At 45.5% G+C, this 58,616-nt stretch overlaps 1 protein-coding gene, 1 non-coding gene and 1 pseudogene across 2 annotated transcripts; 1 reads left to right on the top strand and 2 right to left on the bottom strand.

The window, feature by feature from the left end:
• Positions 1–2,793: 2,793 nt before the first annotated feature.
• Positions 2,794–3,341, bottom strand: LOC143397255 (transmembrane protein 126A pseudogene; annotated as a pseudogene).
• An 8,130-nt stretch (positions 3,342–11,471) lies between these two features.
• Mchr1 (melanin concentrating hormone receptor 1) lies at positions 11,472–13,779 on the bottom strand. Its single transcript, XM_076853332.2, has 2 exons — positions 13,683–13,779; positions 11,472–12,451 (listed from the first exon to the last, which is right to left on the bottom strand). Exons 1-2 carry the CDS (start codon positions 13,762–13,764, stop codon positions 11,472–11,474), a joined length of 1,062 nt encoding a protein of 353 aa, XP_076709447.1. The 5' UTR covers positions 13,765–13,779.
• Positions 13,780–33,232: 19,453 nt separating this feature from the next.
• On the top strand, positions 33,233–33,338 carry LOC143398757 (small nucleolar RNA U13). Its single transcript, XR_013091350.1, has one exon. It is a non-coding gene; the product is annotated as a small nucleolar RNA U13 (small nucleolar RNA).
• Positions 33,339–58,616: the final 25,278 nt, after the last annotated feature.

The following is a 58,616-nucleotide window of genomic DNA, read 5'->3' as shown; positions in this document are numbered from 1 at the left end:
TCTTACCTCTCTGAAAGGCAGTGGTTCCCAAAGTCGTATTTCCAACATGGATCTTCTGAAATCGATGGGATCCTTGAGCATTTCACATAGTGATAGACCCAACCTGATCTTTTATTAAAATTTGGAGCCATCTTGCCACAAAGCCATGAAAAGATAATTTCGGCTTTACTATAAATTACTGCAAATTCTGAACCTGCTTGGAATGCCTGCCCGTGCCTTGAACTCACCCATGCCTGGCTCTCTGACCAGATAGCAGCCCTCTCTGAAACTTAGTGACACCTCATAAATATTGGCCTTCCCTGGCCAGACAATGACCCTCTCTGAGGCTCTAATGGTCCTCATAAATTCTGATGTTGGGGCCAGCAAAAAAAAAAATGTAAACTACCATTAGTGTGATGCTTGTCAGAGTTCTGTTATCTGTAACCCCCCTTTGTGTAACTTTCTGGGCTATAAAGCTGGGCTGTAGGAAAGGTGGGGTGCTGTCTTGTTCCCACCATTTTGGGAGGGAGAGGCAGCCCGGCCGGTCGAAATAATAAGCTTGCTTTAATTTGATTTTAATTGGAGTCAGTGGTCTTTTCTTGCGTCCTGGTCTAACAATAGACAAACCCAGTTGGAGATTTTCATCTCTTCCTACAAATCTTTCCCTTCAGTTTCCCCCATTTCAATAAATGAAACTGCTAAACCCTAGCACACGTGCCAGCAGCTTGTTCTCTGTGCTCCTCCTTCAACTCACCCCAGGGCCTATGGCTTCCACTTTACAAATGAGTTTCATGTGTGTCCACCTTCTCCTCCACCCCTGTCACCACCCTAATCCAGGCCATTAGCATGACCTGCCCCAACACCTGCCGACCACCGTCACCTGTTCTCCTTGCTTTCCTCCACGCCCTTTTCTAGATCCAAACATCCATAGTAATAATTTAATGTTAAAAATCTAATCATATCACTCCTATGTTTAAAACCTGTTGATGTTTTTCCCTGGATTTAGTACAAAACCCAAAATGAGTATTGTGGTTCACAAAGCCCTAGGTGAACTGGGCCCAGGGATGTGAAATAAAATTTCTGTAGGGCACAGAAGAGTGACTTAAATAAATGAAGCTGACTGAGTCAAGGACACTAGTGGGTTGTGGAGACTGTGGCTAGTTGGGGTACATGCCTGTGCACAGCTGGTCTTGTGGATCCAGCCCCTTGTAATCACGTGGAAGGGCAGGCCCGAGAGCTGCATTCTGGTATTTCAGGAGAAGCTTGAAATCCAGATTTTAAAGCAAATCTACATATTTAAAATCTGGCAACTGATTCACAAACTTTTTAATACTATGCAAAATAAAAACAAACACCTGTGGGTGAGATGCCATCCTCAGTCTCTGCTGGAAGAATCATGGACTTCTGTTAGAAAAATTACTAATACCTTTGTTTGACAAGCATTTGGCAGGTTTTTTTTGGTGGAGCAGGTAAAGCTCCTCTTGCCCCGTGTCCCAGTGAACAGAAATGGAACCTGGAGAAACACAATGCTCTGTGTAAGAGAGGACAAAGGCATCTTCTTGGCATGAACAGTTTGCCCTCCTATGTCCAATTTCAGAATTTCTCCAGGTTAGCAGGAAAAGAAGAGGTTTGCAGGCCCTGGTTCCAGGAGGAAAGAGGAAGTTGGAGAAAGGCTCTCATCCAGTATGCCTGGCTCAGATTCAGGGCAGCTGGCCAAGCCTGGGAGGGCAGATCAGGAGGGCCTCCCTGTGACTTGGCTCCACAGATGGACTGCAGGATGGCAACGCCTGCCAGCCAGCTCCAGTCCTTTCCATTCTGGTCTCTGGCCACCTCCCCATCTCTGCTTTGCCGATCCCTGAGCCCCACCCTCTGGCTCCAGCTGGAGCAAGCTGCAGCCCCTTGGAGAGGCAGTGACCAGCTGGGCAGAGAGGACCTGAGTCAGAGTAGGCAGGACCCCCCCCCACCCCTACAACCACCTATAGAGATGTTGAGAAGGCATTGCTCTGCCTGCAGCCCCCAGGATGGAGGCTTTAGTTGGTTTTGTCAACCTAAGAAACAATCAGAGACTCTCCAGAGAGAAGCTCATTTGGGAAAAGCAGGGCATTGTATCAGGAACACGGCCACCAGAGTAAACGATGAGTGTATCCAAGGAGGTCGAGGCAAGGGAAGCTTTTAAAAGGCAAAAATGAGGATGACTATTTGACAATAATTCTTGCTCACAAAGATTAATAACAATATCTATTATTTTATATATTGATTAATCTAATTAATATGAATGAATATATTGTGGAATGGTAACCCTTAGAGCTGATTAACAAATATATGTATTATATATAATCATATATATATATATATATATATATATATATATATATATATATATAATATATACATTATATATAATTTTTATCTTTACAATTTTATTTTTGGGGGCTGGGGATGTGGCTCAAGCGGTAGCGTGCTCGCCTGGCATGCATGCGGCCCGGGTTCGATCCTCAGCACCACATACAAACAAAGATGTTGTGTCCACCAAGAACTAAAAAATAAATATTAAAAAAATTCTCTCTGGGGCTGGGGATGTGGCTCAAGTGGTAGCGCGCTCGCCTGGCATGCGTGCGGCCCGGGTTCGATCCTAGCACCACGTACAAACAAAGATGCTGTGTTCGCCAAGTACTAAAAAATAAATATTCAAAAAATTCTCTCTCTCTCTCTCCCTCTCTATCTCACTCTTTCTTAAAAAAAAATTCTCTCTGTCTCTCTCTCTCTCTAAAAAAAAAAAAACAATTTTATTTTTGTATATACATTTGCTCAAAATTAGTGAATTTCTAGGCCAGGTTCATGTAACTGAAGGGCCTTTATAAATACTTTATATTGTCTAGATCTAAGTATGATGCAAACATAGTCTGAAGTAAAATGGGAAATAACATCTTTCTGAAGATAGGCTTAGAAATTTTAATCCAGTAGGTTAAGATATTTCCTTTCTCTGGTAGCAGGGCTGATTGACACCTGGCTGCTAGGCCACCATTTACAAGTATAGTGAAGAAAATAGGGACAGACCTCCTAAAACAAACCCAACAAGTCCACCCCATGTCACGGTACAAGTTTTACAATTCAAACCATAAAACATTTGAAAATTGGGAGCACTGCCATTGGTAGGCCAGCAGCTATGCAGGCCTGTGTTACATGCAAGACGCGAGGAGACTATTTGCTATTAGGTCACAGAGAGCAGCATTAAGTCCAATATATGTGGATCCATGTTCAAGTAGATTCCTTTCTGCTTCATATAGTTGTTCAGTTTTTCTGGTTATAATATCAAATATTGGGTTTTCCTTGATAGTGTCATATGGTTTATGATTTTCCATCTTGACTGTATTGCTCTCCTCCCAACAGCTGGTGCCTCTCCAGTTCTTTCTCAAACACGCCGGGGCTTAGGATACAAACTTGACTCCATTCCTCCTGGTGCAGACATCTTCGGCTGACACAACAAATTAATATAGTAAGGGTGGTTACCAGTGTGAGGTTGAACTGTTGATGCACAGAGATCCTCACAGAAGTATTTTCTGTGCAAGGTTGTGGTTCCGGCAGTCTTGTGATCTATCAGGCAATGGTGTGTGAGAACCCTTCCTTCATAACCTCCTGGCTTTATTTATTTTCTTGTCATAGTTGACACAAATGACTCCATTTTTATTCTAACAACTTTCACAGTTCATATGAATATTGCAAGTTAAGGTGACCCTAGGGAGCACTCAAGTCACCTTTTCGACATCTCATTTAATTGTCCCTAAAACCCCATAATGTAGCTGTTAATATCCCCGGTTTTATAGGTGGGTAAACAGGCTCAAGAGAAAAAGTCACTTGCCAAGGTGTTATGGTTTGGATATGAGGTGTCCCCCAAAATCTCCTGTGTTAATGCAGGAAAGTTTGGAGGTGAAAGGATTGAATTGTGAGAGCTGTAAACTAATTAGTCCATCCCAGTTTGAATGGACTGGCTGGGTGGTAACTGTAGGCAGGTGGGACATGACTGGATGAGGTGGGTCACTGGGCACATGCCCTGGAAGGGCGCAACTGTCCTGCAGCCCCTTCCCCTTCCTCTCTCTCTCTTACTCTGTCTGCTTCCTGGCTCCACAAATAGAACAGAGCTCCTCCACCGAGCCCTTCCACCATTATGTTCTGCCTCTCCTTGGGGCCAAAGCAATGGCGTCAGCCCACCATGAACTAAATCTCTGGAACTGTGGGCTCAAAATAAACTTTTCCTCCTCTAAGTTGTTCTTGTCAGATATTTTGATCACAGTGCCAAGAAGCAGACTAACACACAGTCATAGGACTAGTAAATGCTGAAGCCACCAAGTCTAGGGGTTCCCCTGCACTGCCTTCCAAGGAGAGAAGGCACACTATTTCTGGGGCAGGTGCAAAGAGAAGCCCTGAGAAATGGGCAGATGGAGCTTTGGCTCATCTGTGGGTCAGTGGTGGCCCTCATCCAGAGTCTCTGGGAGCTCTGTCCCTGTGGGCAGGATGGAGGACGGCTGCTGTGCCCTCCAATCCTTGGATTCCATGGTTGCCATGGGTGACCCAGTCATTAGGAGATATCCCTTGTGTTTCCTGCTGAAGGGGCCCCTGGAGGGAGGCAGAGAAGCTAGGAGTGGCTAAGACTCGGTCCTTGCCAGGGGTGGAGGGAACTTGGTGGAGAAGGCAGAGCACTGAGGGTGGTTGGCTGTGTGACAAATGAGGGAATGGAGGCTCATGAAGCTCTGAGAACCCACAGAGGCCATGATTAGCCTTCTCTGTGGGAGGCCCAGGTCCTCCCAGACTCTCAAGAAAGCCTCTGAGGTGCACCTTAAAGGATGCTTTTGCTCCCTGAGTCTGCTGTAACAAAGTGCCACAAATTGGTGGCTTAAAACAACAGACACTTTTGGTCTCCCAGTCCTGGAGACCAGAAGCTGAAAATCAAGGTGTCTTTCTGGAGTTCCTCTCTACCCTAGCTTCTGGTAGCCTCAGGTGGCCTGTGGCTTATAGGTGGCTTCCCCCCAACTTTCAGGTGGTCTCTGTCTTCACATCATCCTCCCTCTGTGTGCACCTGAAGCTGTCTCCAAATTTCCTCTTTATGCAATATGGCACCAATCATATTGAGTTAGGGTCCACCCTCACAACCTTATCTGAACTTGATTAAAACTGTCAAGATCCTGCTGGGCACTTTGGCACGTGCATGTAATCCCAGGAGCTGAGGAGGCTGAGGCAGGAGGTTTGCAGGTTCAAAGCCAACCTTAGCAATCACAAGGTGCTAAGCAACTCAGTGAGACTCTGTCTCTAAATAAAATATTAAATGGGGCTGGGGATGGGGCTCAGTGGTGAAGTGTCCCTGAGTTCAATCCCCAGTACAAAAAACTAATTAGTCCATCCCAGTTTGAATGGACTGGCTGGGTGGTAACTGCCAAGATCCTGATTCCAAACCAGTTCACATTCTGAGATCCTGGGGGTTGACCTCAATGTATCTTCTTTTGGAGGACACAACTGAACCCAATACAATGGGCAAGTGAGAATTTCACCCAGGACAAAAGAGCTTCTTCAGACAGAAACAAAAGTTGACAGTCTGCAGTCCAGGGTGAGACCAATGAGGAGAGGAGTCTTGGGGAGGGTCGGGAGGCGGGGCTCAGTTTGAAGAGAAGGATGTGGTCTGAGGGGAGGTGAGTAAGCACTGGGCTTTGGATTCAAGCACACTTGGGTCTGCATCTTGGCATTGTCACTGACTCTGACATTTGGAAAGTCAGTGAACCTCTAAGTCACAGTCTGTAAAATGGGCATAAAGAGCCATCTATCACAAAACATTGTTGGGAAGATTAAGTGAATTACTAAATAAATAAAGCACTTAGCATAGTGCTTAGCACAAGAAACTAAAAAAAAAAAAAATTAAAGGTCTGGGGATATAGCTCAATAGTACAGTATGTGCTGAACTTGCACAAGACCCTGGGTTTGATCCTGTACACAGAAAAGGAAAAAGAAAGACAGAAAAAAAGATAGAAATTACTTTTTCTTCAATACAAGGTGCTGCCCCTCTATGTCATCTACAATCACCACCATTCATATTCCCCCATTAGGAGGCAGATTTGCAGGTAATTAAGCAAGTGGCTTCTCTATTCCTCTCTAACCATCTGGAAAGTTCTCCATTGGCTGACCTCCGAGTTATACCTGAGGGTGGGGCACTCTGGAGAGGTTGCCCACCCCTATGTAGTGGCCTTGTTTTTTCTGACCTCCTCACTCAGCTACTAGGTCAGTTGGATTTAAAAGCTGATCACAGCGGCTGGGGTTGTGACTCAGTGGCAGAGCACTTGCCTCACACGTGCAAGGGACTGGGTTCATGCAAGGGCCTGGATTCGATCCTCAGCACCACATAAAAATAAATAAATAAATATGAAAGTATTGTGTCCAACTACAACTAAAAAATAAATATTAAATAAATAAAAGCTGATCACAGGCTTGAGAGGTAGAAGAGCTTCCGGGGAAACTGTGGTTCTCCACCTGAATGTTCGAATTTTTTAAAAAAGGTCAAGTACTTCCTTGAGCTGCAGGAGAGAAAGAGCCTAGTTTTTAACTTATTACTAGAAAATTTTTTTTCTAGTAATAAGGCATGAAGAGCCAATTATTATTAATTTGAGTTGAATAAAATATCCTTGCTAAAAAGAACAAAAGAACAACCCCATTAAAAATGGGCAAAGGCCTTGAATATACATTCTCCAAAGAATCGTAGCAAATGAATAACGAAAACACATGAAAAGATGCTCAACATCATGGATCATTAGGAAATGCAAATCAAAACCTCCATGAGACCACTTCACACCCATTAGAATAGCTTCTATTTAAAGAGAAGAAAGCAAAGGAGAAGAAAGTATGTGTTGGTGATGGGGAGAAATTGGAACCCTGTACAGGGCTGGGGAGATGTAAAACGAGGCAGCTGCCGTGGAAAACTCTGGCAGCTCTTCAAGATGTTAAACATAGAATTACCATATGATCCCGCAATTTCCACTTCTGGGTGTACACCCAAAGCAGGGACTCAAACAATAATGTATGCACCCAAGGGCCAAGCAGCATTATTTACAACAGCCAAAAGATGCAAGCAACCCAAGTATCCATAGATAGCGGTAGATAAATGCACATTGGTACACATATGTGGTAGACTATTATTCAGCCTTAAAAAAAGAATGAAATTCCGTCACATAAAATAAGAGGGATGAACTTTGAGGACATCATGCTCACTTAAATAAGCCAGTCGCAAAAGGACAAATGTGGTATAATTCCACTTATGTCAAGTTCTAGGTTAGTCAAAAGCACAGAGACAGAAAGTAAAAGGGTGCTTGCCAAGGGCTGGCTGGAGGGGGATCGGGGAGTTGGCGTTTTACTGGAGTTTGGGTTTGGGAAGATGAAAGTCCTGGAAATGGATGGTGGTGATGGTTGCACAGTAATAGGAATGTACTTGATATCACCGGACACTGGAGATGGTTAAAATGTCAAGTTTTATGTCCCACACACAAAAATCAAAAATGCAGAAAACAAAAGCAAAAAATTATTCTAGTGGCTTTCCATGATGCTCCTCCTATTCACTGGTAAAGGCCCAACTGCTGAAGGGCTCCCTGGCGTTCACTTGCACCTTTGACTGCCCAACCTGGGAGCTCCCAACGTCAGCAGTGGAATCCCCCTACCATGGATTTTAGGAACATCATCCTCATAGTTAAGGAGGAAATAATTGTAAGGGAGCAGTGTATGAAGCACCCACTGGGTTGGGGAAATGATTTGATTGGGTAACAGGGGAGACTATTTGTTAGGGAATGGTGTTCAGTCAGCTTTTGTGTTCTTGTGACCAATATACCTGACAAGAACAACAAAGAGGAGGAAAAGTTTATTTGGGCTCACAGTTTTAGAAGTTCAGTCCATGGTCGGCCCAGTCCATAGCTCTGGGCCCAACGTGAGGCCTAATGACTTGCATCAGGCTTGGTGGAGGAAAGCAGCCAAGGAAAGACATAACAACTTGAAAGTAAAGAGAGAGCTCTGCTCACCACTCCCAAAGGCACACCCCTAGTGGCCTACCTCCTCCAGCCACACCTACCTGCCTCAGTTACCACCTTGTGAATCCCTGTCAGGGAACTGACCTTTCAGTTAGGGTACACCTCTCATAACATTCTTGCATTGTCTCACACATGAGCTTTTGGGGCATACCTCATATCCAAACCATAACAAACAGAAAGCAACATCTCTCAGTGGTCCACAAGGTTCTGGCTACAACACGGGGGTGGGGGTGGGGTGGGGGGGTTTCAATGAGGAGGAAAGGAAAGTTCTACTCACTCCTCAGACTTGCCAGACAAAGTTCCCCACTGTTATAAACAGTGTCAGGAAGCTAGTTCACCCTTGACCTGAGGTGGTACCGGAGGAATAAGAAACAGGTAGGCTTAAAGCAGACTTAAAGAAAGGACACTTAATTACAAAGTGCTCTTAATTACACCCCCCCACACACACATTAAACAGATTAAGCAAAAAGATGATATCTTGAAGGCTGGGGGATGTGGCTCAAGCGGTAGGGTACTCACCTGGCATGTGTGCGGCCCAGGTTCGATCCTCAGCACCACAACAAAGATGTTGTGTTCCTTGAAAAGCTAAAAAATAAATATTAAAAAATTCTCTCTCTCTCTCTCTCTTGAAAAAAAAAAAAAGATATCTGGAGGCACCCATAATTTATGGGATTTTCTAGTGTCTTTTTTTTTTTTTTGGTACTGGGGAGTGAACCCACTTGACCACTGAGCCACATTCCCAGCATTTTTTTTTTTAAGAGAATTTTTTTTTAATATTTATTTTTTAGTTTTCGGTGGACATAACATCTTTACTTTATTTTTATGTGACCTGAGGATCGAACCCCAGCGCCCCCCCGCCCCCCCCCCCCCCCCCCCCCCCCGCGCATGCCAGGCTAGCGCGCTACCGCTTGAGCCGCATCCCCAGCCCCGCCCCCGTTTTTTTGAGACAGGGATTTGTTAAATTGCACAGGATCTTAAACTTGTGATCCTCCTGCCTCAGCCTCTGGAGTCGCTGGGATTATGGCCATGCACCACCTCATCTGGCTCTTTCTGGTGCTATTGGTCAGATAAGAAAGACCATGTCAGCCTGAGGATCCTGAGAGTGACCAAACCACCAGAAACTGTCTTGAGAGATCACCAGATTGATATCATTCTTACATGCCTTTCCATACCCACCCCTCACCAACTTTCCTTTAAAAGAAGAGCTGGGAACCCCCAAACCACATCTCTCACTCTTGAGAAGACCCACATTCTCCTTTAAATATGTATTTATTGCCTCACTCCCAAAGGAGTCTCTCTGTGAGATCACCCTCATTTTCCCTTGGATTCTTTTCTAATGCACATGCCAAGAACCCTCTTCTCTCCAGGAACCCCTCAGACCCTTCTTCAGAGATATCTCTTCTCCCATGACAAACCCATATGACCTCTGCTTATCCTTATGCTGTGACATCTCAACAGTGTTTATGTTCCTGCTGGATCAGGCTGGGGAGAGATGTGTTGGCGACATTTCCCTGTTATAGTACCCTCACCTCTTTCAGCCTCCCTGATACCCTTCTCCCCTACACCCTCTGTTTTCCCTGACTTCTCTGTGGCTCCTCTGATCCTCTGCCCTCTCTTCTGTTTACAGCACCACCTACTCACTTTCCTGGCTTGGTCCCCCGGGCTTCCCTTTCAACTTGAGAGCTGGAGGACAGGATGTTCCCCTCTTCCCCAGGAGAGGCTGGGGCCTCTACCCACTCGGTCACCTGTGTCTCACTTATTTCCTCTCCCAGATTTCTTGGTGAAGGAAGGGCTCCTTTACCAAACTGTGGCTGACTCTTCTTAAATTTTCCCCAAAGACTCCCCTAAGAATCTAAAATGCATCTAAAATGGACCTCGGGCATTCCTGTGGCAGCTAGAGACCCTATTGATAACAAAGAGGAAAGCTAACAGTGGGCCAGGAACTACTAATGATGATGACAAAAATAGCTGACCCAGGGACGCTGCCCAGAAGTTTTCCAAGCAGGCTATCGCTGCAATTCGCCTGAACAACAACCAGCAAGAACGGGAACGGGCTGTGCTCACTCGCCTGCTTTAAGGATGCTTCTGGACAATTTGCTCCCACTATCTCATTAACGTCCACTGAGCGGCTGCTGAGGGCTCTGGCTTGGCCCCCTCTCAGTAAAGGAACTGAGAAGCAGCAGGCAGGGCTGCCTCCCAGTGGCCTGCAGCAGCCTGCTCCAGCTGCCACCCAGATCTCAGCTGGCTCAGGCTGCTCCCATAGCCCGCCCTGGCCCTGCAGCTGGTGACTCAGCAGGGGAAGGGGGCGCACAGGGGTGGGGGGGAGGACTTAGGGCCTGAGGGGCCAGGCTTGGTGACATGTCCAAGCCAGGAAGCTGAGTCCCCAGAATCAGCTCAGCAGCAGAACTGTAATCTAATCAATTAACAGTAATTCCTTTAATGTCACCGAATCCTCCTGTGTGCTTCAGGCTCCCTAACATACAGCCCAAATCAAAGGCTAAGCGCCACAGCCAAAAGACCCCTTTCCCTTGTATGCTACTTGCACTCACCCCAAACCCAAGCAATGACACAGAAGCATCCAGAGCCACGTGGGTGGAGGTTTCTTTTATTCATTTTGATTTTGGAGAGGAAGGGCTACAAGGTGATGTCCATACATCAGGCACTGGAATGACCCTCTGCACCTGTAGAACACATGGACGCCAACTCCAGGGAGCTACTGAGGAGCAGATGAGCGCCATGAAGAGAAAGTCCCCACAGCTGCAAAAGCCCCCTCCCCCCATTTCTATTGGTTTCAAGACCCCCACCCCAGCTTGCCCTCCTCTTCTCCTAATCAGATCTTTCAGCAAAATGGGCTTTAATTCCTGTGGGGTTCAGAGCCCCACCCCCAATGCAAACATGCATCCCCTAGAGAGAAAGGGAAATCCACACAGCATGCTGGAAAGAAGACAACAGGCTTTGCTTTCTGTGACCCACCAGCTTGGGAGAAAGGATGCCTTCTCTAACACCAACCAGAGATGGGAAAGTGCATTTGGGCTGCGCCATCTTTCCTTTTCCCAAGGTCCCTGGGCGATGTGGCCCTGCTGCCCATCTGCTGGCCCTGTCTGATTTTAAACAAGCTCAGCTAGGAGCTTCCACCTCTTCCCTTGGGAAAAAGACACATGGGAGCTAACACATGTAGGGCTCAACGGAACATTCAAACAAACATTTCCACCCAAAACCCTCATCCTGATCCCCCAATGGCATTTCTGAGGTCAGAAGTCCCCCAAGCTGACTCCAATTCTCCCCAGCAATTGATGGGCCCCATAGTATATTTAACTACAGCAACCCCTCACCCAGCCTCCCTGCCTCCCCCCAGGGTGGCCTTGGGTTTTTCTCTATGTCTCCCCATGGCTTGCTGTGGTGACCTGACTAGGAGGTATCTGGATGGCAGGAGAAGTGTCAGGTGCCTTTGCTTTCGGTCCTCTCCTCGTCAGCTGTCTGAGCATTGCTGACCGTGCGAAGCTGCCCCTGGGCAGCAGGCTTCACCGACAGGACCAGGCGCTTGCGAAATGTCTCACAGAGCACAATGTACACAAAGGGGTTGAGGCAGCTGTTGGCATAGCCCAAGCTGATGGCCGCATTGTACAGGTAGACAAAGGTGAGAGTTGGGCGGCTGATGGACAACTGGGTCAGCTGCAGCACATAGTAGGGCGCCCAGCACACAAAGAAAACCAGGCAGATGGCGATGGCTGTACGGGTCACCCTCTTAGTCCGCAGCCGGATACTGCGTTGAGAGGCAGGGGCCACCGAGGAGGTCATGCGCTGCAGGATCCTCACATAGGCAGCGGTGATGACCACAAAGGGCAGGGCAAAGGCCAAGAAAAACTGGTAGAGCGTGAACCAGTAGAGGTCAGTGTCTGGGTTGGGCAGGCGGATGCCACAGCCCACAGCACCCCCAGGGAAGGGGATGAGCCTGGCGTAGAGCCACACCGGGGTGATACTGATGAAAGAGAGGGCCCACAGGAGGCAGATCACCAGGGTAGCCACTGAGGGCTTCCGGAACTTGGTGGAAGAGATGGGGTGGACCGTGGCCAGGTAGCGGTCAATGGCCATGGCGGTCAGGATATAGGTGCTGGTGAACTGACTGTTGGCGTCCATGGCTGTGATGAGGGTGCACATGGTCTCCCCAAAGTGCCAGACGCCATTGCCCATGAGCTGGTGGATCATGAAGGGCATGCCCAGGAGAAAGAGGAGATCCACCACGGAGAGGTTGATAATGAAGATATCGGGGACGTTGCTGCACCAGTGCAGCTTGGACTTCTTCACCACTGCAAAGATGACCGTGGAGTTCCCCACGATGCCCAGGAGGCAGATGGTGCCGAACACCGAAGGCATGATGATGTTGATGTAGGAGACCCTCCCCACGCGAGGAGGTGACACTGGGGACAGAAGGAGTAAGTGTTCCACGTGACATGGCCTCTGCTCCTGCTCCACCCCCAGTGGACTCTGGCTTCCCTTTCACCCTCCCCACTGTCTTAGCTCGGGGCCCACATTCATCTGGAACTCTCTCCCACCAGCCTTCCTCTCCACACTGTTGCTAATCCTGTTCCCTTGCCCTCCTCCACTGTTCCCTGGGAATTCTACCAGATTCTTCCAAGCCACTTGTGAGTTGGAAGACCCGACTCTTTGCCTCCTGTGTCTACTCTGAAGTTACAGAGTCAAGACCCACAACTGACTGATGGAGAATTGGTCTGTAGATGCCTGGGTTTCAACGGAAAATTTTGTCCAAAAAAATAATAATAATAATCATGAGAGTATGTGTGTCTCTGTGTGTGTCTGTGTGTGCATGTATTGTCTATTTGCAATCCCTATCATTTCATCTCAGGGATTCCCTGGCTGGAGTCCGGGCACAAATTCCCGGGCACTGCTGTGGATGATGTCTCACGGAGCCTTTTGCTCACTGAGCCCAGGTCTGCGGCCCTGGGAGCTCCAGACTCCTACCAGGAATTTCCTTGGCCAGTTCCCACACCAGCCTCAGCTTTCTGAGTCAGGCAGAGAAGGAAGCTGAGTATTGCAACCCTGCAGCCTGAAAATTTCCTGCATTCAAACCCTTCTTCTTTTCCTTCCTTCCCTTCTCCTTCAAAGCTAGAATCCCAGGGCACTGCAGCTCTGGAAATGTCAGGAAGCTTAATTCACCAGAAAAGTTAATCCCCTCAAGCTCTGTGAAGTCTTCGCTTCCCACAGCTTCTGCCAGAGGGCAGTAAGTGCAGCTCAGACCCTATTACCCCAGTGCGAGTAAGAGGAGCCCCCAGTGAGGTGACTGAGCCAGGCTCCTGCTGTCTCCCACGCTACCCAGCAGCTTGCTTTTCCAGCCCAGAATTTTTTCTGCAAAGCGTATTGGAACTCATCAGCAAGGCTTCCCTGCCTGCCTCATGGCTGGCCACCATCCCTTGCCACTTTTGAATGCGCGGCTGCCCTCTCCTCTACTCCTGCCCCTTCTGCCCTGCCCACCTCTGTCCACTTTTCTCCTTCCCCTCCAGGCAAAGCCAACTGCAGAGCTTGTCTCCAAGAACTGTGATAAAGTTTCCCAAGCAGTTTGGCTCCTGGGTGAAACCTTCCCATTTCCCACCCCCAGCCCATCAGGAAGGACTCCCCTCCAATTCCACTCACCGGCAGAGGTGAGGTTGTCAGGGCCATCGGAAGCATTGCTGGCATTGGGGCCAGTGGGCAGCAACAAGGCTTGCAGGTCCATTCAGCTGGTGCGGGTCGCCTGCTCCCCTGAGTTGAGCTCCTGCCCACCCACGCAGGCTGCGGCAACCTCCAGTGCCTGCCCCCGCCTCGTCCCAGAGCAGAGCTGTGAACCCCGCAGTCTGGAAGGGGGTCTTCCTCCGCAGCCTGGCAGCCTCTGCTGCCTCCAAGCCCAACTGCTCTCCCCACTCCCTCCTTCCCGGCTCCCACTGACATCACCTAGACACATTAACATTCGGAGGCAGATGCACATTAACCTCTTCAGTCCCGGCTGCAGCTCCCGCTTCTGATTGCCTGCAGAGTGCAGGCACTGGGCTCGGGCAGCCCCATCAGGGAGGGGACTTCCTTCTCACTGGCTCTTGGGGCGGTCTTCTGTGCACACAGGGGCTGCTGCAGCTTGTCTTACATGAGGATAAAGGTCTCCTCAAAGGCAAGATGGTAAAAGCAAACAGGCTGCCTCCTTTGGGAGGCCAGGACAAACCTGGCAACTCCTGACCCCAGGTATAAGAAGTGGGGCCACATGCCAGGGGCCGGGGCAGGCTGTTCACAGAACCTGGGAATCAAAGGCATGTTTGCCCTCATGCACGCTGGAGGTCAGCCTGGGCTCCTTCCCTGTGCCTCAGTGGATTCCAAACCTCTCACTGGTGTGTTTGCCAGCATCCTTCAGAAGCTGAGGAGTGTGGGCTGCTGAATGCCAGGGACTCAGGGGTGATTCAGGTCACTCCATGCTGGCAAGGGCCAGGGCCTCTGGAATCGGAAGAGACAAATTCCCATTTGCGCAGGTTCAGCTGGGACTGAGTTTATAGATGTTTTATTTTTCTAAATGCTCTGAGGTCTTTGAAGTTTTACCTGGGAATCCCCGAGACAAATATCAGAGCAATAAGAGCATAAGCCCCCCAGAGAGATTGTCTGTCAGTGAGGAACAGCCTCAAAGGGGGTGGGCACCAGTGAATTCCCTGCGGAGGCTGTCCTGCTGCATGCTTCAAGGATGTTCCCTCAAGATCTGCTGCCACATCACGACCAGACTCAGGGGCTGAGTCCTTAGTTACCACAATTGCTTGGTAACCCTCATCAGTGGGCACAGAGGCACCAAGAGGCACCCCTGAATTCTAGACCTGTTCTTCCTTGCCCCCAATTGTGTAGCAGCACCCTAGTTCTTCACGTCAAGTAGAGTTGATCATCTTTACCAGTACACTCCCTCCGGTCTTAGCCTTCTGAGCTACCACATGAGGAGCCTAAATAAAACCCGATGATAGCTTAGTTTCAGGTTCAGTGGAACCCTTAGCATGTTTCTAATGGAGTGCCCCTCCTCCCTGATGCACGGTGAGTTTCCCTTACTGCGTTAGTGAAAGGTGCCCTCTGGGCTTCCTTGGAGAACTCAGTCAGCAGTTGGGCTCTAAGTAATAAATCCCATTCTAGCACCCCAACTTCCCTGGTCTTTTGACCTCTTTCTCAAAACTTCGCCAAATAGCCAGGTACGAGGATGCACACCTGTAATCCCAGCTACTTAGGAAGCTGAGGCAGGAGGATCACAAGTTCAAGGCCAGCCTAGGTGAATTAGCAAGACCCTGTCTCAAAATAAAATTTAAAAAGGGTTAAGGATGTAGCTCAGTGGTAGAGAACTCCAGAGTTCAATCCCCAGTACTAAAAAAAAAAAAAAAAAAAAGGTACAGAGTTTTGATTTGGAATAACAGAAAAATTCTAGAAATAGACAGTGGCAATGGTTGCACAACAGGTACATAAAAACATTTAAGAGCCAGGTTTGTTGGCATTAAGTACAAGCCCAGGGACTTGGGGAACTGAAACAGGAGGATTGAAAGTTTGAGACCAGCCTGGACAATTTAGCTAGACTCTGTCTCAAAATAAAACAAAAGGGACTCAGGGCGTATCTCAGTGGTAGAGAGCTTGCCTGGTATATGTGAAGCCCCAGATTCCGTTCACCATAGAAAACAAACCAACCAACAAAACCCCACAAAAAAAAAAAAAAAAAAAAAAAAAAAAAGAAAGAAAAGAAAAAGAAAGATTAAAGTGATCACTTTGCTGTCCATTTACCACAATATAAAAAAATCATTATAAGCCTTATATATTTTTTTATCATTCAAAAAAACACAAAATTCTCCCAAGGCAGTCCCAGCACCCCCATTCTATTACTGTAGACCATTCCATAGAGCATGTCATGAAGCATGTTAAGACTAGCTCTAGGTATCCTTCCAGAATGTTATACCCATGTTCCAGGAGAGTGCTTCCCTATCAATTTGCACCATAGTCTAGCACCCTCACATTTATTGCCTTTGTTTCTTCCAGACCATATTATCTGGGTCCTGGGGAGTGACTATTTTCTCCAAAAGCAAGGACTGCCTTTCTTTCAGACTATACTGAGATCTGACTTTAGTCTTTGAGCCCAAAGCAATGTGAGGACTTGGGGGTCATAGCTGAAGAAAACAGATATCCTCTTGCAAGGGTCAAATCCTATCCTAATTTCTGCACTGCTCTTCTACACAAGGGTAGGCTGGCAAGGGTTGCTTCTGCTAGCTTGGAATTTCAGGGGGTTCAGGGGTCTTGGGGAGTTTGATGTCCCAGATGTCCCCTCCTAAACCTCAGGGTTCCACTCCTTTTTCATCAGGCCTTGACATTAGCATTAGAGATCTGTTAGGACTGCACACATTCTATCTTTCTTTGCAATTCTGCTACCCTTACAATTAGATTTTGGGTCTTATTTTCAGCACAGTCTGCCCTATCACTGTAGAAGATGAGGGTCTCTTTAATATATGCTTTGGAGGTCTTCTGGCTTTTATTGCTTTTATTAAATTGATTGTTGGCTATCTGCCTCTGACATTTTTTCTAGGCTTTCAAAGCATTGAATGAAAGTCAGCCAATTCAATTTACCGTAGCTCCCACAATACTTTGTTTTGTTTTTTTTCCAGTACTGGGATTGAACCCAGGGGCTCTCTACCACTAAGCTACATCCCTAGTCCTTTTGTTATTTTTAGATGGGTACATTAGTCAGCTTTTCATCATCATGACTAAAATACCTGACAAGAACAACTTAGAGGAGGAAGGATTCATTTTGGCACATGGTTTCAGAGAATTCAGTCCATGGTCAGCCAACTCCATTGCTCTGGGCCTGAAATGAGGTAGCAGATCATGGCAGAAGGGTGTGGCGGGAAAGCTGCCCAGCTCACGGCAGCTGGAGGCAGAGGGAGAGAGAGGAAGGGACTGGGAGAAGATAAACTCTTCAGGGGCACACCCCCAGTGACTTACTTCCTTCAACTAGGTCCTACCTCCCAGGAGTCCATTCAACATCAACCTATCAGTTATTAATCCATCCCTCTGATTGGTTATATCACTGATGAGTTCAGATCCCTCATAATCCAATCATTGCCTAAAAGCCCCACCTCTGAATTGCCGTGCATTGGGGACCATGCTTTCAACACACGAGTTTGGGGGGACATTCCAGATCCAAATCATAACACAGGGTTTCGCTAAGTTGCCCAGGCTGATCTTGAACTTGCCTTCCTCCTGCCTCAGCCTCCGCTAAAGGCATGTACCACTGCCACCAGCTATATACCATCCAAGTCCAGAGATACCACATACCTGGATGCTTTCTTTTTCACCCACACATCTTCCCTGTTGAAAGCAGGGAGAGCCTGTGTCATTGTGATGCTACTGCGTGCCAGGCCAGCACCCTATCTACCACAAGGAACAGGGTCCTTGTTGACTTCTGATTAGTCATGGGTGCTTTCCAGAATCTCATTCTGGGGGTCCTGTTTTTACTGTGACCTGGGTATCAATGTTCTTAGCTTGATTTTCTCTAAACTCAGAGCCTGAGACAGGGAATGAGTCAGAGAAGAAGGAGAGTAAGTATATGAGTTCATTACCAATTTGTTCAGGCCTTTCTGAAGAGGGTAGTTTTGTTTTGTTTTGTTTTGTTTTGAGACAAGGTATCATTGAGTTGCTTAGAGCCTTGCTAAATTTCCCAACCTGGCTTCACACTTGCAATCCTCCTGCCTCAGCCTCCCCAGTCACTGGGATTACAGGCATGCGCCCCTCCCACCCTCCAGCCCTTCCTGAAGAGCTTAAGAAAGTCTCTCAGAATTATTCACCTCAAGAAAAGAAGCTTAGGTTTTTATTCACCGATTCCTCTCCCTGTTGGTGGAAGCTCCTCCCACAGGACACCAAGCCTGCTCTTCTGGCCTGTGAACATGCTGGAGCCCAAAGGACTCCTAGAGCATTAGAGAAGGGCAGGGAGAAAACAGACACAAGGTGCACACTCGAGGCAAATGCTATTGGCACAAGATGAGCTGAGCTCACAGGATCATCCATTGAAGCCAGAGCTGAAGTCAGAGGGACAAGGGGAATGTGATGTGCATTCCAGAAGCATCTGGGTATGGAAGGTTATTGCAATAATCCTGACAAAATATGCCTGGGAGATAAGAGAAGTGGAGCTGGGGAGAAGTGATGGGTTTTATATACCTTGTGTGGAGCCCAGAGAATGGGATGGAAAAATGTCAGAGAGGCAGAGACATTGGGGACATCTCCCAGGTTTCTGATCCAAGTAACTGGAGGAATGAAATTGCCATTTACTTAAATAAGGAAGGCTGTGTGAATAGGAGGTGTGGAGGGGGAAAAGCTAAGAGTTCTGCTTTGTTCATGTCCTATTTGAGATCCCTGTTAACATTTGAGAATAGATGTGGTGATGGTAGTTGTGTATAAGAGTCAGAAGTTCAAGGGAGAGATCATGCCAGGAGATACAAATTGGAACAGATAAGACCAGATGGGATCCCCTAAGGAGTGAGTGTGAAGAGAATGGTAATAAGGACTGAGCTCCAGATACTCCAGAGTTTACAGATTGGGGAAATAAGGTTTATTTCCACTGTCTTGTCCCTGTCTATATACTGTAGCTTTCTAATCTCCACCCAGTCAAACAAATCATTTTTCAGCATTTGCTATACTAGGTCCTGCACTGGGAACACAGTGAAAGAAAATCAAGGAGCTTTCATCAAAGTGGGGAAAGACAGAGATGTTACCAAGCTAGCTAATAAGTAAACGAGGAGTTCTGTTCAGAGTTCAAATCCAGACATAGCTTATAAAACTATGGTTCTGGAATTGGGGTGCCCCTATCATCATCTATACTAGCAAAACGGCTGAGGTTGGTTGGATGAACTTGAACCAGGACCAAGCAGTGAGGGAAGATGGGAAGGCTGAGTTTTCATTTTTGGCCTTGCTAGGAGGGGCTTACAAAGGGGCAAGCACTTAGCAAGTCAAGTCATGATGCCTGCCACACAGGCTGATCACTGATTTCCGTGTCACCCAGGAGATGAAGGGGTGATGCAGGAGTCCTTCAGAGAGGAGAGTTAAAGATGTTCTCTTGAAAGAGGCATTCAGGCAGCTCCTTGATATCCACTCTATTACAAATGATGCGTTTAAACAAATTAATCAACAGTGATCTCATTCCCTCTGCCAGCAATTCTCTCAGGGATGTGCATGCCTATTGGTCACCTGTGTGTACTCCTCGGCCTCTCCTAGCCCATGCTCCAACCATTGCTGCAGCGACGGGCTCTGCACATTCTCCAATCTAGAATGGCTGCAGGTGCAGACACAGGTATGACCCCGTGGTGCTGCATCTCAGACTTGCACGAGTGCCTTTTTCCCTTTGTCCTGGGTCTTCTCTGTTGCTGCCTCCATTTAGAATACAGGAATCCTAGAATGAGGGAGAGCTTGTTATTAATCCTCAAAACAACTAGGGCTTTCGTGGTCCTCCTGTGACGGTTGAAGAAGTGGAATGGCACAGGGTGGGGTTTTCAGGAGCAGAGGCTGAGGGAGTGCACCATTGTCTATGTGGGGTGACCTGGGAAATTGGGGAAGGGAAGCACACGGAGAAGGGCCCTCAGCTCTGACGCAGGCCTGAGAAGGACTGCTCTGGGAGAGGTGGGTGCCATTAGGGTGAACCTTTGGCCAATGGGGGCTGAAAGCCATGGAGAGATGCTTCCCCCGCCTCCACCCAGGACATATGCTGGGTGAGACACATATCACCTGGCTTCTCAGCCATCCCATAGGACACAGCAACAGGTCACTTGTTAGTGGCACCAACTGGAAATCCTTACGTTGAGGCTCCGCTGTGTGGCTTGATCTTCTCTCTCAATCCTGATTCCTGAGATCACACTTCCTTGGTCTCAGCTCTATTTTCTGGGAACCTGAGGCTAAGACAGCATGTGACCCATCCCTACCAGTGGCAGTAAGGGAGGAGGGTGGGGTGGGAGGCATCTAGCAAGGATTTCTTTGCCTTTACAAAGAAGACTCAGGAAGAAACTGTCTCCTTCGCCTCCTCTGGACTTTGTTGGGTCTGAACGTGATTCCTGGCACTTGCTGCCAGTGAAACAATTCTCACTGACTGGATCAATCAATCCAGGAGGAAAGAGGATGGACTAAATGTCAAAGCAGAAGAGAGTTTAATAAAAGGCCTGTTTACTTAGGTTTGGGCACAGCTAAGGGAGATGCTGCCACAAGCTCCCTGGGCCAACAATGGCTGGACACCATTCCCACCCCTGGGTCTAAGGGAAAGGGGGCAGTTAGCAGGACCCAGGAAGAACAGCTGATGGGGCTGGGAATGTGGCTCAAGTGGTAGCACGCTGGCCTGGCATGCGTGCGGCCCGGGTTCGATCCTCAGCACCACATACAAACAAAGATGTTGTGTCCGCTGAAAACTAAAAAAAATAAAATAAATATTTAAAAAAAAATTCTCTCTCTCTCTCTCTCTTTATTTATTTTTTTTAAAGAGAGAGTGAGAGAGGAGAGAGAGAGAGAGAATTTTTAATATTTATTATTTTAGTTATTGGTGGATACAACATCTGGGGCCAACCAGCAGCAACCAGCAGGGAAGAGACCAGAGGAATGAATGAGCCTGCCTCATCTCCTCTTCCCTCTGATCTCTGCCTGTTGATGTTGCCCTTAAGGTTCAGCCTCCTGGGGCCCAGGGTGGAGGAGGGGGGAAGTGATTTGAAGGAACAAATGGAAAATTAACCCCTGATGCCGGAGAAGGCACCCAAGCTAACATCCACTTGTTATTAATTCTCAAAACAGCTAGGGCTTTCATAGTCCTCCTGTGACGGTTGAAGAAGTGAAGTGGCACAGGGTGGGGCTTCCAGGAGCAGAGGCTGAGGGAGTGCACCATTGTCTATGTGGGGTGACCTGGGGAAAGGGGGAAGGGAAGCACATGGAGAAGGGCCCTCAGCTCTGATGCAGGCCTGACAAGGACTCTGTTAGCACCATAGGAAGCTCCAGAGCAAAGCAGCCCAAGCTTAGGTGAAAATGGCTGTGCCCTGGATCTCAACCCTGCCCATAGGTTGCTGGGAACCACCCCAAGATCAGTGTGATCCCGGCTCAAAAGCTGAGGCAAGGTTCCTCAATACACGGAAAATAGAGTTACCATGTGATCCAGGGATCCTGCTTCTGGATGTCTATCCAAAGGAAATGGCACCCACCTCTCCCAGAGCTGTCTGCTCTCTGTGTTTACTGGTCACAGTAGGCAAGGTATGGAGTCTGCTTAAGTATCCATCAATAAGGGAAATTCTGTCACTTGCATCAACATGGACGAACCTAGAGGGCATTTCATTAAGTGGAATAAACAAGGCACAGAGAAGCAAATATTGCATGTTCTTACTTTTATGTGGAATCTAAACAAACCAACTCATAGAAACAGACAATGGAATGGTAGTTACCAGATGTTGGGGTACCAAAAGAATATGATGTTTCAGTTGGGCAGGAGGAATAAAAGATGTCTTTGAGGTGAGGGATGTGCTAATTGGTTTGATTCAGTCATGCCACATTTTACACATAGACCAAAACGTTACTTCAGCTGAGTTTGGTGGTGCTTACCTGTAATCCCAGCTACTCAGGAGGCTGAGGCAGGAGGATCACAAGTTTAAAGCCAGCCTCAGCAACTTAATAAGACTCTGTTTCAGTAAAATAAAAAGGGCTGGTCATGTGGCTCAGTAATAGAGCACCCCTGAGTTCAATCCCCAGTACAGGAAAAAAAAAATCAAGCCTATTTATAGCTGTAAGTCCTCTCCAGAGCACCTCAAGAGTTGAGAGTGTTACAGAGTATTAAGGTTCACATGTCTGTACTTCCCAGGACCTGGCTGTTGTCTGAATGTTTCCAAGGCCCACTTGGGTCACTGGACCAGAAAACCACTTGTTCCTTCCTTACTTCTGCCTGGCGTGTTCCAATTCTAAATAGTAGGAAGAGTTCTGTGAAAATGTAACTCTCACTGGGCTTCCCTACTGTGGAAAACATGTTAGCGGCTTCCACCATGCGGCCAGCGCACTGGTTTCATTAAAGAGGTTCTTGGCATAAAAGTTAGCTAGTGAGATCGAAATAAACACACAGACTCAGTTACCTTTTTCTATGACCAGGTCCGAGACGGCTCCCCTCTCTGGTTCCCTCCTCTAACCGCCCGGCAGGGCAGCAAGGATTACTCAGGGCTAGCAGGAGAGAGAGAGAGAGAGAGAGAGAGAGCACGCCAGGGAGTAGCCTTTTATTGGGGAGCAAGAAATTCAGGGGATAATTCCATCCAATGAAGGTTGAAGGGGGGCCGCACTCCAAGGTCAGGGTCAGTGATTGGGCCCCCGGGGTCAGTGGTCAGTCACACCCCCACACGGACAGGTTCTCTCAACAGGAGAGGGCCGGGAAAGCTCCCACACAGCCAGAGCGCCTCAGACCCTAACCGGGAGTCACCCAGTCACGTGTGAGAATGGCTCCCGACAAGCGGCTCCCAAAAAACAAAGCTAATCCCCTAATGGAAGGTAGTGGATGTGGAAATAATGGGGTTTCCCAAGGTCAGTTCCCCCCAAACCAAAGAACTTGAGGTGTTCCTTGGGAGGATAAGTACCAGAACCTCTGAACAGCCCTGGTGCGAACCACTAGTGGGAACAGCAGCAGTTGAAAAGGGATTTCAGTGGGATGTGTAGATTCTGGAGCAGTACAAGTGCTGAACCAAGTCTAGCACTTAATTTTTAGGGAAAAGTGAGTGTGGTTATTATAACAGGCAGGGCCAGTGGAGCTACCAGGAATGGTCTAACCTACAGAGATTGATGTGGCTAAGTGAATATGCAGACTCCCTAGGACCAAAATACACGAGCAGCCCACCAATCCACTAAGTTTCTACTTGATTTACATGAAAAATGTTCACCTTTGGCAAACGGAGGTCTGACCTTAGCCACCATAATTACTATAAGTCTCTCCTCCAATTCCTAAGCCTGAGTCAGTCACTATTCCAGAACCCTGGAAGAAGTGGAGGGGGGATACCTCCAAGAAAGAGAATTGCAATAATATGACCAGTATGCGCTCTGCTTCTGCTCCAGCCTTCCCCACGAGATTTAGGGCCCTCTGTCTGAGTTACAATACACAACAAAAGATTGTATAATACAGGCCTCATGGTGAAAACTGGGCATTGGCTCTTGGATAATATTAATTCCTGGTATTCGAGAACTCCGCTGGGATCTACTGGTCAGAGTAGGAGTTAAAATGGATCAAGAAATAAGTGAAAGTGGGGTGTGGTGGTGCACACCTGTAATCCCCAAAGCTTGGGAAACTGAGATAGGAGGATCTCGAGTTCAAAGCCAGATTCAGCAACTCAGTGAGACCCTGTCTCTAAATAAAATACAAAATAGGGCCAGGGGTGTGGCTCAGTGGTTGAGTGCCCCTGAATTCAATCCCAGGTACAAAAAAAAAAAAAAAAAAAAGAAAAAGAAAAAAGAAAAGAAGAGAAAGAAAAGAAACAAGTGGAGTTTGACTGAATGACTTTATAATAGGACCTATGGAGGACTAGGGGCGTAGATCAGTGGGTAGAGTACTCACCCAGCATGTGCAAGACCCTGGGTTTAATCCTCAGCACCACCAAAGCAAAACAACAACAACAACAACAAAAAAAAAAATAGGACTTATAAATCTCCAATGTATTTTATTTTTTTGCAGTGTTGGGGGTAGAACACTGAGCCTTGCTCATGCTAGACAAGCACTCTATCACTAAGCTACACCCCCAGCCCCCAAATTTTTTTTCTGAAGTTCTGAGTTGAACTCAGGGGTGCTCTACCACTGAGCTACATCCCTGGTTCTTTTGGTTTTTATTTATTTATTTATGGTGCTAGGGAGTGAACCCAGGACCTTGTGCATTTGAGCAATCTACCAACTGAGCTATATCCCCAACCCCATCCCCAGTTCTTTTTTTTTTTTTTAACAATATCTTTATTTTGTTTACTTATTTTTATGTGGTGCTGAGGATTGAACCCAGTGCCTCACATATGTGAAGCAAGCGCTCTGCCACTGAGCCACAACTCCAGCCCCCCCAGTTCTTTTTGTTTTTTACTTTGAGACAGGGACTTGCTAAGTTGCTATGGCTGGCCTTGAATTTGCAATCCTCCTGCCTCAGCCTCCCAAGTCACTAGGATTATAGGCATGCACCCCTGTGCCTGGCAAAGCTCCTTTTTTTTCTGTGTTCCTAATTATACACCTGGAACAGACATCCCCAACCACTGGCAGAATGACTATGTTGACTCTCACATTGGCAAAGTAAGAGATTCGGTGATGGGAAAGTCAAGTGGAAATCCCTCCTTATGAAACTGATAAACCAAGGGAAATACTGCATTCTCTGGGGGAACTAAGAGATTAATAATACCACCAGAGCCTTCAAAGATTCCAGGGTGGTGATTTTATCACATTCCCACTTTAAAATTCAGTTTGTCTAGGGAAGATGGCAGATGGGCCTTGGAAAACGATGGTGGATTTTCATAAACTTAATTATGTGGTGACTCCAATTGCAGCTGCTATTTCAGATGTGGTCTCATTGCTGGAGAAAATGAATTCAGTCCCTGACACCTGATAAGCAGTTATTGAGCTGGCAAGTCTTTTTTCTGTATTCCAAGAAGCAGAAACCATCAGAAATTCTGTTTCCATTCATCAGGACCACCCGTATAGCTTCACCATCTTGCCACGGGACTCCATTAACTCTCTGACAGCTCTCCAATTCTCAGATTTTGAACACTTCGTCATTGCACAAGATATAATGCTATTCTGCTCTGTGTAGATGACATCATGCTAATAGGACCCAGAGAGCAGCAAGAAGCAAGTATCCTAGATATGACAGAAATAAAAAGGTCTCTAGCCAGGCACAGTGGCACATGTCTGTAATCCCAGCTGCTTGAGAGGCTGAGGCAGGGAGATCACAAGTTCAAAGCCAGCCTCAGCAAAAGCAAGGCACTAAGCAACTCTGTGAAACCTTGCCTCTAAATAAAATACAAAATAGGGCTGGGGATGTGGCTCAATGTTTGAGTGTCCCAAATTCAATTCCCAGTACCAAAAAGAAAAAAACCAAGGTCTCAATAATGGTTTGGGGTCCATGGTTCTGAACATGCCAAGATTTTTCTCTCCAAAGTAAAGTATACCTCACACCCCCCACAACCACCACAAAAGCAGCATGAGGCCTTGGGGATCTCTATGGACTTTAGTGTTATCACATATTCTTTTCTGGTATGCTGTTCTAACTCATTTACTAGATAATCTTAAAGCTATCCCCTTGAATGGAGCCCCGAGCAAGAGAAGGCTTTGAAAACTGGTTCATGCTACAGGATGATTTCTGCCATTTGACCCTAAGGACCTTGAAGACCCCACATGGAAGGCTGAGGCAGGAGGATCAGAAGTTAGAGGCCAAACCTGGGCAACTTAATGAGACCATGTCTCAAAATAAGAGATAAAAAGGACTGGGCTTGTAACTTAATGGTAGAGTGCTTGCCTAGTATGTGCAAGGACCTGAGTTCAGTCCCCAATACCCTCCCCTATGTCACACACAAAATCTTTGCAGATTCAATGAAGTGCTGGATTTTTATAGCAGATATGGAAGCCAAATGAAGCTGTGACAATCTTCACAGTAGAAGCCTGGCTTTTGAAGCACAGTCCCACTTTTCTTGGTGGTGCTAAGGATTGAACCCAGGGCCTTGTGCATGCAAGGCAAGCACTCTACCCATTGAGGTATATCCCCAGCCCCTGACCCCACTCTCTTAATGGCTTATTATTCTCCTTTGAAAGGCAATTCTTTGTTTAACACTTCTCAGTCTGATAGACACGGATTGCCTACCCATAGGATAACAGATGACATTACCTGAACCACCAATCATGAACTCACCAATGCGTTCCCTGTGATTCTTCCTTGTCATGAGAAGGTGATATGTACAGGGTTAGCCCCAAGAAGCACCCACAGGCAGCGGTGAGCTCTGCCTGCAGCCTATGGGTGCTTCACTGTCACCTCTCCCTCACCCACATCTGTGGCTCTGGGTTCTTCCACACAGAGGGGAAATCTTATATCAACCATAACTGGATTTCGATGGCCCCACTGAATTAGAAGCTGAGCCTCCCACTTGGCCAGGCTCCTGACTCTGCTGGGAAGAGAGACTGAAAGGAAGTCACAGTATTACTCTCAGGGGAAAGTCAGTTGCTCCCTCCCAAAGGCAGCAGGGAGGGGTGTAAATGGGTCCCAGGTCTCTTGGGATTGGATTGTTTCTTACTGTCACATCCAGAGGCAGAAAAAAAAAATAACAGAACATGATCACAAATCTTTACAGTCGGTACCATGAAAATCTTAGCCTCAGGTAGAGAATCCTGCTAAGGTACTCCTGAGGGGACAAGGACAGGGAAAGGGGGAAGGAAAGAAATGCACAGTGCAGTCTCTTGACAATGATAGAAACCTGTAGTTCCACCTGCCTTTCAGTGTCCTCAGGGGATTAGCTTCAGTACCCCTGAGGAATCCAAAACCCACAGATGCTCAAGTCCTTAAAGAAAATGGCAGAGTATTTGCATAGGCACTGGGAACATCTTTCCTTATGCTTTTTTCTTTGGTGCTGGGGATTGATCCCAGGGACTTGCTTATGTCCTTATACTTTAAATCATTTCTAGATTACTAACGACACCTAATACAATGTAAATAGTTGTCATGCTGTCTTGTTTATGCAACAATGACAAGGCAGAAAAATCTGTACATGTTCAGGACAGACACAAATTTTTAAAAAATATTTTTTATTTGTGTTGGTTGAATCTTTGAATGTAGAGGGCTGACCTAAGAGGAATAAAAATCTGTGTCCCCACAAAACCTTGTACACAAATATTCATGCAGTCAGAGGATGGAAACAATCAAATGTTCATCTACTGAATGGATTTTAAAAAAATGAGTGCATTCGTATATTATCCATCCATAAAAAAGAATGAATATTGATACATGTTACAACATGGATGAATCTTGAAATTGTTATGCTATAAAGAAAGCCAGTCACAAAGGTCATAAACTGTACAATTCTATCTAATGAAATGTCCACAACAGGCAAATCTATAGACAGAAAGTAAGCCAGATAGCATGTGCCTGTAATCCCAGAGACTTGGGAGGCTGAGGCAGGAGAATTGTGAGTTCAAAGCCAGCCTCAGCAACTATTGAGGCACTAAACAACTTTGTGAGACCCTGTCTCTAAATAAAAAGAGCTGGGGATGTGGCTCAGTGGCAAAGCATCCCTGGGCTAAATCTCCAGTATAAAAGGAAAGAAGGGGGCTGGGGATGTGGCTCAAGCGGTAGCTCGCTCTCCTGGCATGTGTGCGGCCCGGGTTCGATCCTCAGCACCACATACAAAACAAAGATGTTGTGTCTGCCGAAAACTAAAAAAATAAATATTAAAAAAATTCTTAAAAAAAAAAAAAAGGAAGGAAGGAAGGAGAAAATTAGTGAGTGCCCAGGTCTGTGGGAAAGGAGGAGTGGGAAAGAGAGGGACTGCTAATGAGCAGGAGCTCTTTTATGGGGTAATGAAAATGTTCTGAAATTGATTGTGAGGATGGTTGTATCACCCTGTGAATATACTGAAACCACTGAGCTGTACACTTCAAAGGATGCATTGCGTGGTATGTGAATCACAACTCAACAAATGTATTTTTTAAAGGTTTCAGGACAAAGGCAGTGGCAGAAGAAGCACTTAAAAATTCAGAGTCTCCTCTCCAGTCCTCAGAACCAGTGGCCAACCTTAGACATTTTTCTCCTATTCCCTGTCTCCCTTTTCCCCCTGACTCCTGGGAACCTCATCCAGCTATGTCTTGCCATTGATTTGGAGGTTCTTGGGGGCTGCCCACTGGGCAACACCCTTCGCTAAAAGGAACTTCCTGGGAACTTCTTCCACCTGGGAGCTGCAGCATGAGCATGGGTTTTGGCTGGTTCGGTGGACAACACTGGTGTCAGTAGTTTGGATGGTTTCAGACCTTGGTTTTACTGCTGACTTGCTGTGCCATTCAGCAGGTCCCCAACCTGCTTGGTGCCAAATGACAACTGGAGTAAAATAAGCCTGACTTGGGAGTCTCCCTGGTGCGGATCTGATTTCTTGTGGCAAGGTTACAGCAGCTGACATTTGCTCAGCCTTTTTACACACGTGTCATCTCAGCTGACACCCGGGGGCAGATATGATTGCTAGTGACAGATGTGGACTTTCCCAGTGGCTCCAGCTGGCCTGTGCAATAGGCCTGCTTTTCTGACTCCAAATTCTGTGCTTATCCCTCTCCTGAGGCTCCTGAAATGAGACTTTCTTCCTACTTCCCAAATGTGGACGCCGAGGAAAAGGACTTAACTTTCAGCCGGTCGCAGCCTCTGTCCTGGCAGCCCTGGGACACAGCCCCTCTATGTCCCTCTTCTGCCATTTACTTGCTTGAGGCTCCTTCCCCTTTTCACTTCTGCAGCATCTGGATCCAGGCTGAGCAGAGCCAGGCTGGTTTGCACCTTGACATTGGATAAATGATTGTAGACAAGACTGCAATGAGGAGGAATAAGAATCCAGTTCCTTCACCTTCACCAAAAAAAAAAAAAAAAAAAAAAATGTGGGAGCAGGGGTGGGGGCGGGGTGGCGGTGAGAATCCAGTTCCTCTTAGACAAACTTTAATAACAAGTTGTCTGGATTCGTCATAATCTGGCCTCTGGCCATTTGTCAGGCCTCTTCCCCTGACCCTTCATTTCCTTCCTGCACTCAATGTCATGTTTAACTATCTCAGTGTTTCCAGAAAGGGCTTTGTGCTTCTACAGTTTTGTATAGGTCCACCCCTTGGGATGATCTTTAGGATGCAGCAGAGTGACCTTGTCCCAACGAAGCTCTCCGGCTGTCCCCTGCTCCCTCTCCTGGTTCCCCACCAAACAGCTGGTCTAATACCCATCCTCTAGGGGCTGTGGTTGGCTTGAGGACTCACAGCCGCCCCCTAGCTGTCCCTGATGTAAAGAATGGTCCTTGGCTGACAGAAGCCTCTTTGTCAGGGAAGTACCACCACCCAGCAGCCCTCATCCAAAACCTGGAAAGAAGTGTAAAAGCCAGTCCCTTTGCCTCCAGGGGACCACTCTGCAGTGCAGCTGTGATCCAGAGCCATCTGCTCACCCCTCCGGACCAGGCCAGGGGCCAATGTGACCTGAGACCTCCTGGCTCAGCAATTGCTCCTGCTTCACTTCCTTCTCAGAATTTTTCTCCCACAAACCTCAGCCCCCAGACCATATCCTGGGGCTAAGGCACTAGCACATTCCATTGTGATTAACCATTTCTCTTCCTGTCTCCCAGACTAGTCTCTGAGCTCCTGGAGGGCAGGGACAGTACCGTCCTAGCTGGGGGCAGAGCAGGAACTCTGCATGGAGATCACTGAGCTTCAGGATGGTTCTACAGTCCTCACACCTTCCTGTCTCCATCTCCTCCATTTCTTCCCTTCTCCCAGGGATCCCCTCCTAACTATGCCTCCTTCCTGGTCTCCCCTACTCCACATGCAGCAAAGACTTTGGGGTGGGAGAGCAATGGCTACACCCCATTCCACCCCCACCCTGCTTCTAGAAATTTAGGCTGAGAAGGGGCAGACTGGCAGAGTCTGGTGGGCTGGAAGGTAGGGCTGGGCAGACAGCCCTGGCAGAGGGTGGGGGGTTAGTGGGGGGTCTGAGTAGTGGAAAAGGAGCCTGGTGCACAGTCTGAGCCTCCGGAGGCCATTTGCAATATGCCCCACAGCGGCCTTTTTCAGTGGCTACCCTTGACTTTCCTTCCCTCTCTCTGCACCTCTTAGCTTCATAAGCGCTCTAAGAACGTGCCCACTCTGTTTCATTCATTGCCACCCACTCACGGCACCAACCCACGTCACTGGAGGGATGTCTTTGCCTCAGAAGCTTATTAACTTTCCAGGCGGCCTCCAGCTCACGCAGGCGCTGAGTCAGTGCCGGCTCAGCTGCCCCGAGGGAGGGAGGCCGGCAGGCTGACTCAGATTGCTGGGTTGCAGCCAGGGGTCCTCTCCAGCAGCAGGGCAACACTCCCCAGCAGGGGCGGGCTGGGGTTATGCTCCCTGGGCTAATCCTACCCAGCTGCACTGGGCCTATTATCAGGCACATCTCTGCATCCTTCCCTGGTCTCCCTCTGGGAGACCCCCACATGAGCTCCAGCAAGACTTCTGGGGGAAGGGGGAGGAAGGGGGGAGGGGTGTGGAAATTGTTACCACCTTGACTGGGGACTTAGTCTGTTTTATATTGCTATAACAAAATACCCGAAACTGGGTAATTTATAAAGAATAGGATTTTGGGGGCCTCACGGTTCTGGAGGCTGGGAAGTCCAAGAGCAAGGTGCCGGTTTCTGGTGAGGGCCCCTGTGGGCATCACAACATGGTGGAGAAAGCTGTGAATTCAGGCTCTTCCTCTTCTATAGCCACCAACTCCATCATGGGACTTCTCATGACCTCATCTAATCTGAGTTCTGCATCAAAGGCCTCACTTCCAAACACCATTAATATATGAATTTGGTGATTAGGTTCATCATATGAGCTTTGGGGGATACTTTCTAACCAGAGCAATTCGTCCAGGGCTGGCCATGTGACCTGTCAGAGCCCATGAGAAGCATTGATATTCAGGCAAAAAAAAATGTAGAACAAAAAATACTCCTTCCTTTTTGCTAGACTTGAAACAGAAGAGGAAGGGGCTAGAGCTGCCATGTGTTGTTGCCATGTAACACCTCAGACTGTAGCCAACCCTGTAAAAGAGAAAAATGGAGGGGAGGTGAGTCCTGACTGTACCTAGAGTCCTGAATCAGCCATGCCTGAAGCTGGAATAACGTGACTTTGCAGCTTCATGCCTCAATGTGTTTCTTTTGTTGAAGTGAGTTTTCTGTCAGTTGAAAAAAAAAAAAATCTAAGTATTTACCACCACATTTAACTAGTCCCAAGACATACATTTTTTGTTGTTGTTGTTTTCATTTCCCAAGGTTGGGAGCATATCTTACAATCAATGGCATCGTCCCCACGAATCAGCCATTGTTCTTTGCAAATTTGAAAAATTGAGCAGAGCTGTTCGTATTGTCTTCACGTCAACTTAGACCCGAGGTAGGTACTGCATGTACTGAATTTAGTGCTATTGAAAATGTCTTTGAAAGATTATACTGTGATTCAGCATTTGGATCAAAAGTGATTATGTAGAAAGAAAGGCAGCCAACCAGAGAGTGAGGCTGAGATTAGTAAAAGCAACCTTTGTCTTTGGAGGAATGGGCTGCTCTTCCTTCACAAACCAACAAGCAAGTGCTTTGAAAAACCTAAGATGCAAAGAGCCCCACGAGTAGAAGAAGTTGCATTACGTTTTGTTCCTGAAACACAGGTAAAAAAAATGGATTATCACACACTAAGCAACATAACAGAAGACAGGAGAAACTGTGGACTCTCATGGGAGGCTGAGAGGAATTTCAAAGCAACCTGAGTTGCAGTGGGCTGTTGTTAAGATGCTGTCACAGGGTGTGACATAGTGTGATCATTGTTTTCTTTCTCAGTGGTCCATCTTATAACCATGGGGATACACTACCACCTCCATTTTGCAAAAAGTGCTGTTAAAGTGACTGGCTGAAGCCAGGTGTGGTGGCGCACACCTGTGATCCCAACGCTCTGGAGGTGGAGGCAGGAGGATCACGAGCTCAAAGCCAGCCTCAGCAATTTAGCAAGACCCTGTCTCAAAATAAAATATAAAAAAGGGGCTGGGGATGTGGCTCAACAACAATGACACAAAAGACTTGCTCAAGGTCACAAAATGAAATGAACCTGAACACCATGGACCTGACCATTACTTCCTATCCACATCTGTCCCTGGTCAAGGGAGTGGAGCGCTGGGAACATCTGTCCATCCCTGTCCTGCTGTCCAAGTACTCTGGCCTGGTCTGGCTCAGCAGAGGTAGAATCCAGTAGTTACAATGGCCTGGCCTGATATTTGCTCTTAGATTGTCTCAGTGCACTAGCTTGGGCCTAAAGAGAGATCCCTACCCCCATCAATCTTCGTACTATAGTTTGAGTAGCACCTGGAGGTTGTGCCTTGGGTTACAGTTTTTCATCCTCTAAGTATTTTTAAACATCTTTGCATAAAATGAGATTTTGATAGAGATTATGTAGTAATTTCTCTGTGCACAAAACAATAATAACATTCCTGCCTGAGTGATCTTTCTGTAAGAGCTGATAGAAAAACAGCAGATGATATTTTTTTTTAAAGAGAGAATGAGAGAGGAGAGAGAGAGAGAGAACTTTTTTTAAATATTTATTTTTTAGTTATCGGTGGACACAACATCTTTGTTTGTATGTGGTGCTGAGGATCGAACCCGGGCCGCACGCATGCCAGGCGAGCGCGCTACCGCTTGAGCCACATCCCCAGCCCCGCAGATGATATTTCTAAGGAGGTAGCAGGAATGGTAGCTGAGCACACAGACTCTAGACTCAGAATGCTTGAGTTCAAAGCCTGGATCTGACATGTACTATCTGTGTGACCATGAGCAAGTCACTTAAACTCTCGGTTTCCTCATATAACAGTAATTAATAGGACCTACTTCATAGAGATGTTGTGAGGCTTACATGAGATAATATATACAGAGCACTAGTTTAACAAACTACACACAGCACTGGTCACGTACCAGGCAATATTCTTTTCATAGAACAATTCAGATGATGATTATGGGGATTAATGCATCAATATTTGTTAAATTACTGGAGTTGCAGCTCAGCGGTAGTGCATTTGCCTGGCATGTGTCTCAATGGGTTTGAATCTCAGCACCACATATAAATAAATAAAATAAAAGTCTATCAACAACTAAAAAATTTTAGAAAAAAAAATATTTGTCAAATTAGGAACCATCTCTTCTGGCCCAGTAATCTCTCCCTTCCTCCTTCACTTTGCATTTAAACAAATCCTTTGTATATTTTTGTTCAGTTTTTTTTAAAGCTGTATTTAGAGAGCATGTCAATGTAATTTTCCTAGTCCACCGTGACCAGAAATATTATGTTAATTATTTATTATCTCTCCCCAATCTTCACCTTGCCCCAAATAAAATGTAAGCTCTTAGGGTTTTTCATCTTTGTTCATTGAGGAAGCCCAAGTACCTAGAGCAGTGTTTGGCATATAATATGTGTTCAATAAAAACTTGTTGAAACCCTCTTAGGGTTCATAAGCATGATGACCGAGGTTTTGTGCTATTGTGTGAGATGGCTCCTCCTTCAAATCTTCTTATGACATTAGCACATTACCTGGTCTTACATGAGAAGGAAAAAAAGGTCGTTAAATGAACAAAGAAAGAAAGAGAATAAAACCGATACAGCAGGGTGACTGGCTGGCAGAAGCTGGCCCTCAAGCCACAGAGCACTAATCAGCCAGAGTTAAGCCAGGTCGGTAGCTGGGAGGCTGCAGAAGGTCTGGGCTCCAAATATGGCACTACTGCTTATCACATGTGTGACCTCAGGTAAATGAACTATCCTGTGCCTCGGTTCCCACCAGCTCAAATGAGGACTAATGAGTTGACATGTCGATGGGATAGAGGAGTCACAGTGGCCAGCATGTAGCCCAAGCAGTGCCATCATTTGCTGCCACGAGGATGACGAATAGCAGGGTCACAGCAGCTTTGGCCCCTGGATGCTCTTATTTCTCTTCCTTGTGCCTTCTCTGTTCCAGGGAGATGTGAGCGGGAGACTGCATTCACACATCTATTCTGTGTGCACCGGGGGTGTGGCTCAGTGGTAGAGCACCTGCCTAACACACTTGAGGGCCGGGTTCTATCCCCAGCACCATAAAAAAACCAACCAAACAAAAACATAGATAAAAAAGAAAGGTGTTGACTTTGTGCTGGATACTGTGTTAGGAGCTGGGAAGATCCATGCAAAGAACTCAATAATACTGGGGCTCTTGCCGGGGCTGGGAGTCTGCCCTGTGCTTTATCTTAGCCAGTTAATTAACTGGCTAAGAAGGTTCTGGAAGCACTCTCACAGCAGCTAATTTCAAAAACATTATGGGTATGTGGCCCAACTTTGGGTCCTTTTACCCTCTGCTAACATAAGAGGCTGTATTTTGGTGAAGAGAGGTGGAACAAGGAGCATGTGCTAACTCTTCAGGAGAGAGAGGCACTTGGCAAATTTTCAGAGTTGCAAGAGAATATTTTGCTTTGTCTGTATGGGTTGAATGGGTTTAGATAAAACTCTCCTAAAGAATTGAGGTTTGGGGCTGGGGTTGTGTTAGTGGTAGAGCACTTTCCTAGCATGTATGAGGCACTGGGTTCTATTCTCAGCACCACATATAAATAAATAAAATAAAGGTCCATTGACAACTAAAAATATTTTAATTCTTTTAAAAGCCACCTTTTAAAAAAAGAAAGAAAGAAAGAATTAAGCTAGGCATGGTGATGCATATCTGCAATCCCAGAGGCTCAGGAGGCTGAGGCAGGAAGATTGTGGGTTCAAAGCCAGCCTCAGCAACTTAGTGAGACTCTTAGCAACTTAGTGAGACCCTGCCTCTAAATAAAATATGAAAAGAGCTGGGATGTGTCTCATGATTAAGAGTCCTTGGGTTCCATCCCCAGTATCCAAGAAAAATAATTAAGGTTTGATTTTAGGAGGGTATGTGCGTATGAGAGAGAGAGAGAGAGAGAGAGAGAGAGAGACTATTGCCATTCCTGAGGTTTTTTTCTATTTTGGAAAGTGGTGGTGAGTGAAAGACTCCATTCACTCATCCGTTTGCCCCAGAAATTCCCTAGGCAAAGTGTACCTGAAACTCTCACAGGTGTCTGCAAGCTAAGGGGAGCCCTGACTTGAGGGCCCCTGCCTGCTCTGAACAGATCCTCCAAGCCTCTTTTTCACCCTGGACTATTCTGCAGGGTGCCAACTATATACATGCTCATTATTATTGATTCAGACAGTCAACAAATATTTACTGTGCACATACTGTGTACCAACTCAAACTTGGAGAAGCCTGCTGCTGGAGGGAGGGGCCGTGGATCTCACGTGGGTGGGTTTACTGAAGGGTAGATAGGGATTTGCTTCAGGACAGGTGGGAAAGAAGGATATTCGAGAGGAGACAGACTCTCAGAAGAGGGAGTCAGCTTAGGAACTGGAGCTGGCCCACTGGGGGCCCCATTGCTGAGGTGTTTTCCCCTAGGACTCTGCAACAAAGCCACCTAACCCCAGGGTCTGCTGGTGTCCCTTTGCCTGGAAGGCTGAGGTCAGCATTCAGGAAAAAAAGCCAGTCCCTGTACCAGTTTCACAAAGCAACCACCGACCCAGCCTCTCACAAGCAAGGTCTTGTCAATGGAGACTAGAGGAGGGGTCATGTCCCAGAACCCTCACTCTTTCTGTTGTCCCCCACTACCGTTTTCCAGAGTAAACAAAAAAGTAAAAAATTTTAATTTTTTTAAAATTTTGTTCTTATTATTTTTAGTGGTTCTGGGGATTGAAACCAGGGACATTTGACCACTGAGCTACACCCCCAACCCTTCTTTATTTCTTATTTTGAGACAGGGTCTTACTAAATTGCCAGGTGCTGGGAGCCACAGCCAATTAATATGATGCATGGCATTTTTGATTGAAAGGTGATGCCAGCTAGCCATTGAGATGATATGATTATGTTAAAAATTACATTCATATGGATACCGGACTCCTGCTGCGGGACTCCTGGAGAGTTCCCATTGGTTGGGAAAGTGCAGTAGGAGGGAATTCCGGGGAGGCGCTTGCGCTAGAGTTCCGGGAAGGAACCAGCAGAACGCCGCGTGGGTGGATCGGGAAGCTTCCCGGGCGGACGTGTTATTGGCGGTTCTTTCAAATAAAGTTTGTTCCTGTTTGAGTGGCTCGTGATTTGTGCCCAGCCGAGAGACTGCGGCAACTGGTGGCCCGTACGGGGAGCGCCTGAAGCTTGGAGGTGAGTAAAATTGCTCGCCCCTGAGGGAAGGCGACAGAATGGGTGACCATTTCAAAAAACAATGTGTTCTTCTTTTGATTTATTTTGTTTTTGTTTCAAGCTGCCTATCCCTAGAATTTTCTCAGGCAAACTGGGAAAAATGGTTGGCTCAAGGCTTGAAGTTGTTTGGCCCGGAGAAAGAGAAAATTGATACAACTATTCTTTGCTCCGTTTTTGTTTCATTCTGTTTCGGCTTTGTTTTATGCTACCTTACTGGGTTGCGTTACCTTTATAGTAGATTAGAAACTAGTAAAAAACAAACCGAAAAACTGTTAAGTAAATTGTTAGAGGTCCAAACTGTGGTAGAAAACATGTCAGGTCAAGCAAAAGAGAAGGTCTCTCCAGCTAGTCAGACAGAGGAAAATTTGAAGAAAGAAAGCTTAGAGGAAAAACGACCATCAGTTGGGGAGTTACAACAGGAGGCTGCTACTAACTCCGTTCTATCACCAGAGGGCGTAACAGCTGAGCGGCCCTCAACTCCCGTAGTTGATGCACAAAATCCTAAGGCAAGATCCCAAAGACTAGCATGCCCTGTACTTGAGCAGGCAGGAGGGCAACGAATTCACCGCGCTCTAGATTTCAAAACAGTAAAGCAATTAAAGGAGGCTGTAACAACCTATGGCCCGCAAGCACCCTTCACCATAAGCATGGTCGAATCTATTACCAACTTAGACATGACACCAGCAGATTGGGCTAACATGTGTCGATCTGTGCTAAATGGAGGACAATATTTGTTATGGAAAGTTGCCAATGAAGAATTCTGCATGGAGACAGCTAGGCGAAATACAGCAGCCGGTTACCCTCAAAGAAATCTGGAGATGTTGTTAGGAAAGGGACCTTATGAGGGTCAACGGCAACAAATTGAATATGATCCTGGTGTATACGCACAAATTGCTGCAGATGCAGTTAGGGCATGGAAAACTTTACAGGGGCATGGAGATTTACAAGGACAGTTATCTAAGGTAATACAAGGAACTAACGAACCTTACGCTGAATTTGTAGATAGGCTTATTCAGACAGCTTCTAGAATATTTGGAGATGTAGAACAAGCAATGCCATTTATAAAACAACTGGCTTATGACCAAGCAAATCGTTGCTGCAGAGAGGTCATTAGACCATGGAAACATGAAGATTTAAACACATATATTAAATTATGTAGAGACATTAATGAACAAGGACAAGTCTTAGCAGCAGTACAACAGGCTTTAGATGCCAGGCCAAAAACATGCTACAATTGTGATCAGACAGGACATTTTAAAAGGAATTGCCCCATAGGAGGAGGGTTTAACAAAGCTAGGTATCAAAGGAATAGAATACCAGGTATTTGCCCACGATGCCGTAGAGGGAGACATTGGGCTAATGAATGCCGTTCTCAAACTACCATAGAGGGCACTCCGTTATCAAAAAACGGACAAGGATCAAGTGTTTACCCACGATATCGTGGAGAAAGGCATCAGGCTCCATTGCCAAAAAACGGACTGGAGGGCCCAATGCTCCGGGGCCCAAAACCACAAATATACGGGGCAATGGAGGAACCCAGCAGCACCATCAAGGTAGTGCCCAGGACACATTATCCATTAAATCCCTCATCAGACAAACTAGAGGGAGCGCAGGGCTGGACATCTGCGCCTCCGCAAGAGCAGTACTAACTCCAGAGATGGGAATTCAAATCATTCCCACAGGAGTAAAAGGACCTCTTCCCCAAGGAATGGTAGGCTTATTATTGGGACGCAGTTCTTCCACACTAAAAGGACTTATGATAAGTCCCGGGGTAATTGATCCCGATTATGAAGGTGAAATAAAAATTATAGCTAGTTCTCCAAGAGGCATATCAGTTATCTCACCAGGGGATAGAATAGCACAGTTACTAATAATACCCAGCCTACATGATAAATTTTCTAGTCGTACTGTAGAAAGAGGTACCAGGGGATTGGGCTGCACAGGTGTAGATTGGGCTATGCTGTCTTTAAATTTAGATTCTCGCCCCATGCTAAAACTAAATATTCAAGGATACGACTTTAATGGGCTACTGGACCCAGGTGCAGACCTTAGCATCATATCTAGTCAGGAATGGCCAAAACATTGGCCATTACAACAAGCCACTCAAACGCTTCGAGGCCTAGGAGTGGCTACTAATCCCCATAGAAGTGCAATGGTATTAGATTGGAAGGATCCTGAAGGATGTGAGGGAACTATACAGCCATATGTATTGGATCATCTTCCTATAAATTTATGGGGACGAGATGTCCTAGATCAATTGGGTTTAACGTTAACAAATAACATCAATCCTAATGCGCCCACTACTAGGGCTAAACAAGGTTTTAAAAAAGAAAAAAGATTAGGAAAACAAGGACAAAATATAGCAGCACCAATTCAAATAGATCAAGGAACAGACAGACATGGGTTGGATTTTCAGAAAGGGCCACTGAGACAATAAAAATTACTTGGAAATCAGAAAGACCAGTGTGGGTTCCTCAGTGGCCCCTGACTAAAGAAAAGATACAAGTAGCCCATGATCTGGTTAAACAACAATTAGCGAAAGGACATATACAACCTTCCATATCTCCCCATAATACTCCCATTTTTGTTATTAAAAAGAAATCTGGTAAATGGAGATTATTACAAGATTTAAGAGCCATTAATAATGAGATGGTTATTATGGGACCTGCTCAATCAGGGATTCCCCAATTGTCTGCTTTACCAAAAACCTGGTATGTTTTAGCTATAGATATTAAAGATTGTTTTTTTTCAATTCCTATTCATCCTGAGGATAGTCCACATTTTGCATTTACTATCCCTGCACTAAATCATGAAGGTCCTGATCAGAGATATGAATGGAAAGTACTCCCTCAGGGGATGGCTAATAGTCCAACTATGTGTCAAATTTATGTTAACAAAGCAATCCAACCACTTAGAAATCAAAATCCTGAACTACAAATATTTCACTATATGGATGATATGTTATTGGCACATAAAGATAAAAACACACTGCTAGAATGTTATGCCACACTTACAAATTTATTAAAAGGTTATAATCTAGAGATAGCAATAGATAAAGTACAATTAAATCTTCCAATTAATTATCTAGGAGTTCTGTTATCCTCAACCATGGTCCGTCCACCAAAAATTCAAATACGAGTAGATCAACTCAAATCACTTAATGACTTTCAAAAGTTATTGGGAGACATAAATTGGATAAGGCCTTATCTAGGCATACCAACAGGAGAGCTAGGACCTTTATTTGATATCCTAAAAGGTCCATCAGATCCAAATTCACCCCGCATGTTAACGCCTGAAGCAAGAAAGGCATTAAAAATCATTGAAACATATATGGAAAATATGCACTTGGATAGAATTGATATAAGTTTGCCTTTATTATTTATTGTACTACCAACAAAAAATATTCCTACAGGAGTATTTTGGCAAGAAGGTCCATTATTGTGGATACATTTATCTTATTCTCCTAATACTATTCTTACTAGATATCCTGAGGCTGTAGGACAATTAATACTCAAAGGAATAAAAGCAGCAAAGGGAGTGTTTGGGATTTCTCCCAATAAAATTATTACTCCATATACTATGGATCAAATTGATGAGTTAGCCAATGAGTTAAATACTTGGGCAATAATCATGTGTAAATCTAATGTTTCATTTGATAATCACTTGCCATCTAATCCTTTGTTGTCTTTTTGGTCTAAGCATCCTGTAGTTTTTCCAAAAATGACAAGAAAGACCCCTATCATGAATGCTCCAAATATATTCACTGATGGGTCAAATAATGGTACAGCAACAGTAGTTACCCCTGATCAAACTTTTACATTTTTAGTACCCAAACAATCAGCTCAAAAGGTAGAGCTTAATGCAGTATTACAAGCTTTTATGATGTTTAAAGATTCCGTATTTAATTTATTTTCTGATAGTCAATATGTAGTTAATGCTATAGTATCCCTTGAAGATACAGGTAGGATTTCCCCTTCTTCTACTGTTTTCTCTTTGTTTTCCACTATACAAAGTCTAATCTGGGACAGAAAAGATCCATTCTTTATAGGACATATCAGGGCACATACAGGATTGCCTGGAGCCCTTAGTTTGGGCAATGATTTAGCAGATAAATCTACACATGACATACATATTTTCTCCACAATAGAAGAAGCTATAAATTTTCATAAAAGGTTTCATGTCAATGCTAATACTTTACAAAAACGTTTTAAAATAACTAAAGAACAAGCCAGACATATAATAAAACAATGTCAAAATTGTGTGACATTTTTACCACAAGTTAATCTTGGAGTCAATCCTAGAGGACTGATACCTAACCATATTTGGCAGATGGACGTCACACACTTGCCAGAATTTGGAAAATTAAAATATTTGCATGTTACAGTTGATACTTCTTCTGGATTTTTGATGGGCTCCCTTCATGCCGGAGAAAAAACTAAAGATGTTATAGCTCATTGCTTACAAAATTTTGCCACTGTGGGCGTTCCAAAACAGTTAAAAACAGATAACGGTCCCGGTTATGCTTCTACCTCTTTTAAACAATTCTGCTCATCATTTGGCATTACTCACATAACAGGAATTCCATACAATCCACAGGGACAAGACATAGTTGAAAGAGCTCATCAAACTATTAAAATGTACTTATTAAAACAAAAGGAGGGAATTGGAAAGGGGTATATATCCCCCAAAGATAAACTTAAAATAACCCTCTTTACTCTAAACTTTTTAAATTTGGATTCATCAGGACTTAGTGCTGCGGAAAGGCATATGTATCCAAAAAATGTGCATAAGCCTAAAGTTCTTTGGAAAGATATTCTAACAGGACAATGGAAAGGTCCTGATCCAGTGATTGTCTGGAGTCGGGGCTCTGTCTGTGTGTTTCCACAGGGAGAACAGCAACCGATTTGGATTCCAGAAAGACTAACTAAAACGATTTCTACAGATCAAAAAGAAGATGATTTGACTCAAATCCATAACAGCTGATATCCAGAACTCCAGCTTGGCCATTCTTACATCTGTGACTGATTAACCAGGATGCTTTTTTCAATATCTATTTTATTATTGCATTTTTCCATATCATAAGGTTCTATTTTATTTTTGAGCTCATACAGACCTAGGTTGATGTTTTTCTGATCAGTTTTATTTTTTGACTGTGGAGTTTTTAACATTGCAATGGAGATTTCACCTAGGTGAAACTACAAGGCCTTTACTATTGTCTTATGTGTTGTATGTTATATGTGCACACTTCTGTTTTGTGTTATGTGTCTATATGTGCGTATGTCCATAGATCATATATGAGGAGTGCTCATAAAAAAAATGGATCCAAGTACTTTTTATTATTCACGTAATTTTAATGGTTTAATTTAAATTGGGTAAACAGCTGTTAAAAATTATTTTAATATGTGTACAAATAAGCAGGTTAACAAATCTGTTTGTTTATTTTCATCTTTCCTTTTCATTATATTTAATAATTCTGTTCAAGATAATGTAAATTGTTCTAAAAAAAAAAAAAAATGTTTTCTTAGTACCTGTTAAAATGTTACATTTTTTTTCTTTCTCTCTTTAACATCATTGTCAGAATTCCTATTTTTCATCCCAGAGACTGCGGCAGCCAGGGCTGATCTTGAACTTATGATCCTCCTTCTTCAGCCTCCCCAGTTGCCAAGATTATAAGCCTGTGCCACTGCATCTGGCTCAAGGAAATTTTTTTTTTTTTTAAACAAATAAGAAATGAGTCCCTCAAAAGGAATTCCAGGGAATACCATTTTCTCCACCTCGTTTTTATCAGTCGAGGTTACAGCTTTGAGATTTTTGTTACAATTTTCTGCATCCATCCCTTCCAGGTATTGCCTAACAACAGTGTGGGGAACAGAGACACCCCCCACCCCCCATGGGCAAGAGAAGCAAGGAGCCTTGGGAAGGAAGCAACATGTTTTCAGGGACCTGGACCAGGAGTCCCGATACTGACCCTCCCCCAAGTTCCCAGTAGAGGACAATGTAGAGACCCTGAAGAGAACTTCTTCTTCTCACGTTATGTAGACACTCTAAGCCCCAGACCCAGGTGTAGGCACTGAGCTGTGACCAGTCCTCGCCCTAATTTACAGATGCCAAGACTGAAATGCAAGGACACTGTGGAAATCACCTATAGTCACCTGGCTCCCAGGGAAGAGCCAGGTGCCCAAGCTACGCCTATCTCTTCAGCAAGGTCCCTGACCTCTTGGGAGATTCTTGTTTGATTGCAATTGCGACAATCACAAGGCACCTCTGTTCACCTGCAGGAGCTGGTCCTGAGGGAGGACCTGGGAGACCAACTCCACGTTCTCACCACGACTCCATCTGCTTCTTTGACATTTTTTTTTTTTCTTTTCAATTTCCTTCTGCAGTGACCTTGGGTCCTAGGAACCACATGTCTGATTGATAAGCATCTTTATGACAAAGGACCAGGGAGCCTCGAAGGATAGGTCACCCCGTGATAAGATCACCACCCCTCAAGCAGGAGCGATTTTTCCATGATAGAACTGCTCCCACCCCCTGGGAACCAAACTGCCCTCTCAAGTGGCAATGACCTTCCCAAGGTTTCACTGACCAGTCCTAAGGTAATGATCAAGCAGATGGTGGCCTGATGGAGATGACATTCTCTGCCTGCTGTACACCCCTTCCCTGCCCTGCAAGCCCCCAGCCCTAGCCTTTCTTGCCCTTTTCTACAAAATGCTTAATGTTTTTTCAGCCCCTTGAAGATAGATCTGTGGTCGCCACTCTCCTGGATCTGTTCTTCCCAGCATGGCCACGCTGATTAAAGCTTCTTTCTGGTCCTTCTCTTTGATTGCCATATTGGGACAGGGGGCTGAGCCTGGTCTGTTGGGACTCCCTGGAGCTGGGGCCTTGGGCCTAGGACTCTGGTAACAGAGTGTACTATAATCATTCAGCTCCACTCCAATCAAGCTTTTTGTTACTGCTGATTTCTCCCACACTCTGGTTCTCTGAGACTCTGGTGCAAGGGGCTCTTGAATATCCCTGCCCATTCAGGCAAGAGAAAAGAAACAACCACTTCCAAATGAGAGTGTAGGAAGGCTGCACAAAAGCAGGTAAAAGACAACTTCGAAACGGTTCCAGGCAGGCAGAGGATCTCCGTGGGGAAGGAAACCAGCATAACCTGTCCACCTACCAGGAACACAAACGGAGCCCCACCTGATGACTGGAGTCCTTATCTCCCCCCACTTTGTGACTCTCAACCCTGCACTATACCACTGGGGGCTGCAGGCACAGTGGCATCCAGAGGACCCTGCCCCCCCCCCTCTCTCCTCTATCCTTATGATACCAATTATCATCATTAGGCCTCTTTGCAGATGTTCTCAGGCCACCTGAAAAGGCTCAGCAAGGCAGCACTGGCAGCCCCGCTCCTTGCTCATGAAGTTGGAGGAGAGAAGAAAACATCTTTTTTGAGCAATTCTCACAAAAGTCCCAGGGTGCACTGTGATTGGCCTGGATCCGTAACATCTCTTCCCCAAGGGCCTGGAGCAGTTGGTAAGAAGTTGATGGTACATCCTGCTTGAGGTCTGGGGGAGGGCTTGAACCCACTTACATTACATGAACCAAGACATTTCGAGGAACAGGGGGAGGGTTAGTCCCTCTGTGTACAGGACTGACCGAATGCCTTAGCTCACATGTGCTGCTGCTAGTAACAGGGACACTTGTGTCCAATCTGCTTCAGTCAGATTGCTTTTGGCAGCATATAACAGCAGCCTTCCTCAGAAAGGAACTGTGTTTTACCACCCAAAGGAACACCCAGCAGTGGAGCAGCCTCCACGCATAGTTCAACCGGCTGCTGGGTGCTGCAGTGGAGGTGCCAGGGGTTTCCCATCCTTCTCCTCTGCCTTTCTCCCTGGGAGCTTGATTGTAAGTCTATTTTCTCCTGGTAGTCAAAAGATGGCTGCAGCAGATCTGAATTTCACATCCAAATTACATCTTCTGCTGTTTCTTAGGAGCAAGAAAATCTTTTCCAAAAGCTCTGCAGTGGAGGTCTGTTGGGCTTCAACGACTAGACTTGGGTAACCTCCCCATTCCTGGGCAGGTAACTGCCAGCACACCAGGGACATTACTATGATGGGACATTCCTTTAGTGGTTAAAACAAACATTTCAGGAGAAAGATGGCAGTCTAGGAGTCAACCAGGAAGGTCACCTCCCCTCCCCTGTGGAGGGAGAGATGAGAGGTGCAGAGATTTATTTATTTATTTATATTATTTATATTATTTATTTTATGTATTTATTTTTATGTGGTGCTGAGGATTGAAATCAGTGCCTCACATGTGCTAGGCTAGTGCTGCAGCATTGACCTATAACTCCAGCCCTGGTGCAGAGATTTAAAAGACACCCTTTAGAGCTGGGCGTGATAGTGCCCACCTATAACCCCAGTGGCTTGGGAGGCTGAGATGGGAGGATCGCGAGTTCAAAGCCAGCCTCAGCAGTGACAAGATACTAAGCAACACAGTGAGACCCTGTCTGGATGTGGCTCAGCGATCGAGTGCTCCTCAGTTCAATCCCGGTATATAACCCCCCAAAAAAGACACACTTTAGAGGTTGAGGACATAGCTCAGTGGTAAAGCATGTGCTCAGGATCTACAAGGTGGGTGCCATCCCCTGCACACACACACACCCCAAAAAGAGAAAAGAGATATTTTAAAAAATAGATAAAACTACAGTGAAACATCTGAGCAATAAAACCATAAAAATTGTCTCCAGAACTGAGCTCCTGGAAGGCTGTGGGAGGCAGCAAAGTACCATCTCCTGCCTCTGAAGCTCTGAAGGTGATTTCAAGGGTATTTGTTCTATAATAATTCATCATGCTTGATATTTGTCGGATGTGATTTTTCTCTGTACTTTATTTTATAATAAAAAAGGGTTTAAAGAAAAGAAAAAAGGTCTGGGGATGTGGCTCAAGTGGTAGCGCGCTCGCCTGGCATGCGTGTGGTCTGGGTTCGATCCTCAGCACCACATACAGACAAAGATGTTGTGTCCGCCGAAAAATAAAAATAAATAAATAAATATTAAAGATTCTCTCTCTCTCTCTCTCTCTCTCTCTCTCTCTCTCTCTCTCTCTTAAAAAAAAAAAAAGGAAAAAGAAAAAAAATGCACATTTGCTCAAAGTACCCACTTAAATCCCTTCCTTCACTGTCTCCCTGCTGCCCACAGATGGTGTCCTTTGTCAAGACTCCCAAGGTGCGGTCTGAGCCACTCTGCCATCATTCTGGGTCCTTGGAAGAAAAAGGAAGGGGAAATAAGGTCAGGGGGTCCAGGAAGAGGGATGGTCCTGGGGGAGCCCAAGGAGGAGGCTGATCCCAGGAAGCCGGTGGGAACCAGCAGCCTGAGGGCCAGGAGCTGCAGAGTCAGCAGGAGGAGCAGGGAGCCCCCTGGGCGCACCATCACCAACACCACTCGTGACAGCCCTGTGTCCCAGTTCTCCTGCATTTTGCAAGCTGCCTGACCTTGATCTTCTATGTTATCTGTATTTTCTCCAATCTTTATCTTTTGTAATCTGATTGCATCTTCCATTTCATTATACTGAGCATTAATAGGACACTCATAAAATTTATGTGTGTAAAAACAAAGCACAAAAAATGTCTAATTTTAAATAATGGCTTTATTTTTTTCCCCATGTAAAGTATTATTGTAGACAGGCGTGGTGGTGCACACCTGTAAACCCAGCTACTGAGGAGACTGAGGCAGGAGTATCATGAGTTCAAAGCCAGTCTCAGCAATAGCAGGGACTAAGCAACTCAGTGAGACCCTGTCTCTAAATAAAAAACAGGGTTGGGGATGTGGCTCAAGTGGTAGCGCGCTTGCCTGGCATGCGTGCGGCCCGGGTTCAATCCTCAGCACCACATACAAACAAAGATGTTGTGTCCTCCGAAAACTAAAAAAAGTAAATAAATAAATAAATATTTAAAAATAAATAAATAAAAAACAAAATAGGCCTGGGGATGTGGCTCAGTGGCCCAGTGGCCCCTGAGTTCAATCCCTGGTACTTGGCCCCCTCAAAAAAAGCCAGCCTCAGCAATTTAGCAAGGTCCTAAGCAACTTTTTGAGACCCTGTCTCAAAATAAAATAAAAAGGACTGGAAATATATCTCAGAAGTGGAGAGCCCCTGGGTTCAATGCCCAGAACAATAACACCAAAAATAATTAAAACTACAAAAATAAACAACATGAAAAACAAACAAACAAAACCTAGAACTATAAAACTTCTAAGAGAAAATGTAGGAGAACAACCTTTGTGACCACAGTGAAGCAAAGATTACTTAGAGATGACCTCAGAAGTAGGAGCATAGGGCTGGGAGATGGTAGACCTGCTTGCACAGCACCCATGAGGCCCTGGATTCCATCCCCTGAAGGAAGAGAGAAAGAAAACAAAACATAGACTGAGAGAGAGAATGTTTGCAAGTCAAATATCCAATAGAAAAGGAGTTGTGTCTACAATATACAATTTCAGTCTAATAAGAAGACATTCCAATTTTTAAAAAATGGGCATTAAAAAGACACTAACAACAACAAAAAAGATATATGGATGGGCCAGGTGTGGTGGTGCATGCCTGTAATCCCAGTTGAGAGAGGAGGATTGCGAGTTCAAAGCCAGCCTCAGCAACTTAGCAGGGCCTTAAGCAACTCAGTGAGACCCTTTAAAATATTAAAAAGGGGGTGGGATGTAGCTCAGTGGTTATGCACCCCTAGGTTCAATCCTTGGTACTATCTATGGCAAATAAGCAGGCAAAAAGATCCCCAGGATCACTCATCAGGGAAATGCAAGTTCAAATCACAATGAGATCTCGATGCATAGATAGAGTTTCTAGAGAGACTCTGACAAAAAAAAGACTGACAAGGGGCTGAGGGTCCAGTTCAAAGAACACGTGCTTAGTATTCATCAGGCCCGGGCTTCGATCCCCAGCATAAAACATAAAAACATCAAATAAACATATGGAAAGGTTCTCAATATCATCACTCACCAGGGAAATGCAAATTAAGTTACAATATAAAACCTCTCTGCTACCAATTGACTGGATAAAATAAAGAGGACCAAAAACTTCAGAGAGCTGTTTGGTAGAATACTAAAGCTGAAAATATGCTTTGCCTATGACCCAGAAATTCCACTCCATAAATTCCACTCCATAAATGTGACCCAAGGAGCATGCAGTGTTCACACCAGCACTGTGTGCAGTAGCCCCACACTGAAGACAACCCAAATACCCTTCAGTAGGATGGACACAGTTACTGTAATACATTCATACACTAGCAAACTACAATCACATGCAAAAATACTGCTAGCCAGCTGGGGAGGCACATACCTGTAGTCCCAGACTCAGGAGGCAAACTGGGAGGATTGTCTGCACCCAGAGGTTCAAACCTGCCTGGGGAACACAATGGAGCTCCCACAGGGAGAAAAAAAAAGTGGGGGATGGGGGCTGAATCTCACAAACATAGCTTTGAGTGAAATAGTTGCGGCAAACTCAAAATACTTACGATTTTGTAGATCATTCCATTTATATAAAGAGCAAAGCTAGGCTGAGTGTCGTGGTACATACCTATAACCCCAGTAACTCAGGAGGCTGAGGCAGGAGTTTCACAAGTTCGAGGTCAGCCTCAGCAAATAATGGAGACCCTGTCTCAAACTTAGACATTGTTTGTCTAATTCTCCCTCACTCTACCCTATGACAATTTGACAGCTGGGAAGTTTACCCTCACCCCATGCCCTGGCACTGGGGTTTGAACCCCCAGGGGTACTCTATCACTGAGTTACACCCTCTGCTCCTTTAATTTTTATTTATTTATTTTTTTTGGGGGGGGAGTACTGGGGATTGAACTCAGGAGTACTTGACCACTGAGCCACATCCCCAGCCCTATGTTGTATTTTATTTAGAGAAGGGTCTTACTTAGTTGCTTAGTGCCTCGCTTTTTACTGAGCCTGGTTTTGAACTTGCGATACTCCTGCCTCAGCCTCCCAAGCCACTGGGATTACAGGTGTGGGCCACCTCCAAACTTTATACTTTTTTTTTTTTTTCAGTTGTAGATGGACACAATACCTTTATTTTATTTATTACTTTTTGTGTGTGGTGCTGAAGCTCGAACCTGGTGCCTCACATGTGCTAGGCAAATGCTCTACAACTGAGCTACAACTCCAGCCCCTATACTTATTTTTAAAACAAAATATTAATGTTCCACAGCAGTGAAGAATTTTCAGTTGTTTCACCTGGCTGTTGAATATAGGGTTGCCTCTTTGCTTGTCTAAAAAGTAAAGAAGGGGGGCTGGGGATGTGGCTCAAGCGGTAGCGCGCTCGCCTGGCGTGCGTGTGGCCCGGGTTCGATCCTCAGCACCACATACAAACAAAGATGTTGTGTCCGCCGATAACTAAAAAATAAATATTAAAACTCTCTCTCTCTCTCTCCCTCTCTCTCTCTCTCTTTAAAAAAAAAAAAAAAATTAAAAAAATAAAAATAAAAAGTAAAGAAGGGATTACAGACCTCAACCAGGAGGGGGCGACAAAGGACAGTTTATGAAGCCCACCCCTTTTGTAAGGTGATGTCTTCCAGCAGTTTCCTTAACCCCCGGCCTTTTCTCTCCCAGTGAAAACACATTGTGATTCTCTGCTTCATAGATGTCCAGTCTTGAATAAACACCAAATCCATGAATCAAATTCATTATAATACTATTTTTGAGGCCTGGGGATGTATTTCAGTAGTAGAGTACTTGCTTAGCAGGCACGAGATCATGAATTCAATCGCCAGTACAGGGGGGAAAATTACCAATTTAGAGGTTATAGACTTTTTTAATTTAATTTTTTAGGTACTGGGAATTAAATACAGGGCCTCCTACATGCTAGACAAACACTGTAGAGCTGAACTACATCTGCAGCCCTTTTTTACTTTATTTATTTACATTTGGGTGGATGGGATTGAACCATGGGCCTCCTGCATGACAGACAAGTGCTCTACCACTGAGCTACATCTGCCACAGAATTTTTTTTTTTTTTTTTGTGTGTGTGTGTGTGTGTGTGTGTGTGCCAGGGATTGAACCCAGCAGGGCTGAACCACTGAGCCACAACCTTTTTTTTTTTTTTTTTTTTTTTTCAAATTTTGAGACATGGTTTTGTTAAGTTGCTGGCTTTGAACTTGTGATCTTCCTACCTCAGATTCTGGAGTAGCTGGGATTACTGCATGTATTTAGCCCACTGCTCTGGACTAAATACACACACACACACACACACACACACACTTATTTATTTATTTTAATTAACACATAGTAATTGTACATATTGATGGGATACAGTGTAACATGTCACTATAGGTATACAATATATAATGCTTTGATCAGGCTAATTGGTATATCTATCACTAGACATTTTTTTTTATGTTAAGAACATTCAAAATCCTCTCTACTAGCTATTTTGAAATATTCAATTAATTGTTGTTAATTATAGTTATCCTACTATGCTGTTATGAGAATATTTTTTTAAATGATTCCTATGAACTCTATGAGACAGAAAGTGTTTATAGAATATAGGGGAAAAAATAGAGCTGATAGGTCCTTATTTCCTCATGGCTAGATAAAAGTAGCAGTCTCCTAAGTTATCTCCCCAGTCTATTTTCTCTTTCTTTTTTCCCCCAGTGCTGGGGATTGAACCCAGGGCATGGTACATGCTGAACACCACCCCTGCCACTGAAACTACACACAGCCCAGTCCCATATTCATGCCGGATCCATTCCAATCCAATCAATAAACTATGAGGGAAATCTTAACATACTGTTTGGATCTGACTTTCAAAAGCACACTGCCACTGGGTGTAGTGGCCCATGTCTGTAATCCCAACCACTCCAGAAGCTAAAACAGGAGAATCACAAGATTGACACCAGCAATTTAGCAAGACCCTATCTCAAAGTAAAAAAAAAAAGGGGGGCGGGGGCAGCTGGGGATGTGGCTCAGTGATAAAGCACCCCTGGATTCAATCCCCAGTAGGGGGCGGGGGAAGGCACACTGCCTCCTCACCTTGGTGTTCTTCACTTCTGCAGCTGGACACCAACCAAATGTTCAAGCCCTATCTCTCAAGCAAACCAGACGACTCCCTTGCTCAAACATGTCCCATGTTTTCCTTTCTTCACACTGTTACATACAATGTGCTTGGAGTTGGAATGCCCCATCTCATTTCTGTGAAACTACTGTGGCCTGACTGGGCTCCACACCAGACATGAACTTGTCCTTCTCTAATTCACTTCTACTGTCCTTACAGCATTGTTCATGCTAGTATCGTTTATGAACTCTGTTCTTGATTATGGGTAAGGGTTTTCTATTTTATCTTTTTTTTTTTTTTTTTTTTTTTGAAACACAGGGTATTTTACTTCTCCAACTCTTTCATGTTTTTATTTTGAGATAGGGTTTTACTAAGTTACTGAGGCTGTCCTTGAACTTGTAATCCTCCTGCCTCAGCCTCCTGAGTTGCTAGGATTATAGGCATGTGCCACCATACTCAGCTTATTTCAATTTTTTTTATTTCCTCTAGTTCCTTGTATGTCACCAACATATGTTTATTGAATTGTGTCCAGAATTCTAATTTTATTATGTGTATCATGGCTTTGCTGATGTTTAGCTGTGTGATACTGGGCAAGTTACTTAATTAACCTTTCTAGGCCCCAATTTCCTCATCTAGGAAATGGGGATCATAATAGCAAGCACTTTGAGTTGCCAGAAGGATGAAATAGATAATGCACTAAGAGTGCTTAGCATTGTGTAGGTAGAGTGGGAGCTCCAGACTGTCAAAAAAAGAAAGACCCTTATAGGCCAGAGGAATGGCAGAGGTCATTCTGGAGGAAGTGGGTTGAGATTTGGGATATGAATAAAGAGGTGACAACCAAGACAACAGGACCAGCCTGAATAAAAAGTTCAGAAGAAACAGGAAGGAGTAGGGTGTGCTTCAAACAGAACAGTCACGTCCTGGAAGTTACTTTGGAGAGATTCCCCAGAAGAGAGACAGAGGAAAAGAACAGGGGTACATAGTCCAAGAGCGTGGATTTCAGGTTGCAAGGGAGAGAAACCAGTCTCTTGTGGTCTGCTAAAGGTTTCTGATTGGGTTTGTACCTTTCAGCAACAACAATACAATGGGAAGTGGCAACCAAGTGGCTAGATGACAGGATGGAATCAGCATGTACTTTTGTCCAATTGCAACTACAGACAGAAATGAAGAAAATGGTACTTGCCTGCTAATTCTTTTTTTTTTTTTAATATTTATTTTTTAGTCATAGTTGGACACAATATCATCTTTATTTCACTTATTTATTTTTATGTGGTGCTGAGGATCAAACCTAGGGTTTCGAATGTGCGAGGTGAGCACTCTACCACTGAGCCACAGCCCCCGCCCCCTTGCCTGCTAATTCTTAGCAATGTTAGTACATAGTAAAGTCATATGTGTCAAAGAATTGATTACAGCGGCTGGGTATGTAGCTCAGTGGTAGCGCACTTGCTTAGCATGCACAAAGCCCTATTTCAATCCCTAGCAATACACACACACACACACACATACATACAATTATGAAAGTGCAAGAAAGAATTTGACTTTGAATCAGTTCGTGGGGAAAAGCTGTAGAGGAAAGAAAGAGGGAAGGATTGGTTACACTGTCAGATTGAGCCAGAGGGTCAGTGAAGTCGCTGAATTTGCTAATGCAAACATAAAATGTATATAGCGTGGGGAGTCACATCAAGGAAGGGCATGGTTTCTCTGTGCTGTGGGGAGGTCAGGTCACACTGAGTATTTTATGTAGTTACATTTTGGTGGCATGCAACAGAAACCCAACTCTGGACGGCAATGTAGGCTCTGGGGTGTTCTTCCCAGATCTCTTAAGGCAATGTACCATCCCCCCTGCTTCTGCGAGTGTTGGCTTGCTAAGGGTTTCCAGCTGCCCGAAATTCCAGAGAGTTGCCCTCAGTTGAAGGGAGCTGCCCTGGGGCTGCTACTCCCTCAGGGCCCACAGCCAGAGTCTGACAAAAAACTTCTTATGCCTCAAACTGCCCCAGCCAAGGCATGATCAAACTAACCCTTTTTCCTGTCTTGCTCAACTTCCTCCTTCAATAAATCCTTTTCTTTGGAACTCTCTTATAGGCTCTGTTTCCCAGGACCCTGACCCAAGAAACCTAGGAAACCAATGGCCAGAAATAATTAGATTCAGGCTCTCAAACTGAGTCCTGTCACCTGTTGAAGTTTTTGTATCTCAGTTTTTGTTTTTCATTTTGGTGTTACTAGTTATTGAACCCAAGGCCTCATTCATGCTGGACAGTGCATTACCACTGAGTATATCCCCAGCCCTCCGCTTTTGTATTACTTGATTCTTGCTGTGATTTTCTCTGTACAATCCAGGTGGAAGCCAAATAGTTCAGAGGTCCTGTGCTAAGAGAACTTCTCATCCTAGTAATTCTAATAAAGGTCTCAGAACTCATTCTGGTTGGATTATCTTGGGTCACTTTTCTAAATCAACCACTGCTAATAGTGGTAGTGGTGGTAGGTGGTACTTTATGAGTCAGAATTGGATCATAGATTCACCCCTTCAATGTGAGTACTGAAATAATTTTCAAGGCAGTCATACGGAGGGAGGGTGAGGAAAAGAAAATTCTGGTTCCTTTATCAGAAGAAAAAGAATATTTGTTGGAAGGAAAAAAATGATACTTGTCCCCAACAGATCCTGACAAACTGAAGAATGTCCACATGAAGTCATTAGGATAATGAGGCATATGGAAACAATCATCTGAGGAGTGATGGCAAAAAAAAGAGACTTTATTTCCATTGTTTTGGGGAAAACTGTGGGAAAAGAGATGATGTGGAATTGCCTAGTGTTCGGTGAAGTTTTAAAGAACAACATTAGTGTTATGGTTTGGATATGAGATGTCCCCCAGAAATTCGTTATCAGATTATGAGAATTGTAACCTAATCAAATAATAACTTGAAAAGACTCTTGTACTGGGTGACAACTCCATAGGCTGATAGGGTGTGGCTGGAGGCAGTATTTCTTCGGGGTCATGCCTTTGGGGCTTATATTTTGTCACTGGTGCCTGGTGCCTGAGTTGAGCAGCTTTCCTCCACCACATCCTTCTGCCATGATGTTCTGCCTCATCTTGGGCCCAGAGAAATGGAGTTGGCTGAGCATGGACTGAACCTCTGAAACCATGAGCCCCAAACAAACATTCATCCTCTAAGTTGTTTTGACCAGGTATTTATTTTGATCTCAGTGATGAACAGCTGATACCATAATTAGAGTCTAGGGTAAAAGATTAGAGGGAGGATATCCATAAGAAATAAAAACTTCATACACACACACACACACAGACAGACACACACACACACACAATTTAAGTTGTCCAAAAAAAAAAAAAAAAAAAAGGCCTACTTTGAAGGTGGTGAGCTTGCAATGTCTGGGAAGCTTGCCCTGCAGTCTCTGCTGTGAATAGGCATATCTCTCTTTCCATGACTAATAAAGTACACTTGTGCTTCCTTCTTACCTTGACTTTTTCAGGAGAACTGTGTCTGAGTGGATGACATTTGGAATGCCCCATCTCTTGTCTGGGGGAAATCTGCCCTACCCCCAAAATTCCAACCAGCAGTACTTTCTCCTCTGAGACTCCCTTCTGCATCCCTTGTTAGTCATGAGATTAGGGATATACACAATCAGGTGTTGTAGTCACCCAAGTATGTGCCTGAACTTCCACCAGCTTGATGTAAGCGCCCAGGAGAGTGACTGACTTCCTGTCATCTATCTTATTCTCTCAGTGTCTTAGGAATATATTTGTTGAAGAAATCATTTTATCAGGGCTTTTGTGGAAGGATATTTGCTTTGGGGGAATGTGTGTAACTAAGGGGAAACACAATCACACCTACCTCCAAGATTCAGTGATCTATAGGTGGTACTGCACTTGAAGCTGCCTTATCTATGAGTAATTGGGAAAACCCAAGCCACTTTGATTTCTGCAGTTGTTGGATAGAGCAAGTGCTCTTTCCCCAACCCACTTACACCAGTGGGTAGTCCTGGGAGAACTTTGTGGGTGGGGAAGGGGCTGTCAATAAAATAATTTATTTTGCAATGTAACACGAGTTGCCCCTTTCTTTCTTTCTGGTACTGGGGATTGAACTCAGGGGCACTGCTCAGGGGCACTTGACCACTGACCCACATCCTCAGCCCTATTTTGTATTTTATTTAGAGACAGAGTCTCACTGAGTGGCTTAGTACCTCGCTGTTGCTGAGGCTGGCTATGAACTCACGATCCTCCTGTCTCAGCCTCCCGAGCTGCTGGGATTACAGGCCTGTGCCACCATGCTGCGGGTATTTCCCCTTTTTTGTCCCTCTGCCTTGACATGGATCCTTCCAAGACCTAGAAAATTAGCCTTCTCCCTTGTTCCTCTAGCTGTGTTAATTCTTCAACCTACTTTGGTGACCCAATCTCCAGAAAACTTTCAGGGAAGCGCTTCCTTGTCTCTTCTGGCCCACCGAGGTGTAGTTATTTCTCCTTTTCAGAGCTTTTTCCTATTGCTGCCAGGTGTGGGGCCGGTGTGCCTGGAAAGGGGCCTGCCTTCGCGGTGGCTCTTAACTACAGTGGGCCTGCTCGTTTCTCTCTCCTTTAGCCTGTATTCTTTATCCTTGTTGAAGTTTTGTTCCAGGACTTTCTAAGTATGTGGTCTCTGTGTCCCCCACCATCACCTCTTTGCTACACTACAGCAATTTAGAAATTTAGAGTTGCAGGAGTGGCCGGGAGTGCGGTCTTCCCTTTGCTGACTCTCTTCCTGGAGTCTCCTGGTATGAGCTCTGGGGTGCAGCCAGTCTTTTTCCTTCCCAAAGCCAAAGGCACTTTCGCTATTGATGATCTCAACATTCTAGGCAGGTAGGGAGGAGCAGGTAGATGTCAATGTCTTCCCCTTACCGTTGGGGAAACGGAATCAGAAACTAGGCGGCGGGCCTCGGTGTGGTGGGGGCGTAACGGGAATGCAGGGCCCCAGGCCAGAGCAGAATTTATTGTCTCCGTCTGGAAAGAGTGAAAGTGAAATAATCGACTTAGGACTCCAGCTCGGAAAAGGATCTGTATGGGGTTTGGAGGATTACTGCAGTAAGCGCTCGGCTGGGCACCGACTCCTAGGCAGCTCCGCGGTCCAGCCGGGTCCGCCGCCCTTTCCTTGACAGGGTGACCAACTGGCGGCGGCCTCTTTAAGGGCGAGCGCCCCGCCTCCAGTTCGTCGTCTCTCTCCTCCCACCTCCTCGCCGTGGCTCCACCAGTTCCAGACTTCCCTCTGCGATGAGGTCATCTCCCCAGCGCCCATTGGCGGCGCCAAGCCGTCAGTCACAGGAAGTTGCGCTGCTGTCTCCGCCTTCCTCGTTCCCCTTCCTTCTCCGAAGGCCCCCCCAGTCGGCCAAGCCCGACCTCGACAAGTCCTCTGATTGGCCAGTGCCGTTGTCACTCCTCCAGAGGGCGGGGCGAGAGGCGGGTGTGGTGGGAGGGCCCGCAGCTTCCGTGGCTGAGAGGAGCCGGCGGCGGCCGTGTCTGTGGTGGCTCAGGCGGCGGCGGCGGGAGCGACTCTCCCACCCTTCCCACTCTCTCGGTTCCACTCGCCACGCGCCCTGTGCTCGCGCAGACTTCTTTCAAGTCCACATATCCTGACTGGACGTTGAACCTCGGGAAGAAAGGCGAGGGCTAGCGCCGGAGTGGGGCGAGCCGCGGATCCCGGGTCGGGAGGAGACGCGGCGGTGAGTGTCCGGGCAGGGGACCCCTCCCCCACCGCGGCCCCACCCCGCGCATCCTTGCTCTCGGCGACCGGGTCGCGCGCGCCCTTGGGGGACCGGGCCCTGCGGGTCCAGCCGCCCCCGCCCCCACCCCGCCTTCCAGTCTCCCCACCCATCCCCTTCCCTCGGGGCCCGGGTCGCCGAGGCGGGGTCACCCGGCCCGGGCTGTCGGGTGCGGCTGTACACCTGTGCACAGTCTGGCTCGGTTCCGCTGGGTGGGGAGGCGCGGAGGTTCCCGCCCTCACTGCGCCCAGGGTGTGTTTTAACTGCAGCAACTGGGTGTTGGGCGCTTTCTCCCGGATCTTGTGCAAATCCTCAGGATCCCCATGCAATCCTCAGGCTTCCCGGGCAAGGAGACTCACCTGGATTTGAAACCTGAATACTGTCAGATCTACCGGCAGGTCTACAGAGCTCAGTGCAGATTTGAAATTTGATGGGCGTGAGGAAAATGTTTTGTTTCTAGAACGTTTGTCTGTTAGGACACTTGGATCATCTCTTGTCTGCCCTGCCACCCCTTACCATGAGAAAGCACTGGTACTCTGTATCGTGGCCAGGGCTGGAGCTTTAGTTGAGACTTCCAGATCTGCCGCTTGCTACTCGTGTAATTTTGAGTCTCAGTTTTTCTCATCTGAGATATGGGGATAATAGTAGTACCTGTCATATAAGGTTGTTCTAACTATTAAATGAAAGAATTCACATAATATGTTTGACATGGTGCTTGACACATAGTAAGGTTCCGAGAAATGCTTGCCGTTGTGATGTTGCAAAAAACTGATAGGCCCAGGGTATGTTTAAGCACTAGCCCAACCTGGCCGCCTTGGGATTTCTCTCGTTTTGTCCCTGCTTATGACATCTATCTAAAGGGCAGTTTGGTGGACAGTTTACAGCTTGCTAGCGTATACTTGGTATGAAGTGTGTGTATACAGGAAAGTGAAATACGTCACTTAAGTATAATAATGAGATTACACCTACGCTTCATGTGTTTTTACATATTTTTAAACCCATAAGATGTCTGGAATGTCCCTAGGTTGCCAGTGTTTGAAGTCTTTCAATCTCTTTTCTACATGAAGCCAAAGCTTTGTATTCAGTCAGAAGTTCAACTTAAGTGTTTCATTTTAGAACCCCTCCCCAATCCTGCTTTCACTTAAGCAGTTTTACTATTGAAAAGCAACTGTGTCCCAGGGGTGAGGTGGTACAGCCAGCTGGCCCACAGCCCCATGACTGCAGGGTGGGAAACCTTTGGCTGAAAGTTATTAATTTTGCCTAATGTTATTTGCATTATTTTTCATAGTAAATCAAAGGACTTTACTTAGTTTCTTTCTTTCTTTCTTTTTTTTTTTTGTACTAAGTGTTGAACCCAGGGGTGCTTAACCACTGAGCAACATTCCCCAGTCTCTTTATTTAGAGACAGGTCTTGCTAAGTTACTTCAGGCCTTGCTAAATTGCTGAGACTGTCTTTGAACTCAGGATCCTCCTGCCTCAGTCTCCTTATTCTCTGGGATTATGAGGAATATTTAGTTTCTTATTGAAATAATTAGAAAGAAGCAAACCTTTATTGATTTCATCAAAAAACAGGCAAGGAGCTGAATGAGGAGGTGTGATAGTACATGCCTATAATCCCAGCTGAGGCAGGAGGATCTCAACTTCAGGTCCAATTTCAGCAATTTAGTGAGGCCTTCAACTGCTTAGCTAGACCCTGTCTAAAAATTAAAACTATAAAGGACTGGGTTCAATTCCCAGTAATCCTCTTCCACCCAAATCAAATCAAACAACAACAACAACAGTAACAATAACAAAACATAGACAATGAAAAAGTGTCGGGAGTCTAGCTCTAGAGTTTGCTTTAGTTGTTTGTCAATACAACTAAAGAAGAGTCCGTGCTTATTATTTTTTAAATTAATTTTTTATTGGTGCATCATAGTTGTATATAATGGTTGGATTTGTTGTTACATATGCTCATGTACACAAAATATAACAGTATAATTTGGCCAATATCAATCTCCAGTAAGGAGCCCCTGTTTAAAAGGGCTTCCCAAAGTCACATCCATTGGATACTTTCTTTATTTTTCTTTTTTTTTTTTTAATTTGTACAGGGGATTGAACTCAGGGGTGCTCTACCACTGAGCTACATCCTCAGTCTGTTTTATTTTTTAAAGTTTGAGACATGGTCTTGCTAAGTTGTTGAGGGCCTTGATAAGTTGCTAAGGGCCTTGATAAGTTACTAAGGCTAACCTCAAATTTGGGATCCTCCTATCTCAGCCTCCTGAGTTTCTGATATTACAGGCATGAGTCACTGTGCCCAGCTTACAGGGTGTATGTATATGTGTGTGTGTGTGTATATATATATATATATATATTTTTTTTTTTTTTTTTTTTTTTTTTTTTTTTGAGAGAGAGAATTTTTTAATACGTAGTGGACACAACATCTTTGTATGTGGTGCTGAGGATCGAATCTGGGCCGCATGCATGCCAGGCGAGCACGCTACAGCTTGAGCCACATCCCCAGCCCTAGGGTATATTTAATATAGTTAAATCATGAGAGGTGAAAGTGTAATATGCATCCCATTATCCAAAAGTATTTATTGCAGATTTTCCATATCCTTAGTTCTCTGCTAAATACTATGTAGGAGAGATTAAAACAGTATAAAAGAACATCTTAGTCCATAAAGGGCAAAATCATAAAGTTTGGGTCATCCAGGAGTAATTATGGGAACATCTTAAGTAATGACTTCATTTATTCATTCTGCAAATTTTGTTGAAGGCCTGTAATGTGTCAGGTGTTTTTCTAAGCTGGTATTATCAA

Source organism: Callospermophilus lateralis, chromosome 4 (genome assembly GCF_048772815.1).
Source record: "Callospermophilus lateralis isolate mCalLat2 chromosome 4, mCalLat2.hap1, whole genome shotgun sequence".
Lineage (NCBI taxonomy): Eukaryota > Metazoa > Chordata > Mammalia > Rodentia > Sciuridae > Callospermophilus > Callospermophilus lateralis.
The sequence above is the reverse complement of the archived record's forward strand: the minus strand, read 5'-3'. Positions and strand labels throughout refer to the sequence as shown.

Coding starts and splice junctions, on each gene's coding strand:
- Mchr1 (XM_076853332.2), bottom strand. CDS start 13,764: ATGGACCTGCAAGCCTTGTTGCTGCCCACTGGCCCCAATGCCAGCAAT. Junction 12,452..13,682: donor TGACAACCTCACCTCTGCCG/GTGAGTGGAATT, acceptor TTCTGTCCCCAG/TGTCACCTCCTCGCGTGGGG.